General features: G+C 34.3%; 3 protein-coding genes across 3 annotated transcripts in view; 1 reads left to right on the forward strand and 2 right to left on the reverse strand.

The window, feature by feature from the left end:
* Positions 1 to 1,162: 1,162 nt before the first annotated feature.
* Positions 1,163 to 41,380, forward strand: LOC121410628 (disintegrin and metalloproteinase domain-containing protein 10-like). The gene is made up of 14 exons (XM_041602845.1): positions 1,163 to 1,304; positions 3,585 to 3,726; positions 11,712 to 11,830; positions 24,091 to 24,359; positions 24,944 to 25,231; positions 26,894 to 27,077; positions 28,873 to 29,033; positions 29,993 to 30,167; positions 31,504 to 31,642; positions 31,975 to 32,070; positions 33,658 to 33,742; positions 34,994 to 35,108; positions 36,268 to 36,527; positions 37,328 to 41,380. The coding sequence occupies exons 1-14, from the start codon at positions 1,217 to 1,219 to the stop codon at positions 37,517 to 37,519; spliced, it is 2,313 nt and encodes a 770-aa protein (XP_041458779.1). The 5' UTR covers positions 1,163 to 1,216; the 3' UTR covers positions 37,520 to 41,380.
* Positions 41,381 to 45,501: 4,121 nt separating this feature from the next.
* On the reverse strand, positions 45,502 to 59,887 carry LOC121410629 (disintegrin and metalloproteinase domain-containing protein 10-like). Its single transcript, XM_041602846.1, has 14 exons — positions 59,758 to 59,887; positions 58,584 to 58,722; positions 57,708 to 57,832; positions 57,069 to 57,319; positions 55,525 to 55,637; positions 54,792 to 54,915; positions 52,350 to 52,533; positions 51,769 to 51,923; positions 50,731 to 50,917; positions 50,078 to 50,237; positions 49,333 to 49,519; positions 48,175 to 48,268; positions 47,267 to 47,490; positions 45,502 to 46,621 (listed from the first exon to the last, which is right to left on the reverse strand). Exons 1-14 carry the CDS (start codon positions 59,837 to 59,839, stop codon positions 46,367 to 46,369), a joined length of 2,280 nt encoding a protein of 759 aa, XP_041458780.1. The 5' UTR covers positions 59,840 to 59,887; the 3' UTR covers positions 45,502 to 46,366.
* Positions 59,888 to 64,808: 4,921 nt separating this feature from the next.
* Positions 64,809 to 72,089, reverse strand: part of LOC121410630 — a 21,284-nt gene continuing 14,003 nt past the window's right edge. The window contains exons 3-6 of the mRNA XM_041602847.1: positions 68,167 to 68,443; positions 67,218 to 67,249; positions 66,609 to 66,746; positions 64,809 to 66,196 (exon numbers count right to left, since the gene is read on the reverse strand). Of these exons, the coding sequence (XP_041458781.1) occupies positions 65,571 to 66,196; positions 66,609 to 66,746; positions 67,218 to 67,249; positions 68,167 to 68,443 (1,073 nt within the window). The 3' untranslated portion in view covers positions 64,809 to 65,570. The remainder of the gene's footprint in view (positions 66,197 to 66,608; positions 66,747 to 67,217; positions 67,250 to 68,166; positions 68,444 to 72,089) is intronic.

Raw genomic sequence — 72,089 nt, forward strand, 5'->3', positions numbered from 1 at the left:
CTTGGATGTTTATAGGCCTTCTTACTCTTTGCTTCTTAATATATCATGCATGATTTCATGCATCATCTCCATTATCTCAGTCATTCAATATTATTCCTGAGTATATCTCCGTAATTTCAGTATTTCGTTATCTCAGTTATTTTAGTACTTTCAGTATCCTCACTCATCTTAGTAATTCAGTATTTTCCGTATCTCAGTAAAGTCAGGATTCTCACTCCTTCTCTAGTCCGAGTACTTCTGCCTTTTCCGTTTAGCTCTATACAACAAAATAACGAAGCAGGAAGCAAGGCATTCCGTGGTGTTTTCATAAAGCTGTTCGTAAAGTTACGCAAAACTTTACGCACGACAGGAACCTGTTCTCAGATAGGCACTAAATCGGTTACACAGGGATATCATAATACAAAGAAATGGTTACCGGTCGTGAGTAAATTCATTCGTAACTTACAAACGGGCCCAGTTCTTGTAAATTTACTGAAGAAATCATGCCCATCCTGTCGCAGCATAGCAGGTTTCAATAAAAATTGAACAGAGTTTCGTTCAGAACAGTAAGGGTCGTGAACTAAATCTTTTTAACAACAACATTGGTAATTGTCACTATTATTTATACCCGAACAGAGAAGAACAATTATTAGGCCTAAATACAGTATTACAGTATTACAAACGATTACTAAATTTTCCTATGCAACCATACATGGATTAAAAACTATTTTACGCTCTTCACGAAACGATGCTGAACATTAAATAAACCTTTCATTTTGTTAATATATATATATATATATATATTATATATTTTTGTGTATATATATATATTTAAAAGAAGGCACGTTTCTCGACTAGCTGGTATTCTGGCTGGTATATATACTCGTCACCGCAAGACAAATATGAAATTTTAAAAGTACATCTGGGAACTTCACATCTACGACTGAATTCAAATGCAAGTTGCAGTCTAAAGTGTCATATTTACAGCTATAGCCTACATACAAAATAATGTCTGAACGTGATGATCCTTTCACTTTTAATCAAACTCGAGTGAAAATTATGACTTAATATTTTGTCTCAGGCTCGCGCTCAGGCTTTCGAAATCAAATCGTCGGTCGGTGGACTGTGCAGTTTTATACCAATTTTTACTCTTACATGCTGTTACGAACCGGTACGATATCTTTGTTTGGTTATCTAGCACAATTTATCAGCGCAACGTTGAATTTCTTTCTGTGAAATGTTCTCTCAGAGTACAGGTTCTTATCATACTTACCAAATGATCCGGAAAATAATTATAATTCTTTCCCTGATAATAGGGGTATCTCGTAAGTATGATTCATTATTACACATTATATAACCATGTCTTTACACTTTAAATCATGTAAATAAAATTAAGAGACCGCGACGTGTCGTGTCGCATCGCTGGGCCTGCGCTGCCAGCTAGTGGGGACCGGACTGGGAGTGTAAGCAGGCGCAGGGCCGCTGCTCTATGACATTAACATGGTTGGAATTTTGCAGATCCTAACCTACATTTAATGTTTTTTCATCTATAGAAATAATAATCTTGAAAATATAAATACCAATCTTTCTATAATCTTCCAAAATAATCGAACGTATTTACAATACAGTACGAAATGAAAAGTGGTAGGCCTAGGCTAGGCCTATCTACTCCTCCACAACTTACCGTACTCAACATTTGTTGTTTTTTACTAACTGTAACTAGGCCTACAGGCTACATGCCACTTAAATGAATCATCTCTTGAGGGTAAAATCTTGTTCTAAAACTTCAAAATAAATTGTTTAACTCTAATATCTACAATTAAATGCATCAAAAAATGAAATACATAGTTCCAATGAAAGGAAACTGGTAATGAGAAAAGATAAGACCAAGAATAAGATTCAATGCCTGGTTCTATGATACAGTATACCTCCGCACATAATGAAAATATCTTTCTTGTAGGCAAAGAATCTGGAGATATTTGTACTCCACTTTTTAATGAAATTAAAACTTGTTCACTCTTTTTAAATGAGTAGATAATTCTCCGTAAACAACTTATTCAACCAATAGACAGGGAAAGAGTTTTTTAATTTAGCATATTCTAAATCAAATAATACATTGTAAGCTGAGATGAATTGACAGTTTTATTCAAAATATTTTATGCTAACTACTGACGATGTCTTATGACATCTTTTATCCTAATTATACCTGTATGCTTCCATTTCTCAATTATCAACAAATGTGTATTAAAAGTTCAATTAATGTTATTCCAAATGATTTCATTTTCAATGTTTTTTTAATATATACCAATATATCTTAACTTGGACCACCCTAGGGCTCATTACCATCCTGTCTGTAGGGAATCTACAGGCACATGTAGGACTATGGTCTGCCAATGCTGTACAAAGGACACAATTTAAAAAATAATTAAAATATCACTTTTGTGACCAAAAATACTAGTTAATTTCCTTACAGTTGCAATCAATTTTTCTTTTTGTAACTTGGGGGGAATTTTTGTATTCACCATAGCGCTCGAAAACTTGAATTTTGGGCATATTTTTGTGTACGCCCTCTATTGGTGGAAAGTAATATGGCGCGTATAATCTGGAGAGATTGAAGAGCGCCATCATATTCAACAACAACAATTGTAGTTTTTCAATCTCTATTTTTAATTAAGAAAAATTAATTTAAAGAATCAAATTTACTTAAGAGCCAAGTTATATGATGAATAGCTGTAATGGAACATGACAGTGTCCAAAAATAAAGCATTTGTCCCAAAGAAAAAGAGAAAGTAAGCCAAACATTGCCAATCTTATGAACAAGGTTATATCATAACCTTGTTCATAGAATGAGTGAACTTAGACCAGCTACAAAGATAATCATGGTAAAAACTAGGTGAATTTTCTTTTGCACAAAGACAATGCATATCTTTTGTTGATATATTGTATTCAAAACATAAAGGAATTTCAGCAATCTTTGATAACCAATAATTAAAAAGGAATTTCCAACTACGTTTGCTTTGCTCTAATAACTTGCTTATCCACAAAATTATTCAATTTTCGATTCCAAGTGGACCACACCAAGACCACCTTCATTTGTTTCATTTATACAATCATTTCTCTTAACCTTTTCTTTTGAAGAATTCCAAATAAAAATAAATTACCAACCTAACTTTAAAAGTCTATGGATCTAATTCATATAACTTAGACATTAGAGAAATCAAGTATCATTGAACATCCTGTGCGAGTTTCAGGTCACATGACCAAGGTCAAACATCATTGAAGGTCAATGAACTTTGGCCAAGTTGGAGGTATGTTTAATTACCATCATAACTTTAGAAAGTTTATGGATCTGCATGATCGGTGTCACCACTTCCGGTGAACTAGGACTACGTTGCGGTCGCAGACAATCAAAAGCTTACTTACATGTATATATGCCATTAATTTACATGTTTTGTTCTCATTAAAATAATTACCCGTCAAGCTTTTCAAATTGCCTCTTTGTCTTGTTGGTTTTTATTTACGTGTAATTCTCCTTTAATTGATTTTACTTACAAACACAACACTAAATATTGAATGATTTTTTTTCTTGCATGTTCTATCATCAGATTGTGAGAGACTGAATCGCTATGTTAGACATTATGAACTTCTTAGCTACAACACACAAGAGTTACATTCCAAGCATGAAAGAACCAGACGGTCAATAGATTCCTCCCAAGAATTGGAACTTGACTTTGAGGCACATGGGAGGTAAGATAAACTCCAACGTCAAGACCCGAAATCATGTTGTTAAGTGGCAACATCCTTACAAAGTTTTATCAAAGGTTGTCATGCTCATACATGTACATTTACTTACAAGTATGTGCCAGGGTTCATCTGCCCCTACCCTATGATTTTTTTTTTCCAGTGATGGAAAAAAAGAAGGAGAAAGTAGAAAAAAAGAAAGACAGCTTTACTATGTGATTAAGTCACCCTTTGGTAATCTTGTCCATTCTCTCCCACCCCCCCCCCCCCCCAGCAAGGTTTTGCAGCAGAATAATCACATTGACATTGATGGCCTAATTTTCCTTTTTTGGTTTGTAATAAAAATCCATTTGCCATATTTTGGAATCCTGCTTGAAACTTTTTGGGAGCAAAGAGTACAGAGTATTGAAGTAACTGGGCATTTTGGAGGGCCCCTGTAATCCATACTATGTACATGTACAGAAGTTAAAAATAGATTCAGATACTCGAGAATTGCATTGTTATCTTCAGTTTCCAAGTAGACCTACACAGAAGAATGGATCAGGGCTTACATGTACATGTAATGTAGGATTGCAAACAGACTCCCATGATTAAACAAATTTCAGAAATCATTGTTTCCTTTGCTTGTAAATTCAATTATTAAAATAAGATTCAGTATATTAATTAGCATAATTTCATTGCATTATTTAAGGCTTCAATAAAATCATAGTTGTTAACATAGTACCATCATGGATGTAAAACCAAATATTGTGTAATAAATGGACTGAAACTGAAAATGTAGAAAATCATTGATAGTCTGAGTGTCTGACACAAATATTAGCATTGGCATGTGCATGCATGGGTAAAACATTCTACCTGACACAATCAGAATTCCTTGCTTAATTTGCTTATTAATCATCAATCATTTTTTAAATAATGTATTTAAAATATAGGAATTATTCAGCATATCTTTATTCATTTGATTCTGTTCCAATTTCATAAATCTGATCATTACCACAAATGTGACTACACTTGTATGTTCAAAAACAAAAAATAACAAGGTTTCTCTATGATCAGAGGAACATCAACAAATCGCAAGGAATAACAAATATTTTGTAAGATTTGATTCAGTGGGTAGCTAATTATGAGTAATGAGGGAACAAGTTCCCCCAAAAAAAGAAAATAAAAGGAAGGGGAATGGTTATCAACATTAATTTGCATACTTGAAAATGCTGGAACATACCCAGTTAAAATAACGTCCACCAATACATTGTAGATGTACATGTGTCTATTTGAATAGTCAAACGATATTGTTATGCTTCATGCATTCATACATAGGCATACATGTACATACATGTATAGCACACTTGACTGAACACTCACTACAGGTTGTATTTCATTTTTATATGAATTACAGCAGTCTAAAGAAATAAAAAAAAACAAATTCAAATCATTCTACAACACTGTATGCACTAAAACTATCATTGAAAGAGAATGAAAGAAAATAAGTGAGAAAATGACTTGAGTGTAAAGTTTTGTTGATGGTAGCAGGTTTTCAATCAATCAAGCATGATTTTTATCTTGAAAAAATATTCAACTGAAGGAATGAAAATATTGATTTATTCCTACATGTAGCTAATGCTAATAATCTTTGAGCCTTTTTTATGATCAGTGGGACCTACTTTATATTGGAATTCTTTTAGAAGGGTAAAGAGGAGGAGGCTTGTTAGGCATACTTCCTGAAAAGAGTAGGAGAGTCTGCTGGTGGGAAATCTGATGTTCTGAATCCTGGCAACAAGTCTACCCTGGTTACCAGGGTAATTCAACCCACAACAAAATAGATCATAATGCATTCTACCACAAGGGAAGTGTGTTCCCCTGTACTGAATCCATATACATGTATGTAGTAATTACATATAGTTCAATGCTATTTACATACATATTTACTTGTAGGCCCTGTGTGTGCTTGGAGGCCAAATGACTGTACATGTACTTGTAGTAACCTTATGATTCATAACCTGCGTCCTGTTTTTAAGTGTGTGATGACAGTTCCAAATAGGAGTGCCATGAACGATGAAGTTTATTGATTTGAATAGTTTAAGAAAGAGAACCAATCTTGGTCTCAAGTGAGAAGTATGCTATACGTATGCTTGTGCATAATGGATAACTGGAGAAATACAAACATGCATTAATAGAGAAAGAATTAATTTTAAATTTTTATAACCAAGAAAGCTGAATTGAGGATTATAATTAAGTAAAACTATAAAAGCATGCCTGCAGTGTTCAGATTCACTGGCATGTACAGTAGGCCTACATGTAGTTTTTAGATTGTGTAAACATGATAACTATTATAAATGTACTTAATGTTTACTGAGACTCAAGATGGTCATTATAATTATATTGAAAATTGTCAATTTCTTTTCTTTTCACATTTTTATGGGGTTGAAGGATATGGAGGGAATCATGTTAAATGTTTTATGGCATAAGTACATTTACACTGATTCAGGCATCAAAGACGAATTCAGTTGAATTTGATCTTCCGCATTCAATGTACATGTAGGCATGCAATCATTGAATTGTATCTGAACGTGATAAACATTTGTAAGTTGACCTTTGAACAACTACAAGATGTAATTCCCCTCATAGTTATTCAAGAGCTTGACTTAAATATCATAGAGTTGTTACATGTAGGAAGGAAAGGAGTCTTGCTGCTGTCCTTTTACCCCATGCTCAACACCTCTGATAACAAATCATAAGTTACATGCGTGTGCTCAACTGATCTGTTGCCAGCTGGTTAGATAATGCAACGCATGAATAATAAGTTTTAAATTACCGTATCAGAACGCTGTATCTTGGCAACGCTTCGCTGTCCCTTTTGTATCAATAGTCACATGTTTTATTGTCACATGAGTAAACACAAACTTTTTGATATACTATTTCAACTGCAAAGATATTAGCAAATTACTTAATATTGAAGATTATTTGTTGACTAATTACATGAGAATTGTCAGCAACATATTGTCAGTGATTTTATGAACCAGGTTAAACCTCGGCTGGTCTCCAAAAGAAGTTTCTATGACTGGAGTTCCAACAGGCAACAAATTTGTTCAAGCAGCTGTTCATTTCTAAAGAAGCACAAAAGAAAGAACGGCAATAAGGACCTTTTGATGTCTGCCTTCGAAGCCGCTAGATTCAGTGAAGAAATCCGAAGTGAAATTTTACGAATATCCATTTGGATCAATTTCCATCTTTTATATTAATAAACAAACAAAATTTCTACCCATGACAAGACATGTATCAATGTACCAAGCACTATAACGCTGAGATATTTACCCAGATTATATCAATTTACCCTTATTAGTGGAAAAAGTAAGAATTTGACCTTTACTGAAACCAGATTTTAACACTTTTCCGATCGTTTGCGGCAAATGAAAATTTCAAATGTGGTCGATGGAATATTGCTATTCATTATTGTTTAAATGCCAGATGAGTGCCTGCACATGCCCAGTCAAGGAAATTTGAGTCATATTTCAGGACATATTGCATAGTTTATTTTCGCATGCCTCCGAATTATGTACTACACATATAACCAGACCAGATGCAGCGAAAAAGTAATTATCACAATAGCATTTTTCCCTTAATTAATGACCTATGGCTGCGGAGTCATGCAGGATCATTTGTCTACACAATTGCAAGAGATGTTGAGCAAAATGCATGCCTGACATACTTACTGCTTGCGGCTTCGAAGCTTGTTCAAAGGGATTTTGTTTGCTGTTGCTCCATCTCATTTAAACCTTGTTTCGAGATAATTGTTTTCAAAGTTTGGAGGTTTTCAAACGCTCATGATTTCATGCTTTGAAAGGAACCAGATCAATTATTTATACGGTACCAATCTACATGTAAAGGATACATTCTATACTTTTATAATATACAAAATTTTGTCTGCAAGTGGTATTTATTTTTTCAATGTTTAAAATGAAGTGCATGTTTTACCAAAAACGGGGTTTGAGCCAGCTCATAAAATAATTCTTGCCATTCTTAGAGGCACAAACTACATACATGTACGCACAGCATCTAGGTCGGGTCTTCGTATGTGCGCACCATTCTAGAGACTTTGTACACAAAGAATGGTTTGAGCCAGTTCGTAAAATCGAAGGAGGGGGTTGAGCCAGTTTGCAAAAAGTTTAAATAAGCTCTTTAATATTCTTTAAATGATATGAATTTTGATCTGAAATTTGGCAAATCAATAGAGTGAATCACAGGCTTTCAGAATATGCAAAAAATAAATTCCAAAAATTTGACAGAAAATTAGGTTTTGAGCCGGTTAACACAATCACTGACGATATTTAACCATTGAATTTTGAAAGAATCTAATTTTCCTTTGATCAACTCGAGTACAAAAATCGCGAGATACATACAGGCATATTGCTAAATTTGAGAACTTGTAAGGTGTCCTACATGTATTTCATACAAACTATTCATGAACCTTGTAATTTATATTGCGATTTAACCAATATTTCCATAAATTTGAAACTTCTGGGTTCCGAAAATCACCTCAACAGAAGAACAGTGTGCTGCATGGAGGCTCAAAGCCAAATACGTGCTTTGCATGCATTTTGATGTAAACAATAATTGGAAAGCAACACTCTCTCTCAGCCTGGAAAAAAAAATGAATTTGAAACAATCTTCCTTTAATTTTACTGTACCAGTACTGTTACCACTCTATTTACATGTATGTATTCCAATTTAATTGTTTACCAACTTTCTCCATACATGTTAATATAGGCCCCCTTTTATGCATTTGATCTTTAAATCAAAATTTTATTTATTAATGATAATTAAACACAAAAGTCAGGTACATGTAATATGCAACAACAACCTCATGTACAGTCAGTCAACAAATCTCATATAACTTTACATGCAACTGTATTTTGTATACAAATAACAGGAACTTGTATTGACTCAAAATTGAAAATAATAATTGCGTGATCTATCAATAATGAGCTTGTGAATTCTACTCCATTTTATGCCCTAAGTCCTGTATTTTGTATTTGTTCACAGACTGTAAAGGTAGGCCTGTTTTATTTGTTGGTTATGTGTGTTGCATGACTGGAACAAAAGAATGTACTGTATATAACTATGTATGTCAGTGTTTGTGAGGTTTCAGGTGTGCTTCCTCAGCCTGATTTTTCTTTCGAATCTCGCTATTCCAGCTTACCAGCTAATTGCAAAAAGGAAGCAAAGAGATGTTCACTCCAGCCCAAAATGGGATATTTTTTGTTTGTTTTAGGTTTAAAATTAATTGTATCATATATGAATTAAATGGGGGGGGGTCCACATTGTGCAATATCAAGTTATATTTAATAAAGAAAAGCAGAAAAATTACAATAAAATGTGATAAATGAAAGTTTTGGGAAAATCAGTAAATAGTGAAAGTTAATAATGATAATAATAATTAATATGCATTTATATCTATGCGCAAAAACTTTCTATATATTCTATTGTGCTGCAAGAGCCCCACAGATGCTGTACATACATGTACTATTGGAATAGGTTTTTACTTTTAATTTGAAATTATGTTATTCCTAATGTCGAGGGGAAGTTTGTTCCATTTTTGTGGGGCTGATATAAGAAATAAGTCTACAGATTATTGAAGTGAAGTTCTCTCAGACATCAGATTGATTGTAATAAAATACAAACAGAAAATGAAAGAAAAACATAAAAATCTGTGATGTCACCTATCTGCATTCTTGTTTAACAATAAATTGCATTTTTTTCAGAAAATTAAAACTGTTCTGCATGATTTTATCCATGACATATGGGGGAGCTGCTTGTGTATAATTTGCACATGATGTTACAAAATAAAATAATTGAAAAATCATCACTCTAAATATTTTGTCAAAGCATGATTATCATTCTTGCCTATTTGATGTCCGGCTGAGTATTCCCTATCATTTTGCTTTTTTATTTTAAATTTTATTTGTTTGTTATTTCATTTTATTTTATTATTATTTTATTTATTTCATTTTTTTAGGGGGGGAGGGAATTGTAGATTTATACAAGTAAATTGACAAAGTTTTCCTGAGCTTCTAGGGGTAATAAGTTGTTTTATCATAAGACCAAGGGCCTTTTCACATGTTAATCTTTAATGATGATTGCAATTTGTCTTTAGAATAATTGGACCTTTCACACAGAAAATTTGTACCGTAATTTTAGTGAAACTTAACTGAAAACTTTAACCCGGCCATTTTATATTTTGATCAAAATTAGCATACTAGTATCAAATTTTAAATTTTAGGTCAATCGGGTCGGGTTTATGAGATACGGCCTGTTGAATTTCAAGGTTTGCAGCAAAAATGGGCGTGGCTGCCTATCTTTGAACCCTCGTACCTCAAAAATCAATGGGCCAATCAAAATAAAAAATGGTAGGGTTAAACCCATTGGGTGATTTGACATGGAATGACCCACTCATGATTGTGATATTAGCGTTTGTGATTCTAGTTTGGTTTCACACGTGCTAAGAATTTGTCATTAGCCTTTAATTTTTTTCACTGGAATCATCATTCAAATTACGATTTTTCTACTGTGTGAAAGGGCAGATAGAGAAATAAGATTCTATGTGAGATTTATGAAACATGTTGAGAATGAGAGCAGCTTACAGTGGCTTCATTTAAAACCTCAATTTTATTTCCCTTGAATGATATTCACCAAACATTTACATGTATTAAACTAAGGGCAGAGTCACAATAGACTTTCCCTTTACCTATTAAGCCCAAGGTAAGTTAAATTGTCTTTTTGCAAAAGATTTAAGTTGGACTTGATATAACCCACAAAATAGATTAGACTGATAGTGTAATTAAATCGTCATCAAACTTCAATTTCAACTGCACTTATTCCTCTGAATCACACCTATTTTTTAAAGTCATGCTGATGAGAACCAACCTTACATGTACATGTATGTGATTAATAAAGAATCAATCAAAGTAAAACATAAATCTGTGCCTCAGATCTCTTCTCATGCATGCAATTATGCAGTTAGCATAATTGTTTCCTCGTGAAAGGTTCAGATTTGGTGTGAGTTGAATTCAAATATAAATTCTCACAAATCAAAAAGTGTATGCTGCATATATATATAAATTATTTAGTTTCTTTTTTCTAATTTCAAAGCCTAAAATTCAACAGTTATGTACATACAATAGATCTATCTAGAGCGTACATGTACTGTGTAAACTGTTTAAAGTGTTCTTCTAGACAATGAAGTATTTTTGTAAACAGCAATGATACTACATGTGTAATCATTTCTCCAGGTTTATTTGTAATAAGTACATACATTTACAAACCCCATAAAATGTGCACAATATATAAAAAAAAAAGACTAGAATTAGAAAGAAAATTATGTTTTTCCAAAGAATGAACTATAGTAATATGAAAGACATTTGAAACTGCAATTGTACAGACAGTTTATTTTTTTCAATTTTTTTTTCATACAGGAATTTTTTTTCCTGTATGAAAAAAAGTCTTTTTCTGCCTGGATTAAATTTTTGAGCCTGTTGCAGAAACATATGTATATATATACATTTATGCAATAAACTCATCACTCAATTTATGCATTGCATCTGAGTTGATATTTTTGCACTTACATGTAAACAAAACAAAACTTCCAGAGATTGCTTTTAAGATCACACTGACATGATGAATTTTCAGATCTAAAGGTACAAAAAAGTGAAATTTGAGCCACTTTTTCACACTTTGTAACTGTTTTTAGGACATATTTACATGTATTAAGGCATGTCATCAAGGGGGTTTTGAGGTGTATACTTTTGCACATGTTTAACACCAGTTTTACTTCTCTGAACTGCTGTGGAAGTGTTAGGTACAAATTCAACAACCCGCGAAAAACGTTGGACCCCTGCGATTCACATAAAATTATGTACGTGAAAATAACAGCTTATACAGGTCAGTACATGTATGCTTGAAACTGATAATTTTCTTTCATTTTCTTTCCTTTTTAGACCATTTCATCTGAGGTTACGACCCGGAGCACCATACATCTCCCATAATCTCATACTAGAAACAGATGATGGTGCTGCTCCATACAAACCAGATTTCCTCTATATTGGAAACTTAAAAGGTAAATTGTAACTTTTTTTTTGATTGATTGATTTGATTGGATTGATTGATTTAAAAGCAATTTTAAAGTGCTTGTGTGGTGTACATTTGATAGTCTGTATCCATGGGACTTCTGAAGCAAAAACAAAAAAGAAGAAGACCTGTCATTATTAATTCAAAGAGTATAACATATATCAAGTGTTGTATGGAGGATATGTATGTATATATGTGTCAATGAATTCTCAGACATGCGGTTATTGTTTTATTGTAAGGTGTCAATATTGCAAAGCTGTTTAATGCTTTGCAAATAATTAATTCACTTGATTTGTTGCATTTTCGAGAACATTCCCTACAGAAAAAATATGTATTTTCATATATTATCAGGAAGAAAAAAAACAGGATCAATGAAATCTTGAGCCAAAATTTTATTTCTCCCCTTTTAAGGTATTTTGGTATTTGTATTGGAAGTTTGATGATTATACATATATAGAGGGTGGTGTATCAAATTCATTGAAAATGTTTTTTTTTATACATGTACAGGCATTATGAAGACAAAAAAAAACACAACTTTGTTTGCTGTGACCCAATTGAGTATAGTAACATCTACCAACTCCTGTTTTTGTCTCACCTGCGAAGCAAAGTGAGACTATAGGCGCCGCTTTTCCGACGGCGGCGGCGACGGCGGCGTCAACATCAAATCTTAACCTGAGGTTAAGTTTTTGAAATGACGTCATAACTTAGAAAGTATATGGACCTAGTTAATAAAACTTGGCCATAAGGTTAATCAAGTATTACTGAACATCCTTTTAGAGTTTCATGTCACATGACCAAGGTCAAAGGTCATTTAGGGTCAATGAACTTAGACCATGTTGGAGGAATCAACATCGAAATCTTAACCTGAGGTTAAGTTTTTGAAATGTCATCATAACTTAGAAAATATATGGACCTAGTTCATGAAACTTAGACATAAGCTTAATCAAGTATCACTAAACATCCTGCATGAGTTTCACGTCACATGACCAAGGTCAAAGGTCATTTAGGGTCAATGAACTTTGGCCGAATTGGGGATATCTGTTGAATTCCCATTATAACTTTGAAAGTTTATGGATCTGATTCATGAAACTTGGACATAATAGTAATCATGCATCACTGAAAATTTTGTGCAAGTTTTAGGTCTCATGATTAAGGTCAAAGGTCATTTAGGGTCAATGAACTTTGGCCGAATCGGGGGTTTCTGTTGAATTACCATCATAACTTTGAAAGTTTATTGGTCTAGTTCATTAAACTTGGACATTAGAGTAATCAAGTATCACTGAACATCCTGTGCGCGTTTCAGGTCACATGACCAAGGTCAAAGGTCAATGAACTTTGGCCGAATAGGGTATATCTGTTGAATTCCCATTATAACTTTGAAAGTTTATGGATCTGATTCATGAAACTTGTACATAAGAGTAATCAAGTATCACTGAACATCCTGTTCGAGTTTCAGGTCACATTATCAAGGTCAAAGGTCATGTAAGGTCAATGAACTTTGGCCATGTTGGGTTTTTTTGTTGAATAACCATCATATCTCTGTAAGTTTATTGGTCTAGTTCATAAAAAGTGGACATAAGAGTAACCATGTATCACTGAACATCTTGTGCGAGTTAGAGTAGTGTTCAAAGTCAGTGCTGCTGCTATATTGAACCGCGTGATGCAGGTGAGACGGCCAGAGGCATTCCCCTTGTTTTTCTTTGAATTTGACCCCTTCTGAATTAATAATGAGTGAATAAATAAAAACAATTCTGAAAGAAATGAATATACGATTAGATAAAGAAAGAAAAGAAAAATTATAGAATTAAAAAAAAGTGTGTAGACTGAGCCTTGTTTTCCCAAGTTTTTCTACTTTTTTCTACAAATAAAGTGAAATGGTGCATGAGGATATTGTCTAAATGATGAGCAGAGAACTTTGTGCCTGACCAACCATCCCTTGATATCCATATGAAAATGGATCCTAGAAGCTCTTTGATATTCATGTATACATGTACACAAACAAAATTTATTAATATGTTTAAATATTCAACATATTGATGCAGGATTAAAGAAGTACTGGTAACAATCAAATCAGCAAAGCTGTTTTTCATTAATTTCCTGTAAACACAGAAAAGCATACATAGACCGATGCCAAGTTTTTCTTCTGTTAAGGCAAACAAACATTTTTTTTGTTGTGGTCTACACTTACTAAGAACTGGGAAGTGAAACAAGAAATTTGTGTTATATGCATACATATCATATTTTTACTGGTATACAGTGTACTAGACATTGAATGTTTTAAGTACTTTTTTGAGTAAACATAATCGTACTTCAGATAATTTATGTCCCTTTTTAAAGTTGATTATTTTTCTAGATTTTCCATTCAGTCTACTCTCTTTAGACTCCTAATATGTTATAATAAATATACATTTACAGTAGGCCTAGGGGGAGACTGGGGTTAGTTGGAACATGGGGTAAGTTGAGTCCCCTACAGAGCTTCATGAAGCTGAACAGCAACTGCTAATATTATGCAAGCAAATCAGAATCACTACCGGGCACATATATACCGTGTTTACACAGTGACACGGCTCGGGGGTTCGACACGCGAGCCGTGCTCAACACGGCAATTTTATGCTGTGTAAACGCGATCAGTGTGATCCGCGAGCCGTGTCGAACACGGCTTTTTTGATCCGCCAAAATCGTAGGTTTCAACCCGCGAGCCGAGTCAGACTCGGCAATTTTTTCGTGTGTAAACAGAAAGCCGTGTCGAACTCTCTTGACCAGGTCACTGCGCGCGCTTTCACTTTTGGCATTGTTGTTGTTCGCACGGACAAGATTCGATTCCGGCGGTGAATTTCCTTGTTTAATTTGCAACGTCATAATTCTTCTTCCGTTCGAGATCCGCGAGCCGTGTTGAACTCGCCTTTTTATATGTACGTATAAACGCGATCTCTGATCCCTTCTTCGCAGTGTTTAACCCGGCTCGCGGATTCAACACCCGAGCCGAGTCAATGTGTAAACATGGTAATAATTTATCCGCATTTATTGTTCAGAGTCGACCCTTTGCCTTTTTTTATGGGATACTGGTATCTTGAATCATAAAAATACTAAAGTCAGTGTGTTTGTAATTCAAGGCAGTGAATTTTTGGATATTTCTTAGATATTTCTTGAATGTGATCCATTTCACTGAAAATAATATTTACAAATTGCAATATATTGATTTTGATAAAGTGTATGTAGACTGTTTAAAACAAAATCATTATAAAAAGGCAATTAATACAGATACTGTATAGCCACAAACTCAGAATGTAGGTGTAGATCAACATGTACATGTATAGTCTGGTAACTCTCAATAAATTCTGTCCTTTCTAGGCATACTGTACTGATTCACAAGAAAAGCTGTCCTATCGTTTTAGACTTATTTCCCCTTTGAGTCACCCAGTTTCAACACGATTCTTATCTCATCCGAGAAGCAAATCAATGACATGCTTCAAACACTCACTCTGGTTTTGTCACCATTTTCCCTCCATCGTCTTGTCTGTACCTTTATATTTGAATATGTTCCAAGGGCGATTTTTGTACGGGACATTTAACAATTGTTTGTCTCTTCGCTGAATGTTTGAGCAATAAAATTTTCTTTTCTGTCAGTGATAAAGGTAGGGGGGTTGTCTTTGAAAAACCAATAACCAACAAAAATATTTGATTTAGTGAATTAAAGGTGAAAATGTTTTGTGTCGTACGGATCTCAGAAACATCACGTACAACACGGAACATTTTCACCTTTTATAATTCACCCATGGACACCATATTTTTGTTGGTTGTCATTCTTTTACATGACTACCCAGGAGTACTTTATTATTACCACAAAAGAAATTGAAGTTCCTTGTTTCTTTTTGAGAGCAGGTTGAAAAGTGTTGTGAAAATGACTGATTTTTGTCTCGCCCACCAGAGGTAAAGGCGAGACTTTGGATCCAAATGTCCGTCCATCCATCACAAACATTATGACACATAAACTCCACAACCGTAAGTCACTTTTCAACCAAACTTGGATGGTGGGTATACTTAGGGGGCCTGCATGTTATGCTGCAGTTAGAGGTCACATGTTAAGGTCAAAGGTCATTTTCAGGTCAATATTAAAATTTACATGCAAGACTCTCTTATGACACAAATTTGCGACAGTAAGTCACTTTTCAACCAAACTTGATTTTGATAAAGTACAAATAGACTGTTTGAAACAAAATCATTATAAAAAGGCAATTAATACAGATACTGTATAGCCACAAACATTTTCAGGTCAATATTAAAATTTCAGAATCGATTGAGTGCATGTTTTCCCCTCACTGGAAAAGGTATGATCACATCGCATCTCGCGATTACTACAGACGTTTGTTCTAATCTAGATGGCCCTCGCATGTGTGCCTCATGTTTTGATACATGTAAGGAATTTCATGCAGTGTTCGTTCCAGACGATTGTCTAGTGTGACAACAGAGAGACAGATCTAAACGGGGTATAAGAGAGTGAAAAGGAGATTGAAGATTATAATTCAGATTTTTATACTATAGGCCTACATGTACATGCAATGTTCCACTATAAACACTGGGTCATTGTGTTTTTTCTGTACATGTACCATAAAAACGTTAAGATGAGTATCAGTTTTCATTAAAATTCATTTATCTGGAGGTAAACAGGAACAGGATATTGCATACTTTGGTTATATCTGTGGAAACTTTAACCACAATGTATGATTTCCTTGAAAGTTTTAGAAGTAGCCTTTTTTTAATCAAATTGTCAAAATCATGCAGGAGATCTATGTAAAATGTACTGTATGATTTTGGTAGAAATATAGAACCATGCATGTGTAGAACAATATGTTGAACATGCTTAGCTTATTCTTCATTTCACTTGAACATTAACTGGGGTGATTCCATATGTGTCGTACGAGACATTTTGCCAACAATTTCTAGTCTCTTAGCTGATTGCTTGAGCAATGAAAAATTATTTTTGGTCAATAATAAAGATATAGTGGGTAATCATGTGAAAAACTGATTACCAACAAAAAATATTTGATTATGGTTGAATTAAGGGCATAAATGTTGTGGTTCATACAGGACTCAGAAATGTCCCTGATGACATGCAACATTTTCACCTCTAACTCACCCATGGACAGCTTTTTTTTGTTGGTTGTCATTTTTTCATATGTCTACCCAGTAGTACTCTACATGTAGTACCACAAAACAAATTGAAGTTCTTCGTATGTTTGGACATTAGGTTGAAAAATGTTGCGAAAATAACTGATTTTTCTGGCATGGAATCACCCACTGACAGAATGTACATGTGTGAGGAAAGAAGGGGTAATATTAAATCAATGTTGAATTAAATCAATGATCCATAGTCCATGCATAAAAAATACTAAAACTTGGAAAGTCATAGGCCCTACTATAATAAAGATGTCTATGTAATTTATGTTGCATGTACTTTTCCCTGTATTATATTTTTAAAAATACATCACTGTTTTAGTGATGTAGGCCTACATGTATGCATTTCATTAAAAAAAACCTGTATTATATTTTTAAAAATACATCACTGTTTTAGTGATGTAGGCCTACATGTATGCATTTCATTAAAAAAAAACACTTTACTTTGGCATTGAATGGAGTTGTTTGTGACAGACCTCTAAAGTTGCATTTTTTTTTAAAATGTCCACCCATGGTAAACTGATGACACTCATCGGCAGATGAAAGGATGTAGAAGTGATGCTGGGCTGTTTTCATTATGCACTGCTCTGGAGAGAAGTTCATTTCAATAATTCAATTGCCCCCAAGGAATAAAAGATGTTCTCTCGCTTTTGCGGCGGCATCCACTGCCATACAGCATCCTAGAAAATGTGCTTATTTAGTATTCATAAACCAAGAGCAGTTGAAACTACGTGTATCTTTCTCGATCTTCTTTGGATTCAGACTCAACTCTATACATCTATATCTCTGAGAAATACATTGGCATATAGTGAATATCAGGAACGGCCCATTGTATTTGCACACAAAAGAAAGCTTAAGTGGTTACTTGTCTGTCATAGGTAGCATGTGTTATAATGATGATGATGATAATGATTTATTTAACAATTTTATTGGTAGCACTGTTGTAGAGATGATTTTAAAGATTATCATAAATTTAATGATAAATCATGATTATAGTAATGACACGACTTGTAATAGGTGATAATGGCGGTTTGATACAAAAAATAATAATGAATTATTTATTTTCTTCTTAATGTTCATTGCAATGCATGCTTTCCAATATACTTAAACTTTTTCAACATTTTTGGTGTACTGTTAACTGTCATGAGTTTTTTGTGAATATGTATTATGACCTACAAACATGTACTGTGCATAGCTTAACACGCCTCATTCAATTTTAGAATATAAAATAAATTATACATGTTATACATGTACCTTTTCGTGTACATTACAGTGAGTAATGAAGTACATGCAGTCACTGAGCTTAAGCAGATAACCCAATCTGCCATCGTCCTTTATTTTATAATGTAATTTATATGATTATTGGAAGGGATTCCTTTTCATTCCATAGCATCAATTATGCTTTCTAACTTCAGGGAAATGTTGGTATTTAGGTTGTTTTCACAGTACTTACTTCCTGGGTGGAGAAAAAAGTATTTTATGACAGAATGGAGTAATGCATAAACCACAATTAGTTGTTTGTGAAATGGATATGTCTATCAACCCTTGACTATTATTATAAGATTTTCATGCAGTCTTTTCTTTTTAAAGAGAAAGGGGGGAAATCCTGAGGAAAAAGAATATGTTGTTGAAGTATTTTCATTCATGTTATTTCCCATAATTATGTAAAATCCTTGTGATCTACACATTATCAGGGGTTGAAAAAAAATCTATTAAAAAAGCAATAAAGAGGTTTTTTAATATATGATGTTATAAATTTCAAATTCAGTCCATAAATTCAATTCATTGTCCATCTGCATATAACAGATTACCACTATCAGTCAAACTTTACTCATTGACTTGCTTTGCAGGTCTATACTGAATTTTTTACTAACCTTTGACTTCATTTCAAAATTAAACCTCCCGTTTTCAAGTCAATATATACCAAATATATTTCCTCGCACTTCTAGTTAAATATTTGTTTTATGTAGTGAAATATGCTTCTTTTTCGTGACTGCTTAAAGTGATTGCTGCCCCATTTTAAGGTCTTAATATAAAACATTACCTGTCTGTGCTTATGTTCGCATTTAGTGGATTGGTGAGATACATTTGTATGTCTGCTCTTCATGAATTCCTAAAATCAGTCCTTAAAATGTCTTTTTTCTGATCTGAATATCAAAACTTTTCAGCTCGTGCTTCGCGCCCACATCATTTGGTTAGTGACATATGTATGGTCTTATTGAATTCCTACAAACAAGCTTTAGAATGCCCCTCTTCAGGTCTGAATTTCCTAAATTTTCTACTCGTGCTTCGCACTCACAATATTAGTGTGATGTGTATGATAATTATGATTACAATGACTACAAAAAGTGCTTCAGAAGAAAATCTACCAAAATCAGCAAGTGGTGTCACTCGCATTATATGACTACTATGGTGAGATATGTACACTAACACTCTTAATGAATTTCTTTAAAAAAATATTAACCTTAAAATATCCCTGTTTGGGGTCAATATATACAAAAATTTCAGCTCGCGCTTCGCCCTCGCATCATTTGGTTAAATCCTTAAAATGTCCCTCTTCAGGTCTGAATTTCCTAAATTTTCAGCTTGCGCTTTGCGCTCGCAATATTTGATTAGTGAGATGTGTATGCTAATCATGATTACAATGACTACAACTTACGGGTCTTTTATGTGTTAAGATGTAATTCTAACAAAATCAGCAAGCGCTTGACACTCGCATTAGATGACTATGGTGAGATATGTATGAATAGATTCCTAAAATATAGTCCTTAAAATGTCCCCGTTTTGGGTTCAATATATACAAAAATTTCAGTTCACGCTTCATGCTTGCATTGTTTGTTAGCGAGACATGTACGTATCATGATTACAAAAATTTGCTTATAATGTCCCTTTTAATAGGTCTTAATATCAAGAAATTCCATCTCGCGCTTTGCGCTCGCATTATTTGATCAGTGAGATACATATTCGTTTAATGGCACTGCCCTACGTACGCTCACTAAATGACTCAAAATTTTTGCTGGTGCCCCCCAATGCTGTGACCCACGGTACGCCACTGCTCCTATACATGCATTTCAACCACTTTAAGGCTTGAGCTTAGCCTAGGGTCAAACTTCAGTCTGACTTTGTTCTGACTAAATGAAGAAGCTAACTGCAAACTGAATCTCACTTCAGCAAATCAATCTACATGTAGAATGTATAGAGCAACCAATGTGTTTATGAGCTACACATGTACCTGTACAGATTAATCACTTCCAACTAGTGCTGTAGTAAAAAATTTCTCTGTCGATATATCTTATATTGATATCTATCAACAAAAGAACATAATCAATATATGCATTTTTTATGAATTGATTGAATATTAGCAATATCATAATACGTATCTGCCACTGTACCAAGAACACTTTAAAATCCGCATTCATCGAATGTAAGCAAATTCATAACATCTTTTAGCAAACATACTTGGCATTTCCTCACCTCTCACGTTATATAGCATTATTTTAGGGTTATATAAAGTTTTATCAATAATTTTTGGGCTGTTTGGACATAGTTCTGAGCAGTCAACAACTTTCGCATATCTACCATTCTTATATCATGCTGTACATCTTCCAATGTAGAGGGCAGCAACACACGGCCGTTTGCTGCCTTCTCCGTACATTAGTTGGTACAATGTTTGGATTGTCATGATTACAGCGAAGTGAGATCATGTTTTGTGGGTAGTAAGTTTTGTATTTTGTTGAGATTTTGGAGTAATTTCTGTTGCTGTTCTGTGCATTTTGAGGAAAAACATGTTTGCTGTGATTTTCCATTTGAAAAGCCACTTTCAAAAGGCCATTTCTGTGAAATCCATCCGTTTTCTGCAATTGCGGAAATGGAAATTCACTGTCATGTCCCTACGTCATAGCGGGTATTATCGACAATGAGAGAAAGGTTATCAATATTGCTATTAAAGTGGCAAAAACATATCTTCAAGACTAGCGATAAACAGGTGATCGATAACAGCACTACTTCCAGCAGCAACATTTTCGTTATTCCTAATTCATACTTTGTGTCAATCCCATCTAATCATCACACTAGATGATGTTCTGTGGTGTGACAGGACAGTTTTATGCACTGGATGGTTTTATGCACCTGTACATGGTACATGTATCATGGCTTACATGTATTTGAGTGTGTGGGAGAGAGATCCAAGCAGACATGAACTGGCCTAGTTTTCCCCCCAGTGATGAACAATCTCTCTTTAATGAATCATTCCTTCATCATTTTGTATCATGGAGTTTGTTTTGAACAGGAAAGGAAGTACTTGCAGAACAATTATTGCATTAGTCACGTTTTGAAATGCGGTTTGTATAATTTACAGTATGTACTGAAAATGCACTCAGAAGGAGAGCTGGTGTTCTACCATGACATGGCATACATGATATGTACAATATGTCATACACACTTTCCTGAGAAGTTGAGAACACTTTCACCTAAGATCATGAACTGTTGCAAAAAGGAATTGATAAAATTTATTCATGGAATTTATCAGATAACAGATAAATTATAAATGGATTGTTGCAGGTAAATAGCAAATGTATCTTTTTGTTTGTGACATTACATTTTTATACCACTGGTTAATTCTAAAGTAAAATTTGTTGAACCTTCATGAACATGTTTCACTTATTATTCTGCACAAACTTGATAAAACAGGATGGACTTCCTCTTTGAATCCAAAGAGGAATAGCTGCAGTGAGAACTGAGAAGTAATGTTAAAGATAAATACCAGTTGTGATAACAATCTCTAAATGAGTTTGAACAGAATCCAATGAAATTACATGTACAACCAAAGTGTTTGTAGAGTTATGAATTTAAAAATGTGCCAAATAGCTCTGGAAGAAATGCTTAATTGCTGAGAAATGAGCAAAATAATAATAAACATTAATTTATATAGCGCAGCTTTTATATGGATATATATTCAGCTGCGCTTGTTCAGAGTTCTTTTTACTTATGTCTACACAGCATATATTCTTAAATAAAAAGATATGTTTTTAATTTATATTTGAAAAGATCCAAGAATGGAGAGCTTCTTATATCAATTGGCAGGCTATTCCATAGTTTGAGGGCAGCAAGTGCAAATGCATGATCACCAAGTGTAACTTTTGTTTTGTGAAATGGGATCTGAATTTCTGAAACAACAATGTAATGTGGGGCTTGACCGATTAATGATTTATAATTAACAGAATTTTGAATGAAATAAGCAGGGAATTCCATTTTTCGAAGCAATACTAATGCATTGTCCCACATATAATTTTTTGTGTCAGTGATCATCAGAATTATCGATTTTGAGCTAAGATTTCATGATTTTACAAAGATAAGTTTACATTAATGTACCAGATCTAGATGTATGTTGATAAACTTTAATAAACGATAAACTTGATTTAAAAGACTGTCTCATGAAATAATAAATAAGATAAAAGACTTATTAAATTTCAACACCAAGTTTCGGTTTTCAGAAGTCAAAGTAAATGAATGAGAACTTCTAAAAATATGATTGGTCAATGTTTGATATTCAAAGAAAAAACAAACATACTTAGGGACAGTGATTTTCCGTTTCAAAAAATGGCCTTTTCCGTTTCAGAAAATCACGAATTCCGTTTCAGCACGTCAGAAAACGGAAATTCCGTTTCCCATAGACGTTGTACACACGGAAAAGTGACAATTCCGTTTACACATTGAATAGTAAAATCAAAGCGCATACACTCGCATTGGCCAAAATTTGTATCTGCTACTGTACCAACAACACAATAGAATCCGTTCTAATCGGATCTATGCTGGTGTATTTAATAATTTTTCAAACTGATTTAGCATGCATACATCCTCACCTTTCACATAATTAGCATTATTTTACGGTGAAATTAAATTTCATCGATAATTTTGGTTTTTTTTGGACATCGTTATCATCAGTCAACGACTTTCGCCAATCCGCCATCTTTGATTTTAAGTCCATGATATCGTGCTGTTACATCTTCAAACGTAGAGGGCAACAACACACGACCGTGCAGTTGAGCGATCTGAAGCGATGTGAAGCTCAAATTAACCGGCCGGCCGGGTACGATCGCGGGGTACTATCGAGTGTGCTGATGTCGAGAGCAATCACGATGTGTGAATTGTCATGATTGTAGCGAAGTGAGATCGTGTTTTCTGGGGTTTTGTGGCCATTTAATATTCTCATTTTGTTGTTATTTTGGAGTAATTTCTGTTGCTATTCTGTGTATTTTGAGGGAAAATACGTTTTCGTGATTTTCCGTTTGAAATGCCACTTTCCGTTTCAAAAGGCCTTTTCCGTGAATTCCGTCCGTTTTCCGCGATCGCGGAAAATCACTGTACCAACATACTCAATGGGACAAATGGTTATTGGGAACTGCATAATTTGCATAATTAATGAGCTGTGAGCTGATCCTGTCTTATTAATTGCAAATTAAATCATATCTTAGAGGGTCCATGTCCATAAAGCAACTAGATCAAACATACATTATACTGATTTTATGTTCATATTTTCAGATTGTCCCATACGGAAGGTGCTCTTTCAAATTATGCAATTGAGGGCATCCAGTTTTGCAAACATTTGCATAATTTACATATTGCATTACTGGAAATAGATGTAGATTCTTTAACTCTTTGACTACAATATACATGTAGTAGCTATTGTGTTTAAATGAAGTTAGGATGAATTTTTGACATCTGAGGGGACATTACCTTGGACTTGCCCTCATTTAGTGAGCATTGTACAACTGGCAATCACCCACATGGATTTAGCACATGTTAGCATTTGTAGGTGAATTATGAAACAGGGATTGTCTACTTCCAGAATGCTAAATTTAGTTTGCTAATTGAAGAGTAATTGCAAAATTCTCTACTTTGCATATTTGTACAAGGGTGTGCATGTACAGGTGGGCAATGATTAAATTCATTTATGATCATTGCCACAACTTGAAAATTTATTGAATGCAGATCCATTAGAGAGGAGGTGTAATCATTTCTGCACATCTCTTCCTTCATTCCTCATTTAGTCTGTTTGAATATTATCTCTTTCAGATAAACCAAAGAGTAAGATCCATGGAGGTATCACCAATGGGATGTTTCAGGGTGTCATTTATGATGAGGACGATGAATATCATATAGAACAAGCTAAATACCACCTTGATGAATCCAGTCTACCAGACACAGGAGCTCATTCAGTCATCTACAAATCCTCTGATGTCACCCATCCAAGCAATGGCGGGTGTGGCCTTAATGATCGAGTGTCAGAATGGATGAATAAGATCCAGAATTCAAGGGTCGATGAAAACGACAGAGAGAAAAGGGTATGATCAGGATTATAGGGCAATTCAACCAATTTATTTTTTAAGAATAAAAAAGAAAAACCGAGTGGCATATAGGTGAAAGTTTGAACAAAACAGAAAGGAAAATACCTTGAATTTTGATGCTGTGAAAGCCATGTAATTGGGATATCTTGAAAGAAAATACAAATTATGTCAACTTTTGCAGGTATTTCTTTAAGGTTGCAGATATCTGTGTGAGAAAAAAATATGAGAACTTTTGATATGAAAGCAAGAAGAGTGCATGTGCTTTGCATTGAAATGGGAAATTCTTATTGCATGCTAATAGCTATGGGAAATTCATCTCATTCATGTACATGTAGGTGTTGATACACAATAGGTATTTCAAGGACTGAATAAAATACTCATTTTTACCTTGATTGAACAGTTGAGATTATTGCTGATTATATATCAAATAAACATGACGACAGAAAAAAGACAATCTAATATTATTTTCTATGCAATGTTTATACCCCTTAGATTTAAAATTGTGTCAGAATTGTTTTATTTCAGACTTCATATGATACTTCTCTGCCTCACTTGATAAATGTTTTATTTCATATCCCCAGGATGCAAATATTGAATGGCAAAACATTGCTCATGGAGCATCAGAGAACAAGTACACTGAACCCAAACGGGTCAGACGTGCCCCATACACCTTTGAGCGTACAGCATGCAGTCTATATCTTCAGGCAGATCACACCTACACAGCACATTACTCCAATGATGTGTCGGAGGTCATTCTCAATCTCAACAACCATGTGTCGGCTGTTAATGCTATCTACATGGACACAGAATTTGCCCAACCAAATTACCAAACTATCAGAGACATCAATTTTTTCATCAAGAGGATTAGGGTATGTATACTAACATTGTAGACAAAGCACAGGTATCTGTGTCCTGCCCCAAATTTGGTCCTGTTCGATGTTTACATACTAAATTGATTAATTTGTAGTGCCTGCTTGACAGCAAGGGTAGCACGGCATCGAAATTCTCCAAATCAACAACCCTATACCAGCTCCCGGCTCAAACATCGAGTTAAACCCAAAGCTTCTAGAAATATTGACTATCTTTGTTTTATGTTTCAATTACATTGTGAAACTTGCTAACTACCATTCATACTCATTTGTCTAAATATACAGTCCGACCTCTCTTATCCGGCCTCCCCTTATCCGGATCTCTCTATTATCCGGACGCACACTTGCCAAGATTTTTTTTTTATTATTCAATCTAGTACTTGAGGAAATGAGATTTCAATCTAAACTCAATCCTATACGTAATCTCACTTTGATTACATATATTTCCCAATATAGTCAACATACAAAAAAGATATTTTCATGAAATTATCTCACTCAAATCACTAAAAGAACTTAGGCATGATTATTTCCAGTAAATCAGGGTGCAGCGCAAACATTTCGTCACGTTTCTCTTTTTGCTTCGCGGGAAAAACAACACATGTCTCGCTAGCTAACGTATGGCCTCAATACAGACAGCGCCATCTACCATGTTTGAGCCTACAGTCAGTGTAACAATGGCTGACATTGCGAAGCTGCGATACACGCCGCGATGATCTAATTGTAAAACTTGGTTTCATCGAGTCATTCTCTTCTTTCGAGGTATGCTCGATGTATACCTCAGTCATTTTAGCAGGTAAATTATCCAAGAGTTTTGGCCATCGATCAATTTCATTTCCATAAAAACACTGTCTATAATTTAAAATGATATTGCAGTGAATACTGTCTGTACGCCCACTCCAATAGTGTAGCTACCGCCGTTGGCCTGGGGAGGCAACCGGCAGCGCAGCTGCGTGTATTTGATATTGGGTCTCCCAGATCCAGATAAATCCCTTATCCGCATTGGTGCTGGTCCCAACGTGTCCGGATAAGAGAGGTCTGGCTGTATTCTAAATATTGTAACTAGGTAGTGCCATGTACTTTGCATGAATATTTTGTAAATTCATTATGTTTCAGCATTTTGCTTCTATATTCATAGTTGTTTTTTCCATCAAAGAGCTATATCAATGATAATTTCATGAAGGGACTTGCCAGACGTTTTATCCGGCAAGTCCCATATTCAGTTACCATAGCTTTTCAGACAGAAATGTTATTGAAACGCTATGCTGATCATGCTACATCTATGAGCATCCCGTTGATTGTGGATGAATTTCCACTTGTACCTTAAAATCAGATGAACTATGCTGAGAGTCAAAAGATCCTAACCTGGCTATCAAAAAATCTTATGAATTGTAATGTATCAAAGAGAATTTATGGCATATTGGAAGGAAGCTTGCATTTGAAGTCTTAAAATAATAATCACGTAAATTGTATGACTTCTGTAATAAATAGATTTTCTGCAAATCTTGATATTTCTCTTTCTGCTTTTATAAATACCATCTTGATAAAGTGCGGGACTTCCTCTTTGTTGTGACACTTGCATTTTATTGTGTCTTGTCTGTCAACTAAATGCCAAGATCCTACAGAGTTATTTATGAAATTCATTACATGTATTTCTTTGCTTAGGTGAATGGTACAGCCCAGGAGACGGATGCGTCTAACCCCTTCCGTTTCTCAAACATTGGTGTGGAGAAGTTTCTTGAGCTCAACTCATTACAGAATCACAATGACTACTGTCTAGCTTATGTATTTGCAAACAGAGACTTCAATGATGGTGTCTTAGGCTTGGCGTGGGTCGGCTCTACTGGTAGTAAGTTGGCAATCTTTTTTCTCTCTTTGAGATGCCAAACATTGACAATTTTATGTATTTGTGTATTTATTTATTTTACACTGCAGGGAAAGCCTGTTTAGATTTACTAACTACTTTCCAAAAGGGATCCTTCAGTTTAACAAACAGAAGCTTTTGACGAAAAGAGAAGGAATTATCATAATCATTTTAAAACTGATGTCTTGAGAATCAGCATTTAATTTCAGATTTCTTTGACCGTTATATATGAGAGAGCCTGCCCGCACATGTGCAGTCAATTCGGTGCACAAGTTGTTTCAGACAGGAAATCACAGAATGGTACCAGATCTCTTTAGTAGTTTATTCCATGACAAGAACTTAAGCTTCAGTGCAATCAACACAGCTCTGTAAGTGCATTATCCACCATATACATGGAATGAACATGTATGTGTAATGAGTAGCCACTTACATGAGGATAATCTATGGCCACAAATTATAATAAGTTGTTGGTCAGCGGTGGTAACACCATCTTCATTTTTAGTGTTCACATGCTGGTGTTTCCTTCCAAATGTGGCTACTGGGCTTAAAAATCCCATGTATTATGATCAAGGATATATGAAATGAAATAGTAAGATTAAACGAGAACAACCGTTTGAAGTTTGGTCTTCATTTCATGAATATTTAAGAAGTTATTACATACCCTCCTCACCCACCCTAACTCAAGTGTAAATTCTCTTCTAACGTTTGTAGCCACATCTGGAGCTTTGCACATTGACTGCGCTTGCGCGGGCGGGATCTCTCATGCAATATCCTAAGATATTCATGAAATAAAGATCAAACTTAAAATGGTAAGTTCTCGTTTAATCTTTCTATTTTGTTGATGGGTCTCTCAAATGTTCATAAATTTATTCTGTGACCTGTTGCCAAAAAAGTTAATATTATAGTAAGATGCTACTTAATGGTTATTACCATGGTAACATGCTCACCAGCGAATCAAAATGAAAGATTCCATGGAAGTTACCGTTGAATGGCAAAGTAACTATAATTTTATAAGACAAAGATTAAACAATTTATTTCTTCTTCATTGCTCAAAAATTTGGCCCCGTCATTATATATATATAGTTTATCCCTATCCATATCATATATCATTGTTTTCTATTTAGTTATAGTGTCAAGTAATACCCAAGTCCTCAAATAATATGAGATTTTGTTGAATGCTCTTTATAGATGAACGTCTAAACACATAAACTCATTTTCCAGCTTCTACAATGAATATCTAATTTTGGTGGTAGTGATAAATTTTCCAACCCAGGAAATCTCTTGTTTCGCCATTGCCTATTGGTAATTGTCATACTATTGGGAATTGTGATTACTTACATGTATGCAACATGTACCTTTTGAAATTCTGTCTATTCAAGCCAGCAAAAAATTGTGGGATGTATTCACCCTGATATATATATTTTTTGCCTTTTTCCCCCATTGAAATATGAAGGATGTTGATTTGCCAATATGATTGTATGATAAAATTAATTTTTAATTGATTTTATTTCTCAAATATTCTTTTCTTAATCTTATTTTCTGATCATTTATATACTGTCCTATTACACTTCCTATCTTTTCTTTCTCTCTCGCTGCCTGTTGCCCTTCCCATCCCTGTTCTCTTTTTCTCTCTCCATATTCCTATATTCAACCTCTCTTCCCTCCCACCTTTTTTAATCTTTCATGTCCCTAATTCATCCTCTCCCCTCTCTCTATCTCTTCCTGTCACCTATCCGTCTGTTTATCTGTATTGCCCTATCTTTCTCTCTTTCTTATCAAGGTACATCTGGTGGTATATGTGAGAAGTATGCTAGTTTTCATTCAGTATCCCAGAGTCTGAATACCGGTGTTGTCACCATCCAGAACTATGGCTCTACTGTTGCAAGCAAAGTTTCACATATCACATTTGCTCATGAACTTGGTCACAACTTTGGATCACCGGTAAGAGACGTTATGTTGTAATGAAAATAAAAGGATGTGCTTGTGAGAATTCAGGCTGTAACCATGCACATTGAATTACTTGGAAACCTTCAAGATCCAAATAAGGGAACATTTCACAGGGCTATTTGTCAGTGATTTTCTTTGGCAACTCGTTACTAGAATTTTTACATCTGATAGGCTGATAGCTAATTTTTCACTTCATGAATGTTCTTCAAGTCCATCCAGTTCACTTGAATTATCTTGATACGTGGAATGGATACCTTTTGGTATTATGTGTCATACATTTTTAAATGAAGAATAAATTGATTGCAAATTACATGTATTCGGATGATCATTCATCAACAGCATTAGCTATATATTCAGTATGTAATGTATCTTCTGTAAACCTCCATATCTCTAAGCTTATTTTCTTTCATAATATATCGCAAGAAATACATGATAAGAAGAACACCCTTGAGTATGCCTTAGCATTGCTTTGAAAGGTTGAATTGAGATTCTGTTATCACAGAAATAGTTTATGTTACACAATGTGTAAAGCCCAAGAAGGACTGAGATGAAAGTGGATATAGATAGAACTGAAATGGAAAGGCGAGAAAATGGAGGTTGGTAAGAGTTTTCTTTTGCGGAATGATTGTAGTCCGTAAAGGCTGAGAAGTAGGCAGGGTGAGAGGCTTGAGGAGAAGGCTTTGATAAGAGGCTGGTTGGGTTTAAGAGGCTGGAGTAGAAGAGAAAAAGCTGGCTTGAGTTGGTGAATGGAGCTGTGGAGCAGGAGTACAAGACTCAACGTTTCAGGCAGGTTGACCGTCCGTCTTCAGGACTTTACACATGATGTATCATGTACTGTAAACCACTTTCGCGATTGTTCATACCATCCATGTAAACCTTCAAACATCATCAAATTCTGTTATGTTGGAAAGTGATTGGCTACAGTCAAGTATTGAATGTTATTGTACCAACAGCATGACTACCCTGACAGATGCCGACCTGGTGATAATCCTAGTACACGAGGAAGTGGTAACTACATCATGTATGCCAGTGCTACATCAGGTGACAAGCCATTCAATGATGAGTTTTCAGAATGCAGTATTGGCAACATGAGCATTGTCATAAGGGCCAATGGAGGATGTTTTGAAGGTATGTTGGTCTCGATGACCTTCCTAGAGGCATGTTATTATATTGAGTGGTGATGTTTATGAAAGTTGATTTAAATAATTTATTGAGAGCTGTGGCTTCATTTTGATGTAAATTGTGGTCCCAAACCAGAGAAACAAGTATGAATTTTCACAATGTGGCAAGAAAGGCTTTCATTTATTTTGGACCTTCTTCAATACACTAAACTATCAAGGTTAATTTATACTAGAAATCTTTGTAAACTGAATTTAAATATTTTTTTAAAAACCTCTCTTTGTGAGTTCTTGACTTTTGTTAGTCTTTTGTCAAGGCCTTGTGATTGAATTATGATATGTTCCATATTACTGAGTAACTGAGACAAGATAGTCATGGAGAGTTGAAGATCAGTGCACTCATCACAAGGTGTTGTGGCTTCTGAAAGGGATATAAAGTATACATCATAAATGAGAGTGCTGATAGCCAGCTTTGAGCAATCCATATCATTGATATTGTACAATGCCTACTTAGCTTGTTGTACGCAAGCAAATGGGAGGCTGATTGTCACACATTTGTACCATTGCACACAAGACGTACCATCCAAAATGTACCTTGCACGGATATTTCATTGAATAAGGTGGCAATGCGCTTAAAGCCATCAGGCTAAATGCGCAACGCTGTCCAAGATCATGTGCGCTTGTGGGATTTTGCTTTTCGCTTTTGATATTTTTGCTCCCCTTAATAGATTACTGCAGGGAAAAACTCTTGTTTTTTTCATATTTTCGCTAGATTCCGAGGCGTTGTACAACACAAATAGCGAATATTCTTATTTTTGCAATGGTGCGAGATTTCGCATTTGGTGAAAGAAACACTCTATTCAACTCGGCTAACCCGTCGTTTAATAGAGCATCTTTCTTTCACCTCATGCGAAATCTCGCGCCATCGCACTCATGCCTATTCACTATTTGTATACTATACATTGTGTGAGAAAATATGAGTGCATTTATGTGTGTATGTGATGCACACGAATGTACACACATTTGCTCGCACTATGGTTACATATATCATATGTAATGTGGTTCTATCTGATTGTATGCTGTTGCTCTGCTTTCACAATTAATCTTTATTCAGTCCACACATGACACACATACTTGTAGTGTGTGTAAGGTTCATTGATGCAAACAAATGGTATTGAATGATTGCTATCCGTACAAGCCAGATTACAAGATATCCTAAGACTGACTTGTTTTCACCCAATTTTAGTGATTAGTCTTTGTTAAGTCAGTTTATGTCTAATGGATCACACATTGTGCCTTGTGTCTGAATGCAGTAGTAATATTTTTTTTTGTATCATTCATTGTAGAAAGCGACCAACCGATCTGTGGTAATCTTGTCATAGATGAAGGGGAAACATGTGATTGCGGTTATGAAGATCAGTGTACAGACCAATGCTGTAATTCACAAACATGCACTCTAACACAACCAAATTTTATGCAGTGCAGGTAAATCTTTCTCTCCCCTTCACACTCTACTTATTATTTTATGATTCTTATTTGTATTCATTCTCCCATATCCCCTTTTCCCTCTTTGTCTTCCATTATCTGTCTCTACAATATTTTTTATTCTCACACCCTTTTCTTATCTGACTCTTCAGCGTAATCATCATTTAGTAGTTTCCGTTTAATCCTTTATTGATAAACAATTTTGATTGTAGATAGCCCGTAGAGACCATCATTTTATTTGGACTTTGGAATCGCATATACTGTAGGTCAAATGTAACTACTCCACTTTTAATCTTGTTTGATGCTTATTGTTATCTTACCCCTTCTTACAGTCCTTCACAAGGGCCTTGCTGTACATCAGAATGTCAGTTTACAGGAATGATTCCATGTAGGCCTGAGTCAGACTGCAGATTTGAATCATATTGCAAATATCCTTTACAGACATTTTTTCAACAATTTATTTTTCAAAATCAGTTTTGTTGGTTATAGTGAATTACCAAATTTTTGCCTAGCCCCATTTTCACAAGTTTTATGTATTCCCCATATTTAAGTGGTTTCTCCATGTGCAGCAATGACAATAATCAGAAGTGGAAATTTTGGCTGTGTTAGATGTGGGAAATTATTGAAACATCACTGAGATAAATGTAGGTTTTTTTTACCCTAAATGTAAGCATGTGTGAACCTCGGACTATTACAGGTACATGTACAAGGGTCAAGTCTTACTACAGCTCTGTTATTGCTTCCACATTTCGTTGTTCCCCAAATATGATACGAGTCCCATTGCATAAAAGTTATTACAATATAAAATCCACGATTGAATGGTAATTACCAAGGAAACAACTGCCAATCAAAATTAAGGATTTCAAATTAGTTACCATTGGATAACAAATCTCTCTTCTTTAACAAGTCCCTGTTACAGAAGTGGAAATTCTGTAACAGTTTGTATTGTTTGCAAGTCAAAAGAAAAGCAAAGTCAAATACAAAATCAAATGCTATGATTTGTTTTTTCATGTTCAAAGTATAACAATCAAGAATTGTAGTAGAGTAGTACTAATCCTTGTCAGCCAAAGGATTTCACTCCTTTTTTTTGTATTTTGTGCTCGTACTCTTTCAAAACACTTGAGAGTTCCCTTTGCATTTACCGAACACTGTGGGATCACATGTGGAGAAACATCAGGGCCGATTTGCCCTAGTGGTCACTCATGTACATGTAGGTCAAGAGTGATGCTAATTTTAGATATAAATTCTCCTGAATATATGAATGGGAAACCAGATGATTTTGTGCTGGTATATGTATATATATATATATATATGCTCTGAACTTTGAAGGTGGACAATATGAATCTGGAGACAAGCTTTTAAAAAACTGGCTGGGATACGATTGAGGTTGTACTGGTATAATTTTGATTAATTTTTTGACACGCCCAAAATCATTCAGAGGGAATCAAATCTATCATGTAGCATATATTTATTATTGTGGGGGAAATTATAATTGTTTTCTTGTATAATATTAGGACCAAGAAATCTCATTGTGCCTCAGCTTGCTCAGCTAACCCATGTCAATACAGGTGGAAATTGTGTCAATATGAATACAGCAAGGTATTTTATTTGAGAATCCTTCAAGTACCCTTTGGCTATTAAGCCAAGAATATTGATTTGTCCTCCTTGAACTGCAACATAATGCCCTTGTATTTTGAGCTAATTCTGCTGCAAATAATGTTGGTTTTGCTTGAAACAGCTGCTGTTGCTGCATTTATCTGAACAGCAAAGAAAAGACAGGCTGGGTAGCAAAGCTTTCCTCCATCGAATTATGATTTTTAGATCCTTTTGCTGCAATACAGAGAAAACTAATGAGGCAACATGCGATAAGTCAGAGCTTTGTTATTCAAACTTAGACCACAAGGTATAAGGAACAAATCATGTAGGACTTAAAAGACAATAATGTTCATTTGTCTCTTGCAAGTACCTTAAATTTTGAAGTAAAATATATGTATATCCTTGACTCACTTCATCACTGGATCTATGGCACAGTGTCCAGTTTCTTATGCAAAACCTGACTTTACGGAATGTAATGACCATACACAAGTCTGTGAAGCTGGGGTAAGTTTCTCCTTTACAATATTTCTTTTCATTTTGACCATCTTCCAGTGAGAAAATCATACCTAGATCAGAGATGTTATTTTGAAAATATGAAGCAAGCTCTTCCATGAAAGAATTCTTATTGATATTCTGTATGTTTTTAGTAGAGTAATAATCTTGGGATGTGGAACAATTATTTAGATAAATAATATTTTACTTAAATGCACTTTTAATAATATATATTTTTATTCACATGGAAAATGGAGGAAGAGGGCACAAAGAATATACTACACAACTTTTTATTGTACAGTGCGTCCCAGAAAGCACGTAACCGAGATTTAGCGATGATTTATCATAACTTAATCACAAATACAATAGATAAATGGCCTACCAATGTAAAGCTTAGAATCTACTCTTTCATATGATATTACTTAGATTATTCCTCATTCATGCATGAGTGAGCAAAAGAAAATTGAAGAAAGGATACCAAAAACTCATTTGGCAGGGGGTATCTGAATTACAAAAAGAAAATCATATGCCTAAAAAGTTCAATATCTGCTCTTTAATTTGATAGCTTAATCACAAAAAAATGGTCAAGAAGTAAAAAAGTTATGTTTCCTCTAAACAATGCTTGTATTTCCATAATTTCATTAAATAAATGTGTTTTCACCTGGTTCCCACAGAAGCTATCACATGGTTAACAAAAGACTTCATGCATGGCTGATTGTCAACAACACGGAGTTCGAGTGGTTTTGAATGCTAGCCTGTAAAACCTCTTCATTTTATGAAATTATTGTAATTCAAGCCTTATTTCACATAACCAGAACTTTGTTATTTCTTGACCATTTACTGTAATTGAGGTATCAAATTAAAGAGCAGATATTGAACTTTTTAAAAATGTGGTTTCCGTTTTGAAACCCAGATACAGCCTGCCAAATTACTTTTGGGTATCTCCTCTTCAAATTGTTTTTGCTCACTTATGCGTGAATGAGAAATAATCTAAGTAATTTTATATGAAAGAGGAGATTCTAAGAATAACAATGAAAGGTAATTTGTCTATTGTATTTGTGATTAATTTATGATAAATCTCGGTTTCGTTTTTTGTGGGACAGACTGTATAACCACTAACACCAGGTAACAAATTTTAAGATTATTAAGTTTTAGAACATAATGTACTTTATGTAATAAATCCAATTAATGATAATTCATTCTTATGTGTGGATAATGCATTTATTCCATCAAAAGTATTTTTGCATGTTTTGATCATACCAGGAATGTGCAAGATCCATCTGTGCTAAATTTGGTCTAGAAGAATGTTTGTGTTTGGATACAGCTACCACATCATTGGATGAGGCATGCCATATTTGCTGCCAAGCACGAAATGCAAGTAAGTGGACTAGAAGAAGATTTACCCATTCTTGAGCTCATTTAGTTTAAAGAAATTGTTTTTATTAGTAAAAAAAAAGTTTTATAAGTTTTTATAAGTTAACACTTAACCCGTACTTACCTTGGGGCCTTTTAAGCCCCCACATTTTTTGCCATATGTCCGCCTTGCGATATTTTTACTTCACCACTTTCTGACTTTTTACCTTCACGTCTTGGGCACCTTTTGAGACCAAATTTATAATGCCCTGGCACGCGGTTATGAAATTACGCAACATTGCATGTCAGACCAAAATTGCTCCAAAACATATATATTGTGTACAAAATCAATACAAAATCTGTTTCATCTAAACTTTGTAATTGAGTGATTATTCTCACTTTTACTGACAGCATTCATTTGATTTCATGCTATTTATGACTGAAATGTTGTCGCCAATGAATTTTGTCCAAAAAAAAATGAAAAGATGAAAAAACAAAAAATACATAAATTCTATAAACCAATAAAATACATAAAAAATTGATTTTGGTAGTTGAATTTTTTTTCATTTGTAGCTGTTAGAAGTGCCACAGAATATTTTTGCTAAAAATTCAGCTTTCTAGGAGCTTTATTTAGTGAATTGGAGCAAAAAGTATTTTTTCATTAATAAATTTATTCATATGAAAAAAATGAATTTTGTGCAATTTACCTATGCAATGGTATAGATTATGTCATTCTTTACCTTCTACGGCCAAGATGTAAAGGGGGAGCTTAAAAGCCCCCCCCTCAGGAATTTAAGCTCACAAAATAGTCCAGGTAAATTAGTATAAATCATTTGCCAATGTGATGATGATGATGACGACGACGATTATGGCAGTGGTAACAGTGATGGTGATGATTTAATTTAAATATAATAATACAGTACATATTATACGAGACATAACTTGACCTTATTATCTTGGGACCTTTTCTGATATATTCGCAACAGCGTTACAATTTATAAATGAATTTGATTACAAATTATTCTTACTGGAAAAATGATATCACAGTTGTATTCCTGCTGAAAGTTGTGGCTTGTTGCAAACAACAGTGGTACATATTTTGGTAAAGTCCCTATAGAATAATGTTGTTTTCAGTATCTTCAATTTCTGATTCAAACTGATCCCTCCTTCCTTTATCCATACAGGCAACACTTGCATGCCTTTTCATGCGTTTGGTGATAGTGCTATGATGAATCATGTTGCTATGTATGGCAAGGATGCACAAGAAGGTGATGCGACTGTCAAGGTCCTCTATCAGATGCCAGGTTCTCCATGCAACGAGTACAAGGGCTACTGTGATATCTTCTTGAAGTGTCGTAATGTGGACTCAAATGGCCCACTCTCCAGACTCACCAATGCCATCTTAAATCCTGAACTCTACTCCAATATCGCTGCTTGGATACAGGTAATGATCCTCTATCAAATTTTGTACAAGGACTCTTCATTTCAACTTTCAAGTAGGCAATGAATTAAATTTACAGTCTTCCTCTTCAGCACTTATCATTTACTGAAGAAGTATGAGTCTTCTAAGATGAAGCATTATCTGGCTTTGAAAGAACAGGAATATATTACAATTTCAATTGCTTAAAAACACTCAGAAGTTTGTGTTGCATAAGGGGAATAATCTTTGAACCAAATAACCATAAGCTCACATTGTCCACCTCAGATGACAAATGAAACAACCCAAATCTTTAATTCCTGCAGTTCCAAAATTTGCAAGTTCAAGTTTACAAATAAAAGTATTTCCCAGTTTTCAGATATTTTAATTACCGTAATGACCATAAATTGTAACTTATATATAGAAGAATAAATTCAAACTGCTCTATGAACTTTCCATACAGCTATCCAAGATTACTTCACTGTAATAGATATGTTTGTAGGTTTCTCTAAAAAAAACTGATAAATTGAATATACAAAAAAAAAACAAATGCTGGCAAAGTATTCCACAATTCAAGACCATTCCATCATGATCGTAACTTGCTTTCCCAGTTAAAAAAAATAGGAATGTCTAAAAATCATGATTAAGCCGAAAGATAAGATCATGATCATCGCCTATATTGCAGAAAAAAATATTCTTCAAAATATTCATGTACATTGGGGTTTTTACCAAATCATGGCCAACATAATTCTTTTATAAATCGTTTCATCTGTGCATAGGTTGTCCTGGCTAATCCATTTTTCTTTTTCATTTCAATTATCCTGCAGGCTAACTGGTGGGCTGCTGTATTGATTGTACTTGGTGTAATTATCTTCATGGGTCTCTTTATTAAATGCTGTAGTGTGCATACACCAAGCAGTAACCCCAACCTGCCCAAGGCTCGTAAGGTATCTGTCCCTGGAACCCTGAGACGACGTCAACATGGCGCCCGAGGAGGTCAGGCCATGGAAATGGCATAACACATTAGCAATACAGAGCGTTAATAGTCCAGAATTTTACATGCAACGGGTGATTTTAAGTTCAGGGTGGCACTTTTGTTGGTGTTGGTATGAATTTGGCTTTTGATTCTTGTGCCAAAACCGAAAATGGGTTGTAATAATACCAAGTGCATGAAAATCTCAGCATGTGCTTCATTTGAGCTTTATTTGAGGTTTTGGCTAGTGGTATTTTTCGCAAACTCAATGCAAATGTTGAATCAGCAGTTTAAATGCTGAATTGATATATTACTATTAAAAGTAACAGAGGACTCAATAATTCCCTTGTTAAATCAGTAACATGCTTTGGCCAGATCTACCACTGAATTTCTAGGATGTACACCTTTTCCTTCGAAGCATCAACCACTCGGCCTGTTTCAGTCTTGTATGATGTCACATGTGTGGCCACGTTAAAGTTGGGAAAAACAATGTGTAACAAGAGTTCAAGCATAGTGGAGTTGGTTCTAGATCTCATCCACATCACTGAATACTTCGTACGTTACTGAGCTATACCTAATAGTAAAGTCCCAACACCTACATGTACTTTCTATACCGAACTTGAAATCACCGAGTATATATAAATATATATATATATATATTTGCTTTGTCATTTAACTTTTAGTAGGTTGATATCAAAGACAAGCTTTTTTCTGGACTCAGGAAAGAATGTTTTCTACTCTCCTTCAAAATCAGAGTCAAGTCAGTAATTGAACCACTGGGGTGTGCATTATCTTTGTCCTGTGTGCTTTCATTGTAAAACACACTGTCTTTTCTTCTGATTTTTTTTCAGGGGAATATTGGTGAATAATTTATTCTTTCTGATAAATTACAAGTTATAATGTGTTGTCAATGAAATCTCAGCATTGCAGCCTGTTCATGCTGAATTTGGTTTGGGTTACATTTTTCAACGCTTGTTCTAATTCTTCACAGAGCAATTGCATTTCTTGCAGTAAAAATAGTTCTGGAAGTATTTCTGTATAAAGAGTGTCTGGAATCAGGCATTAAGTACCAACACATGATATTTGATACATAATATTGTTTTAATATGGGGTATATTGCATCTGGCTTATGCAGTGATAGATGAAACCACACCCAACTGGGAATACAAGTATGAATTTAACTCAGACTTTAATCTTTCTTTCCACTGTTTTATGCACCATTGTGGTCCTGGACTATGTTTGATGTTCATGGGCCGTAAATAACATTGTGGTTCCAGCCCATTAGCATGAATTCACATTGGTAGCTTACACCTTGATAAGTAAATTACAATAACACCATAAACAGATGCATGTTTCCTATGTGGACAGTTCGGAACAGATGTACACACGTGCTCAAATATTCTGAAGGGGGTTAAGTTCACCTTGTGGTTTCAACTCCTTGTCTTATTTCAGGCCATGTTTGAGCCGAGATACCACACATTTTTTTTACAGTATTACAAAAGAAATAAGCCTGGGGTGGTATTCTGAGATCAATCTTATCTCAGATAAAATAAAATGATTTATCTCTGTAAAAATCAGTGAGATAAAATACTTTTAAAATCTCTCTGAATTGGTATTCTGAGAACAATTTTATCTTCATATCTCTGTTAGACACACCTATTTCTTAATCAATATCCAATTAGAAATGTGCTTTTATAGCTCTCTCATATCACTCAACCAATGGAAATCCATTCCGCTAGGAGGTGTGGCAAAGGAGTGAGATTGCGTCAATTTATTGACTTCAAATACGCCTGCACTATACGCTTGCGCGTCTTTACAGAGATTTCTTGTTAACAAAAATGGCAATACTCTTTAAAAAAAATCGAAGTCTATATCGCATCTTTTCAAGCATCATTTCAAAGACAATATTAGTCAAGAAAAGTCTTATGAAATATTTCCTGATTGTACAGGAATAACTTTAAGGTGTTGTTCTCAATGAATATATAATTTTTCTTAATTTTCATGCCCATTACCCACGTTGCAATGGCTAGATACGCGATGTCTATGCTGCCACTGCTCTGTTGCATATCATAGATATGCAAAATAAAATTATACGCAAGATAAAATTATAAATTTCATCTAAGAGATAAAATGTCATCTCAGAATACCAATTTCATTTTAAGAGATAAAATAAAATATTTTAAAGATAAAATGACCTCAGAATACCGCCCCTGAGCATAAAATACTGGAGTTTAAATGAAAGTGATTGCATTTTGTTTTTTCTTCTTTCTGACTTGTACTTATAACAATATATATATATTGCGTCCCACAAAAAATGAAACCGAGATTTATCGATAATTTATCATAACTAAATCACAAATACAATAGATAAATGACCTACCATTGTAAAGCTTATAATCTCCTCTTTCATCTGAAATTACATAGATTATTTCTCATTCATGCATGAGTAAGCAAAAACACTTTGAAGAAAGGATACCAAAAAATCATGTGGTGGGCTATTTCTGGTTCTCAAAAAGTATTGATACCTCAATTGCAGAAAAATTGTAAAAAAAAGTAACAAAGTTCTGGTTATTTGAAATAAGGCTTGAATTTCAATAATTTCATAAAAAGGAGAGGTTTTACAGGCTAGCATTCAGACTTACTCAACACACACCGTTATGTTGATGATCAGCCATGCTTTAACTATTTGTTAACCGTGCAATAGCTTATGTGGGAAACTGGTGAAAACATGTTTGTTTGCATGCATGTGATTTTCTTTTTGAAATTCAGATACCCCCTGCCAAATGAAGTTTTGGTACCCTTTCTTCAAATTGTTTTTGCTCACTCATGCCTGAATTAGGAATAATCTAAGTAATTTCACATGAATGAAGAGATTCTAAGCATTACAATGGTAGTTCATTTGTCTATTGTATTAAGTTATGATAGATTATCCATAAATCTCGGTTTTGTTTTTGGTGGGACGCACTGTATATATTGTTGGGAGGGTTGCACATTTACTCTAAAATACAACTCTATCTCCTGTTTTTATTCCATTTAATTTTGCAACATCCTGCCGAGTATATTCAAAAATTTGATTTTGAAATATTTCATCTACATTTCTATCATAGCAATATTGAGTATAACTACCAACTTAGCAATAGGTATGGTAGTCTATATTCTGGTAGTCCCAATTCCTTCTAACTTATAGGCCTACAATGTAGTACAATATTATTTTTTCAAATGTTTTTTTATTTGTATACACTATTTTTCTTTCATGTTGGATTCGTATACAGTGATGTGTGTGTGTGAGAGAGTGAGTGTGACAGAACAGCTCAAAATCCACAAAAATTCATCCAAAATAAATCCAGTTTAAAGCAGTTCCTTCATTTAAATTTATAAGCTACATCCAAATATAAGTACTTGATTCAATGAAGCTAAACAAGATGTCCAGAAGAGATTTACTCTGGGAATCAAAGTTTGTAGTTTGTTGTTCTCTTGAGCATAAGGCATGCTTACTGTGAAAGAAAATGGAAAACAAGCCATTCAATGAAATAGTTAACAAAAAATGCTTGCTTCTTGGCTTAACTTAAACTTATGAATTTATATTTGAAGGAAGATCAGACTAGAAGATTTGTTAATTCTGACCTTTTTTTTATTCCAATGTATATTTTGGCTGTGAACAGATAATGTGATGTTAGCTCTGTAACTGAGTGTTTTAAGCCTTGATTGTATAGCTGGTTTTAACTATTGATTACATTTATCACTATGTTCAATTGCACACAAGATGTCAACTGTATGATCAATCGCGAAGCTTTGTGTTACAACCCCCTGGTGACATATATATTGGGTTTTGAGCTGGTTGCCCACATTTTTTCATTAATAAGTAAATCCAGGATTGTAGCATCTTGTATCTTCTTTAATACTGTATTCCATTTTTTAAAAAAGGGCTCTTCGAAAGATATTGTTAATCTAGTTGATATTAATATAAAATCATGTTGTTAGAATGTAGAGATTAAATGCCATGCATGTTTATAAAGTTGGAGAATGATTTAAACCTCGGGAGATATGAATTGGACGGAAAAGAAACATAGGAGTATTTGTGAGCATGAACATGGAAAAGGTGCATATGCTCAGAAATTAGAGCTAGAAATAATGATATTGAAATAATTGTCGAGAGAAAAGTGTAAAGTTTATATGAAATGTGTGTTTTAATTGTGTTAGAGGTATATCATGTATTAAAATTGGTTAGACATAGAGATAAGTGTATTTTGTATTTCATATGTGTATATATGTATTTTATCATTTTATTCATATTTGATTAAGACTCCATTCATTTGATATTTTAATTCAAGAATTTGGCTAAACCTTTCCTTTTCTTGACCATTTCCTTTGTTTTTCCCAATTCTTTTTTACCGTATATCTCTTTTCCAACAGGTACAATCATTTTTTAACTAAGATTTAATACTTCTTTCTTTTTTCAACAATTGTACAATGTATGATATTTATGTTCAGATACTGTCATAACTTCCATTTTTATCATGTTTAAATTGAGGCTGGCACTTGCATGTTTAGATGGATGTCAATAGGAAAGATATATAGTTTGATTATTATAATTGTCAAACTTTATTAATATTTTGTGAATTAGTAGCCTGTAAGCTTGTTTTAGGCTAGCTTGTTAAAGCACCAATTAATTTCTGGAAAGTAGAGCCCAATCAGAGACTTGTTTACAAAGCAGCACCTTTTATGGTGCTCAGATATGATGTTATGGAAATATATGTGTAATTGTGAAAACGCACTTTCAAAAGTAGCTACAACTTTACACTTTCTCATACAAACAAGATATCATTTTATAGCATGTGATTACCCGAGGTGATGGGACAAGTCCGAGAGAATCACCGGTAGTCATTTTTACTTGGTATATTTATGTGAAGTACGCACTGTTCCTGGAATTATTTCCTGTGTTTCAAACTTTCAATTAAGTTGTATCTTTGATTTTTTTTTGCTGATTATTACTTTATATCAGTGTACGAGTGTGTTCATTTGTCTATCAGCCATATGAACTGAATCAAACAATGTGCCTTTTTGATGACATTATTTGTAAATTTATGTCTTATTCATTCATCTACTTCATACTATCAACACTCGGACTGCATGATGAAATAATATTGTAGTTCCCAAAGGTGGAATATAATTATATGGTTACCAGTAATTTTAGTACACATGTTACTTTATTACAAATAAGTTTGTAGATTTTTAGAACAATTGTATAAATTAATGTATTTGATACTTGTGTATGTCTTTTCTTCAATTAAATACACAAATTCATTCATGTCATGAAATTTACTCTCATTAAATGGTTCTTTTTATTCCTGAAGCCTTTTATTTGTTACCTCGTGAAGTATTGATAAATTCAGTTTACTCTTCTTGCTTGTTTTTGTCCAGAACTAGGCATGGAAAACTTGCTTTGAAAACTATATTTTTTATTTTTTCATTATGCATATGAGAATCTTATCTGAATTCCTATCTTACTAATCAAATTTATCCAACACATTGAAAATGCAAAATCAATAACATAATAATAAGTTCAAGCATTTATTATTTAAGCATATTTTCTCATCAAAGCAAATTAGTTAACTTCAGTACAAGATTGTGATCTTTTTGAAAACAACCATAACCTGAAAGACTTGGATTTCATATTCATATAAATATGTATATATTGTAGAAAATTTTAGACTATTTGAAATATGATAACACTACATAGAAATCACATATCTGAAATAATTCTTTATACATATAGTTGTAGTTTATACCAAATTACAATAATCTAATATTGTTTTAAAGACACAAAAGTTCATATTTCAAAGCTATCTCAATCGTTTTTGCTGTAGTATCAAAGACTAGACAAAGTATAAATGCATGATCAATGATTTTTCAAAATGTTTCTTTTTAACTTTCTATACTTGTGGTTCTGGCTATTGTCTGCATTACAAAAATCCATTTGTAAAACACGACTATTTGACACACAATATTACCAGTAATCAATTATATTTTATCAATTCATTAAAATTGAAATATTAAAGGCACACAAAAGTCCAAAATCACATGAACTTCTGTATAAAAATGTGTGAAAAGGCACCACAAAATCTGTAAGGAGTGATTTTCAGTTTTTAGGTCATATGGTTTTGATCAGAATGGTCAAATTTCAGTCTTAAGTATCTCATGAAAAAAAGTATAATTTTTCCAATATTGTAAAAAATATATGAAGCGATCAAACCCAGGGTGATATTTTTGACAGTTTTAATTAGACCCAATTTTGTCTCTTAGATTGCATTGCATTGCAATTGTTTTTCTTGAAATCCAAAATATTATCCCCCCCCCACTTTGAGCTTCCCTAACTCAAGAACTGTGTATGCAATTGTGTTGGTTCTTGTTTGTAACAATGTGCCAACTTAGGTGGAAATTTGAAGACTCCTGTGAAAACATTGAATTTCTAATCCTCTCTCTGTCCCCTTCTCACAATAGGGTGGGGTGGGGGGGGGTAAGAGTGTTTCAATAAACCAACGATAATCCCTTATTCATCAATATTCTATGGCAGTGAACATTCTTTTTAAAGTTGGACAAGATCATCCAATGGTAGCAAGTTATACAACATTCTAAAACTAAGGATCACTCTCAGATGGGTTTCATGGTGCCTAGTCACATACCCTGTACACCCTTCATTTTCTTCAAATGCAAATGCCAAAATTAAACAACTGGGCTTATAAGCTAAGTCCACAAGGCAAATTTATGTTGCGCTGCATAAGAATACATGAAATAACCACAAGAAAAATATATCCATTCATACTATTAATGTCATTTTGGGGTCATATTCATCTACCATCTGCTTGAAAGATACATATGATTATTTAAATTGAGATCTTCAGTATAATAATATGCAGAAAGATATTTGCAAAGGCACTACGTTATTTCATCAGCTGTCAATGTTAGCTGTACATTGTAGGGGTCATTTTGTACACAACCTGATATTTACATTATGTTCGTCACCCAAAAAATAATATTGATTTCATTTTTGTTCTTCTTGTGTCAAGTTTTACATTTACCGTTACTAGCCATATTCCTTGTTTTATTTTACTGGCAGTACACGAGTTTGAACCAATAAATATTAGAAAAAGTATATATACATTTCAGTTTTAAAAAAAAGTATAACAAAACCATGTGTCCCAGAATGGAAGTAGCATAGCAATTAAGTACTTTATATAAAAAAGAGCCCATATAAATTCAGCTCTTAAAATACTAACATCTTATCACAATGCCGGTGTACTCTATAATAATCGTTAATAGCACTGTGTTGATAACATATTTGGAAAGCCCTTCTAAACTAATACTGACCATACAGTTTTCATATATCTGATGAAAAAAGAATGATATTCCACATTAATATCATCTTTGGCTGTTGCAAAATTGAATCAATAAATAAATCAAAATGTCCACATTTAGCCTTGAATACTGCATCTGTATTCTCGAGTGAAATATCTCAAATTCTTCCACATTAAACGTAAATGCTAGTTTTGGTAACGACATCTAAATGAGTTCGCAAGAATCCAATGAAATGACCACCAAAGTGTCTGTTTGTATAAATAAAATGCATGTGCCAAAGGATTCTGGAAGAAATTGTGTAATTGCTGAGAAATCAGCAAATAAGCACAGGATTCGGGTAGGGCGTCGGGCCCAACGCTCTAAGCAATAATTATACATTGTCCCACATGCGCATATCTGTGTTGGGGATCTTCGGTGTGAACATTTTTCAGCATAGATTTCAAGATTTCACAAAGTTCAGTTAATGTCACTGTACCAGATCTAGATCCTCGATGATATACTGACAATTAAGCCTTGTTTACAGACTCTCATGAAATCAGTGTTTACTGCAACTACTGGAATTTCTCTTTAAATGAAGGAGGTGAAATATTTCTTTACTTCATTTTTTAAATAGTGATATATGACCAAAATATAATTCTAAGGACAATTATGTTGACAGTTTTCACAAAGAAGCCGAAACCTAATAAAAAAAATCAAGAAACCATTTGACTATATTTGTACTAGATTGTCAAATCTCACAAATTTCATACTTAAACCATCCCACCCAATTCCTTATATATCATCTAAAAATCTGTTACTTTCCACTGAAATTCTATTGGGACTATTCTTAAAAACAGTCACTATATAACAGTTAATTAAAGGTCAAGTCCACCCCAGAAAAATGTTGATATTAATCATCTAACAAGCATAATGCTGAAAATTTCATCAAAATCGGATGTACATTTTACAACCGATTTTGATGAAATTTTCAGTGTTATACTTGTTGGAATTTTCTCTTTTTATTGAAATCAACTTTTTGTTAGGGTGGACTTGTCCTTCAACTTTGGCATACATTTGTCCCTGGTAATGGTATAACTAATAATTTGTGCAAGATGTACATCACAAATAGTACCGATATGTGATGATGCTTGCATGCTATACACCACAAATGGAATACCTCTTGCACTTTTTTGCTGAAATTGCACAAGGTTACCATAATGACACCATATGGTTACTTGCAGTTGAAACTGGGACTAAAGAGAAGCTTTGTATTTAATGATACCTTTAATACCATATTTTAATAATTTCTTGGTAACATGATAACAAAACTTTTTAAATGTTTTTTAATATTAATAAATATGCATTTTTGAATGAAGATCATTGGTTAAACTTAGGGTATCCCCTTTTTAACTATTTTTAACAGGACACTTCTCATGTTAGCAAGCAAAATACCAAGCCCTAAAAACTCTTATATCTGATTTAAACTCCTATCCAGCATGTGTTCACACACATCAATACTATAAAGCACATATACTACTATAAAGCACAAACCAAGGAACTAGAATGGCGTAGCTCTATCCTCTACTAGGTGATCAGGATGCGATTCAATAGGGGGCGGATGCATACCGGGAGCCATGCTGCCACGGTAACGCTTACGTTGCAGCTTGACGTAGACACTGGAACGTTTCTTAAATCGTTCTACCTCTTGATCCCATGGATTATCAGTGGGGATGACCCGGTTACACAGCACCACGATGAGTATCATCAGGATTATGATGGCAATACCAATGATTAAGACAACATACCAGTAGGTCTGGAGAGAATAATGTTGGGAAAGATTATAGGTTATCACTCAGCAATACCATTATTGCATTGAACATCCATTATTCTTAGCATTGGTATGATTACATGTACTTTGTTCATTGCCTAAGTAATATATCATTATGAAAGACAAAATTTCTCATGAATAAAATTATTGTTGTTGATGTTCATTTTTAACTTTATTCTCATTTAGAAAATAATATAGGCACCATTCAAGCTAAGTGCTTCACTTGTTTTATTATTTCATCAGTAGGTATATACCTTATGTAATTAAGAATTAGATTGTCATAAAAAAAATAGATGAAAGAAAATTGGCTAGCATAGGTCAGATTTTTTTTTCATTTAGAAATCTGAAATATAAAGTTCACAAAATACATCAGATTCAAGATCGCATCTTTCACATATTTCTTGATTTTTTTATATTATGTTTCATTCTATCTTACAATGAGTTCAAACCCAATACAAATAATCTCTCGATTTACTTCAACTTAACGCAGGCTATCAAACTGAAACGACTGTAATGACAAGCCACAGAAATATCCAGGACTGAAAATGAAAACATATTCTTTGAATTTGTATGTCCATTTGACAAGATTAAATCTGCTATTAAACTTGAGAGAAAGATAAACGAGCTTACCGTCAGCCACTCCCTAATCGCATCTGTCAGTTGTGGTTCATCACTGTAGAAGATCTTTCTGATGATACTAGCTAGAGGACCATCTTCATCAACCTCTCTACAGTTATGAAAACCATCACAATATCCCATGTAATCACCGCATGGTGAACCAGCATCGGTCTTCAATGGTTCAGCCTGGCCTGGAGGTAGACCTAGTCTATATGAACTTAGACATAGATTCGTTCCTGATAAAGATTAGAACAGATAAAAGACACGGTTGGAATCTGAATTGAATGATGAAAATTATTAAATAAAATTTGAATAGCGCAGATATAATATCAATATAGGCATAATTAAGAGCTGTGATGTTACAAACTTTCCAACAATCAAACCCTACTGCATAGAAAGACTAGTAGTCATAAGTTAATGAAAAAAAAAACTGACAATAAACATAAAGGATTTCCATTTTTTACAGTGGAAGTTAATTCTTGAAACAAAAATGGCAGAGACACAATCCACTATATTATTCTATCTTGCCTTTTGAGTGAGGATGGTTTAAAAACATTTTGACCTGTAATCTGTGTACATGAGTTTCATTTGTTGATTTACTCTTCTCTGTGAACTTACCAGTATACACATTGTAAACTCATGCTCCGTAAAACAGATCTTATTTTAAAACAATCATATCAAATGATATTTTTATTACCATGAAATAATACCTGCATGATATAATAAAAAAAAAATAATAGTAACAAATTTGTAATTCATTCCTATCCTTTTTTTTATCAAACTGGGTATGCTTTCTACCAATATTTTTCACTTTTTTATATTTCATTTCCACCTATTTATGTTCCTGATTCCATTATAAGTTTAATATTACAATGAAAGTATGAATATGTGCGCAAAATGACACTGACAAAGAGCCTTACTATCATCTAAGCAGCATAAGTCACATAGCTCAGCCTCATCTGTACACTGGCATTCTCTACGATTCTGAAGAAAACATATAGACCTCGTACATTCCTGTTATAGAAAGCAAGTGTCAGAAATAAAAAGAAAGAGAGAAACATGGTACATTTGACTATTCATGAGATACTGAAACAATTTCTGTTTTGGAATATGTATGAAAACTGTAACTGATCTTAATGAAAACCATATTCCTATTCTTCATTCACACAAATTGTTTTTTAAGTATGCATGTAGATATTTGTCACGAGAAATGCATCTCCTTTTGCAACAATACTCCTTTTTCATGGGGGGGGGGAGAGCAGTAAAAAGGAACATTTTCTATATTATGTTTTATGTTACTTGGAACAATAGTGAAAGCACATTTATGAATTGTTTCAAAACTTACCAACACTTTATCCATAAACTTTCTCTGAGATTTTTTCCCCATCTTAACTATTTAGAATAATGGTTTTAATCACATGAAAATGGGGACATGCTGCTTATACAGTGGTGCTCAGAAGTTAGTGAACCCAACCAGAAAATGAACATATCTAAATCATTCATGTTCTGTCATGTTTCAGATATTTAATTGTGAAGTCAGGTGATGAAAAAATGCCTTGAATAAAGTTTGTGTATCTGGGCTCGCCTAACATTGTGGTGTCCTTGTCTACATTCAACACTCAGCATGAATGAGTGCAATTTTTTGGTGGGGTTCACTCAGTTTCGAGCACAACTGTAAGTAAGACTCTGCATTAGGGACTCTGGCCCAACCCATGAAATCTCATATCACAACCTATCCCCATATGCATTATACACAGTGCCTGGTGATCTCGTGCCGAGTCATAGATACCTGCCAAAAATCTCAGCCATAAATCTCAGGTATCACTGTTTTTTTTTACCTTGGCATGTCTGGACAGAGAATGAATCACTGGTATAAGTGTACCCTACCAACTCCCACTCTAGAGCTCCACCTCCTTCCTCCATCCCTCTCTCCCTCCCTCAGAGATTGGTGCTCACATTGGTGATGCACGTATGGTTCACACAAACCATCAATCTGATTTGACAATTTATGATTTTCCCCCTTGTTCCTGACCTACGTGTACACCATGCAGCTTTGAGCACCAAACTGAATTACTTACCCCATTATGACAGAGTTTTCTTCCATTATCACACTGAGTTAGATCAGCCTCAGGGGTTGGTACAGGGCATATCGAGGAGTCCCCTGGACAGAAAGCTGGTCCATGACATTCATCACTCTGTTCACATTGTTCACTACTTGCCTTGTAAGTACAGGTACTTGAATCACAGCACACTCCCTCAGTCGGGCTATTTCAAAGAAAAAATCAAAACTCATCAGTCAGTCAGTCAATTGTTTCCATCTTACTTACATGGAATGGCTAGGTAGAAGTTAATGTCTTTCATTTAATAATTGATTCGTAGCACAAATAATAATCACTGTTGAAGCAATTTCAAGCAGTAATGACTTACATGTAGCTCATTTTCTCGTAACTTTAAACCCAAATTAAGTTCCTAGTTAAAAAAGTAATCTAACACAGAACGACAAAAATCACCCATCTTATAGATGGTAAAAAAATGTGTTAATTCTTGATGATTCATAATGGCCTAATCTTCCACAGGAGTGTGATTGATCCAATCAATCAAAAATATGAAAAACCAGCAGCCCCATAATTGTTTGTCTTTACCTACATGTACTTATCCCTTTTCAATCATACCAAAAATCTAAAAATAATAAGGCATGCACAAGCTTTTGTCATATTTCTAAGACCTGCTTTGAAAGGAGGGGCATATGATATTCTACTTGATGGTTTCACCGGCTTTCCATTCTAAAGGTTGTACAACTTTGTAATGCTTCACATTACCAACCTGCATTGTGCTTGGTTTGCTAGTCTGCAAGCATTGGGTTGTGTATGATCTGCATTCTGTGGCACACAGCAGCTATGAGTACACTCCTCTTCATACCCACAGTCACACTCTTCTCCTTCCTCAGTGATTCCATTCCCACAGAAAGTGATGTCTGATTGAGCTGTCAAAGGTCAATATGATGATTATGATAAATCTTGAATATTTGAATCCCCTATAGGTCGACTCTAGTGGATGAGGTTTCAATCGGACATACTCCCTTGGGCATGATACATTTACTGTAGGGTCAGTCTTCCAATTGAAAAACAATTCTCCAGGGGACACCTTTTCCCAAAATGGAAACTTCCTCAGTTCCTGAAGGAACTGTCTTAGCTTAGCATATTATCATAATGATATGTGCGCTTCATACAACTTTAACGAAGGACTGTACACTTGTCTAAGAATCTCTGACGAGTTCACAAAAGTTCAGAGAATACATATCTACTTGATCAAATACAATGTGAGACCATTTCAAACTTCAAATCGGATAAAAGTTAACTTACATTTTAACTCAGACAAAGTAGATCGAGTCTTTAACTCAGACATAATTAGAATGGGAAGAGATTAACTTATTCCAGGTTTACTATACTTTCTGAAAAGTTCAAACTGAAACTCACATTTGAAGCAGTTTGTTTTACTGTATCCAAGGAAGACAGTAGATAGAATGTTTGAGATGGTAGTTATACTGCAGGGTGAAAACCTCTGATTGTTGACAAGGTTACCGGCCGATGAGTGTGAGAACATGATGTAGTTACCAAGAGCTCCACCAGGCACACAGGCATCACCAGGGACACCAGGGTCATGCTAAGAAAAAAACAAGAGGAAACACAGTGAATGCACCCAACCATTGGCTCACCTCTTTAATATGAAGTATGAATACCAACAAATATACAAACTTAAAATTTTGCATAAGAACCACCTTCTGGACTACAAAGGATAATCACATTTGCTTCTATTTATCTACCATTTATATAAAACTCAGGTTGCAAACATGTTAGGACGAGGTACCTACATAACATTTACAATTTTCATTCCATAAGGGGTATACTTATGATATGATGTATTTTACATTACTTTTTAATATTCACCTTTTTTTGCATTAATCATAATGTAATGTACATTTTTCATGAATGGCATTGTTGACACCTTAGATCAGTCTCAGACTCTTTATAACTTGATTGTAATGATATCTTTTTTAAATTCTTTACATTAACAAATTCTGAATATACAATCCATGCAAGTTCACATTAGATTAAAATCTTGCATTACTACATCACTTGAAACAATAACAGGTGGGTTATGGATGTATGGTAAGGGTTGTGGTGAGGATCAGAAAAAGGGTAAGGTAATTATACAGGCTGGACTATCATGCAGATTTTCCACTTAAGCAGAATCACCAAAATAAGAGCTGTGATGGATACATACACAGTCAGTGGCGGACCGTGACCCAGAGGAGACAATGGAGGGGCACTGCATTGTTTGTGAACGATGCTGTACCCCTCCAATGCTTTGTCTCCTCCGGGTCACAGTCCACCACTGTACACAGTACGTATGTAGATGTCACAATCAAATGATTTCACTGCTGCCATCACCAAAAAAAAAAAAAATCAGCTTTTCACTGTTGACCCTTCCAATATTTACCAAATTATTCTTACCTGAGAGCCGAAGCTATGTCCGATCTCGTGAGCAAAGGTCAAATGTGAGACAAGAGGAGGGACATTAGACTCATAATTGTTTGTTGTTACTATTCCTGTATTTAGTGTTTGGCCATTAGATGCTTGCTTGTCACAGATACCTCCATTACTCAATCCTGAATGAAAAAGAGTAAAACATATTTAAAGTTTTTGAATGAAGATTATTAGATATTGCTTATCACAGATTTCACTACTGCTTTATCCTGAATGAAGAAATGAAAACATACAAAAGTATTTATTATGTGTAACAAAACAGCAATTTAAAATGCAAGAATTTGTAAACAAATACATTCCATAAATAATCATATTAGAATAGATTATTAAGAATTATGAATGTGAATATGAAAAAAATCAATTGTGTTACCTTTTGTACACCTTTTTAAACAAAAGATAGTAAACATCTCTTTTTCATTTAAACATGTATCATAAGGTGGCTGATATAAAAGGTTATATTAGCTTCAATAACGAGTTCAACATAATAAAAGAAGACATTCTCCAGCTTTGACATCCTTGCTTTTATCCCAATACACCACTAAACTTACTTGAAGATGATGCGATCCAAGCCAAACCAAGCACGCCATTAGCAAAGTCACGATTTGCAAATGTATAGGCAAGGCAGTAGGCATTGAAGTTTCCTGTTGAAGCTAAATCCAGAAATTTTTCAACACCAATGTAGTTGTTGCCAAATAGGTAAGAAGTTCTACCAATATCTTCAGGGGTCCATACCTGAAATAAGATGACAAGTATAGGTAAGACAGATCAATTTATTGTTCATTACATGTATATATCAATTCAAGCACAAATCAAGCATAAAATAAAACACTCCATGCAAAATAATCAAATAGAGTATATGATTTAAATTCTTGAAAAAAAGAATATATGATTTCATAGATCTGGGTCCCATTTCATATTTGAGACTTGTCACATGCACAATCCTCATAACGGCTTTTCTACTAGCCAATCAAACTGAATGGTTTCAGTAGCTTGTTATCAAAACAAGTTTTGTGAAACAGGCCCAAAAAGGTTGAGTCACATGATAGGTATCCCAATCAAACAGAATGGAACCCAAGCTTTCAGACAACTACTCCTCAATTATACTGCAAAGGATAAAAATAATTGATATTGATAATACAATTATATAATATTGACTGGCCTTGCGGGGAACATCAAATATTGCCAGCAAAAGAATCATATTGGCTCGAGTCTTTAGACGAGGGCAATATGGGTCATTTAAGGGCAATATATTTGATGTTCCCCGAAAGAAGAGCTAGTCAATATTTTTATTATCATCCAAATCAGATATCTAGAGCAAAAATCATGATAATGGGGATATTTCTTTTAAAAATAGAGTTCTAGTGTGTCATGTTAATATCGGTCTAGGCTCTGCACTTTACCATTATGACGTACTTGCAAGCGCTCGGATCCAGCGTTGTCTTTATTATGACGTATATTGTTGGTGCGCGGATCTTTATGAAGCGTATCTCTTTATACGCATCCTCAAATGCCCGGATGTGAGACCAGGGAAAATACAAAGGTATATTTTGCGTCGTCTCTGCATGCAAAGTAAATAGGCGCATTGAGACCGAGGAAAATACAAACAATATACATGTACCTACCCTTCCCGATATTCAGTAAATGTAGGGCAATACGGTTTTGTAAATGACCAGCTCAGATGTCTGATATGGGTAATAATTGATAATAATTGATGTAAATGTACAATATTTGTAGGGGCAGTGCCAATAGAGTATTTTGATAGCCAGGAGCAAGACACCCTTAAGATTACATATATGTCATTTTTTCAATTTATTGAATATTAGGAGTAAAAGAGTTATTTGAACAAGATCTCTCTGTTTGTAAGCTTTCTTTCTTTCCTTTTCTTCATCTTCTTGCCTTTTCTCCTTTTAATTCCCATTACTTAAAAAATGAAAGGGGTGATCAACCACCCCCACACACTATAATAGCGCTGCCCCTGCACATACAGTATGTAGGTACAGAAGGTAATTACTTCTTGATATTTCTTGAGATGATTCAAGATATTCAATTCAAAAATTATTTCCAAAGTGAAATCATTAATACATTTCTAAAAGTTACAATATACAATGTAGGTAACAACTCAATAAGCACAGCTTGTGACAAGTTCACCGTGACATATAGACAATAAAGACATAATACATGTACATGATCTGACCAAAGACAAGATTTCAGAAGAAAAAAACATTGACTCATTTCCTCCAGTAGACATTGTTATATCAAAAACCTTTGACTCTCAAAACAACCACACCTGACTTGAAAAAAGTATTACATCCTGATTACTACACTGAAAAGCATGATATTTATGATAAGACATTTAACATTATTTTATGGATCCTGTACACCACATACAATAGGCCTACCATCATTACTATAGCTTACTTTCAAAGGTATTGGAATGACAACTCTTAACAAAGGGAAATTGGGGGCATTACCAGTATTGAGAACTAGCTGCCAGAAACATATGTAGCACGATTATAGATTACCGGTATGACCATCAACAACCAATACACAATGAGCATTGAGGATTTAGGAGTTCTTAAAAAATACCAAACAAATAATTCTTACAAGGGTTGTCATTAAAAGGGACCAGGACAGCTACTGGTCCTTGATTGGCACCAAGACTGACACTGCACTCAGGATTCATGTGAGGCACCCTTCATGGACATGCCTTGAGGACAGATACTGGACCCACAAGAGAAATCTCACAAAGAGTTATGATAGATCAAATTTTATCTGAACCTACATCAAAATTAATCTCAACTGATATATCTTAAGTGTACTAATAAAATCAATCTCAATTTAAATTTTATCTGAAACAATCACAACTCAGAGCAGAGACCCAAGGAGATGCAAGATATATGTTTGCAGTCTTGGAGGATTACAAATGGATCTTATCGAATTGACTGCTACTTGATTGATTAAAAGTAGTTTTTAAAAGTAGTCTTGCTTACCCTTAATCTTTCCACACTGAATGAGATGTTTCGGTAGTCACCAAAGTCTGTGTTACCATAGATAGCATTGGCTGCTTGAACATGCTGACCTATCTGAGTGACAACTGCACTAACAGATCCATGCCTGTGAAAGAAAGACATTAGGGCATAAATAATAAATACACTAAAAGCAGTTTAACCTCTACTTGATAAGTTCAAGGAAAACAAAAACTATGATGCATATTAAATCTGTTTATATTTCCTGTGGCCTCATTTGAATTCACTGTGTACTTGAACTAACAATCAAAACAATAATTAACTGGCATTAGTGGCAGAAATAATGTTCTCAGATGAAACAAAAGGGGTACATTTAATCACAGGTGAAGAAAATAAAAAACCATTATAAATTTCGCATCGCACATAAATCTGAAAGTGATTTTTGGTATAGAATATTACCACATTTCATTGTTTAATTTGCACTTTTATGTGGAGAGGAAGACTGTTTGTGTTGAATTCAAAGAAAGCATACGTAATCTGTTAAAAACAAACAACCAAGTCACTGACTGTTTAGAGTCTCTCTGGTGAATTGGTACATGTAGAAATGATCTAGGACTACAGCCTTTCCTGAAAAGTGTGATTACATTGAAAAGAACTTGAACCGAGAACATTCTAGATATTATAGACCAATGCTAAAACCTTTGTTTGGTGGCAATAATTCTCATTCACCAAATAAAGCATCCTGAATAGCCCTCACCTTTCATAAAATGTATGATCAGCTTGAATGAAGAGAGAACATGTTTGTTCATCTTCATTAATCGTCTGTCTTTTCTTGCGATATGGAACATCATGAACATCAGCTTCAGAGTGCTAAATAAGAAAATTGTATAAAACAGAGTTAATAATAAATTCATGACATGACATATCAATTTGTTGTGTACAAAAAACGCTCCTCTTATAAGGCATAGAAATGGGACGTTTGACGCACAGTCACTAATACGCGCCGCTGTCTTCGCATCGTGCAGGCAGTCTACGTGTATAGTGGCGGGCTGCTACATTGCGGTGCAGGGGTGTTCAACTTACATATCGCGAGCGCACTCAGCTGCGTGTTTTCACTTCTTCTCCTTTCTCTCCTTTTCTTGTCATTTTTCCTCGCATTACTTGTTTTCATAAATTTCCCTGTCACTTTCCTTGTTTTCTCACTCCCTTCAGTTTTGTAACTCTTCTTGATCACTTGCATTCATTGGCACACCCCCCGGTCAAAAATGGTACGGTCCTATCCAACATACACTCAAGTCGTCGCTGTACGAATACACGCGCTGCGTTGCCTAGCTATGCGTGTGTACTGTGTACTATACTGTGTACACACAATGCCATCGGCTGAACCCGCCAAACTATAGTGAACAATTATTGCAAAAGCTTTTGCAAATGTGAAAAGTGACAGAGGTTTTTTTTATCCAATCAAAATCATTCTTAGGTATTCGCAATCTACAGCATTTTCTGCAAAATGTTTTTTTTTTATAGGGTCTATTGTGACGTATATATTTTTTTTACAACAATGTGAAGTCGCACCAAACGTTTCGTTTCTCGCACTTGCCCATTGGCTCATGTACAAATGGATTTCCAAAATCATCAAGAAAGGTTCCAAAAACCTCAAAAGTGACAGAACTTAATTTGACTAAAATTAAATGAAAATCATATCATGTTAAAGGTGAGAATCTGCTCTATTCTATTCTGTTTTGATAGATCACCTTGTTGACGCGTTTGGGAGATATCTTAGCAAATCCCTCAAAAACGGCGTATTTTCTATTATTCTCCATAGGGAAATAATTTAACACGCTACGCACTGCAAAAAAGGAGCGCAAACAAATTGATATGAATACCAAATCCATAGCATATTGATTTGACACAGTGGAATGGTAAGAAAATATGGGCCAGGGAGAGTAGATCTGCATAATATTTGAAAGAAATAATATTATATATTGAAAAAATACTATGTTCACTACTGTATTATAAATCATTAATTCATTGATAGAAACAGATTCCTTAAGTACAGTCTCTTCATGTTTCTATACATAAAGAAAATGAATCCAAATGTCAAATTGAATTACTATTAAGAGGAAGGGAGATTCAAATCATTACAAGATTTATTTTAACATCAAGTGGATAAAGAAAATAATACACCCATGCAATTGACAATGAATCCTAACGAAATATGGTTATAATGGAACCAATACCTCAAACATCATAACAAAATAACAGAATTATCATATTTAACAAGAACAAGAATATAACACTCACTCTCAAGTTCTTGAGTTTTTCATCCATTCTTTTCTTTATTTCTCCTTTTACTCCACAACTGCCCAGACCATCATCTTTTGTCTCTGCTTGGACAACATCTTCATCTTTATATATGACGGAATGAAAGTCAGCACCTTCCAAGTACCGACTTGATGGCTCCACCGAATAATACTCTTGGGATTGAGGAATTTGGATACGCCCTTCAAATTTCCCTTCTCTGACAGTCCCATGACAATACGTATCAATTTCATCTATAAAAAAAATACACATAAATTACATATACAGAATAAGTGATCAATACCATGAAAATATTTGTCTTAATAGACGTAGATCTCTATTCTCATGCCGAACAAAACAAACTTATTGTCAGAACTTTTTCCTTAAATCAGACTATTGCAATCAATTTTTTATAGTAAATGTATGAATGTTTAGAAACCTTTACTCAGTGCCAACAAATATACAGTGTTTTCAATAATCATTTTATTCATTCTTAAGAAATTATCTTGGAAGTATACTCCCAACCATAAACATAATGACAACAGATAAACAATTAATTTGGGGGGAAATACAACTTTGAGGTAATCAATTTTTTTAAATAATGCATTAAAAAAATGTTTGAGATTGAACATGATCACCTACCGACTAATTCACCAATGTACATAGGGGCATCTTGAAATGGCATGGGAATCTCCCCTTGTGATGTCACAACTCTGAACTCCTTTGAAAAAGTGCTGACATCCCTCTTCAACCTTAAATGAAAATCTCTGTAATGAACAAAACAAAACATAAGAAACAAAAAGAGTAATTAAATAAAAAACATAGACCTATAATAGCAATACACTTAACTGGCCTCCTGTATTGTTCCATGCAGGTATATACAAGTCTATTTTCATAATATCTTCAATATTTGATATGTAGAAAGAATAAATCGTCTGTATTGGAAAATGTTTGGAAAAATTTTGTGGCCTCAAAGCGGACTTTGGCCTCAAATGCTTTTTTTTAGGGGGGTTGCTGTTTCTTAATTACTCATGGATTATCTCACAGTATATTTGCGTTGAATACAAAGGTTAATATGAAAGTGTTATATGTCCATTGGACAACTAAAGGCAGAAGTACATTCTGGCACTAAATAAAATGGTAAAACATCTAATAAAATGGGGTGCAAAATACTAGAATATGACAACATGAATGTGTAAATAAACAATTATGGTGATCGCCCAAGTGTTCACATTATGCAAAGCATGCATAGTCAACTTTTACATCACATAGCTTGCCTGGAGTCAATTTTATTCAGTATACCACTACCCACATAAGTCTTCTTAAAAATACAAGAAATAATTTACAAATCTCATACATTTATACATATTCAATAATTTTCCCAAACTCAATCTCAAAATTCATCAAATAACATTATGGAAGTTCTAATAACCTTTTCCATCATCTGGTTTCAACTAAGAAAATATACAAAGTGATCCTTACCAGACACATTATAAAACACAAACTTGAATGAATTACCTTCCATGTGCGTTGAATTTAATTTCCACTCTTTGCTGAATGTCTGTTGATCTAGCCACTCTCCTATGTTGTATATTGACATGTGCAGTATCATAATTCAAGCCCTCATAATGAAGGATGTGCTCATTCAACTTGACAGCTATAAATAATAAACACAAAATTTATTATGCGCCATCTATCTAGTAAACTATTGAGCAATTTTAAACCAATAATTGCAATTTTATTAAAGATCTCATTAAAAATTATCATTCACAGGCCATTAAAGGACAATTTCACCCCAAAAAAGTTATTTGAATAAAACAAGAAAAATCCAACAAGCATTTACACTGAAAAATTCATCAAAATTGGATGTAAAATAAGAAAGTTATGACATTTGTAGATTTCACAAAATAGTTATATGCACATCCTGATCGGTAAGCAAAATAATGAGGAGACTGATGAAGTCCCTCACTCACTTTTTTTGTAGTAAATATGAAATATTAATTATTCTTATTTTCCCCTCTTTGTCCAGTGAAACAAAGTTTAATTCCTCACTGATGTTGTGTAATTACATTTTATGGTTCAGTCAAGTTCAAAAATTGAAATATTTTATAATTCACACAATGAAAAACAAAAGAAATACATCTGGTGAGGGACATCATTCATTCTCTTATTTGCATGTGACTAAATTGTGCATATAACTACTTTGTGAAAAAATAAGTGTAACTGAATTTCTTACTAAATTTCTTATTCTCATCCAATTTTGAGGAAACATTAGATGCTTGTCTGATTTTTCTTTATGGATTTAAATCAACATTTTTCTGAGGTGGACTTGATAGTTTATGCAAATTGGTCATGGTTTAATCCACCTCAAACACAGTTCAACATTTGAGTTGCATTATTGAAACAGTGAAGATCATTAAATTCACAAAAATATAGATCTATTGAAATTATGAAAATGAATTAAAACAGCACATTTATACAGGTTGATGTAGGCTTTTTTTTCTTATTGCCATAGGCTAGATGATATTTAAACCATTTATACTTTATTCCTAGAGACTTCTTATGACAATTTGTGAAAACTAACAACCACCACTTACGCTATAAATGGGAAGTATCAAGTTAGTATTCAAAAACTCTGTTTTATAATCAGCTAGCAATATACAAACATGTACATTATAATTTATATACATACCTTCTGCTACCGAAATCATGATGAATAGCATCCATGTTGTTGATTGGAAGAGTCTCCGTCTCAGCATGATCTTAGCATCCATATTGGTAATTACAAACAATTGAACATCTAAAAATATGGTATTATGATTTTGCAGGACAAAACAGTTTACTAGCTACACCGAAGCCATCATGGTAAATTACATTCGAAGGGATATACATGTACTGTCCAACGGAACAAGCAAGCAGTGCGTGAAAGTGTATACGCCCTGGTAGTACAATGGTATAGTGGTTTGTTCATTTCATTATGCATACAATATGCATTGGAGCTCGGTGAACTACGGAACCGGTGATGCATGAAATCCTTTTGTTATGATCGAATTGTGTTCTGTTCTTCTCGCGATATATGCCCAACCCTTTCAGACTTTAACCAAACAATCATTTTCACGGAAGGGGGCGTCTTTATATACAATTCACAAGATGTGGGCAATGGAGGGTTTGTTCAGTTTTTCTTGCCTTGTTCTTTTTCTCAAGCAGGCCGTAGCAAGGGGGGGGGGGGGGGCTTCGATCAGCACCCACTTTTTTCAAAAAAAATGTACAAAAACGTAGAAATGACCATATGATTGTAATTTTTTTTGTTTGCAGCCCCCCCCCCCACTTTGAAAACCGTTCCGCGGTCCCTGTATTTTATATAAGATTTTTTTTTCATTTATGCCAATTTTGCTTAAGGTTTATGTGTTCATCACTCCTTGTGCTCGCATATTGTATTTAATGAGATAGATAATTTTGTTCAGAGGAATTAAATGACACTATATAGCCTCTCTCTTCGAGCTTTTGTTATTTTATCATGTATATATATATACTTAGAGTGATAGCCCCCTTTTAAGGTCTGAATATAAAACATTTCTAGTCCGTGCTTACGTTGAAATACATACGGTCTTCATGAATTCCTACAAAACAATTAAGCCTTAATGAAAGCCCCCTCTTCAGGTCTTAATACAAGATTTTGTAAGCACGCGCTTCGCGCTTGCAATATTTGATTAGAGCGATACGTACAATGTCTATGACTACAATGACTTCACATTTTAAGGTGTAATTCTAAAAAGAAATAAGCTCGCTCTCGATGCTTGCATTAGATGACTATGGTAAGTTATGCATGCTCTTCATGAAAATCATGTCCCTGTCTGTGGTCAACATAGGCAGGCTGATCAGAGACCTAATTACAAATATGAAACGAAATCATGATTGTAGATTAAGAGTAAAAGCAAAAACGATGAAATAAAAACTCCGCGCGGGTAGTGCAAGTAAATACAATTTCGAATTTTCCATTTCAGGAAGAAAAAAAACTCTCTGTATAGCGCATTGTTTTAAGCCAGTCACTCTAACAATAAAGTGTTTTAAGTTTTAAACAACTTGTTTGAACGAAGCTGTTAAAACATTTTTTTCAATTTCAAAAAAGTTAATCAATAATTGTTCAAAAGTTAAAACCTGTTTTTTTTTACTGCGAAACAATTAAAAGTAGGTGCATTTTAATGCTCTTGTCCAGAGTTACTGTAGCCAATAGCCCGTACATATAGTTCTTGCATAGACATGATAGAGATACAATACAAGAGTTCGTGTCTGCATGGCAATGGCGTTTGTGATATATACTCTTGTGTATATTAACATGCAGTTGGTGTCGATTCGGGGGGATATGTTCCCCATGTTTTAGGTTAGCCTGCGTCATATACATTTACAGTTGAACATCATAATTATTTATGACGGATCATAATGACAAGAGTATGATCATGATGATACGGGAGGAAATACGAGCTGACCATGATCATAACATTTTCATATATTTATGTTTATTGCATGACATTATCTTTTTAATACCCCTCCCGCAAACAAAAACATCGGGTGTGTCGACTGTGTCCCGTTATTTTCCACCCTTTTGAATGTCACTTTATTTTTGTTAGTATAGTCTATATCATGCAGGTTTAGGATGTAAAACAAATTAATGGAGAACATTCAAAACAAATAATAATTGAAATTCAATGTGGTGTATGGAAGGTAAATAGCAATAAAAACAGTGAAGAGACCTCAAAATTGCTCATTATTTTTATGGTCAAGTTTTACAATTTAAGCTCGTGCTTCGCACTCACATCTATCATTGATCGAGTCTTTTTACCACCTGCACCTCCTGTTATAGAAATAAATCTAAATTTACTCAAAACTTCAGTCTTAAAGACTGACCCCCCCCCCCACCACCTTCGCTGGTGTACAGATGTGAGGCTTTGGGGACTTGCATTGGAACCATTTTTCACGAACAAGAAATGGACAAAATTGAATTATGTGAATATATATTTTAAATATGTCAAAACTTGTCATGGGGTATTCTGTATTAGAAATTTTGGCATTAATTACTCACTCATTCGCAGCTTGTTTTATTGAAAACTTTTTCCCTTTACACTATTTTTTGATCATGCGACCTAAGACTTGTCAGTGATACTTGATTACCCCTCTATCCACAATCTACATGTATAAATTTTGAAAGTTATGATGGTGGTTCAACAAATACCCCCAACTTGGCCAAAGTTCATTGACCTTAAATGACCTTTCACCTTGATCATGTTACCTGAAATTCGCACAGGATGTTCAGTGATACTAGATTACTCTTATGTCTAAGTTTCATTAATAAGATCCATAAACTTTCAAAGTTATTATGGTAATTCAACAGATACTCCCAACATGGCCAAAGTTCATTGACCTTTGACCTTGATCATGTGACCTGAAACTCACACAGGATGTTCAGTGATACTAGATTACTCTTATGTCCAAGTTACATGAAAAAGATCCATAAATATTCAAAGTCATGATGGTAATTCAACAGATACCCCAACTTGGCCAAAGTTCATTGGCCCTAAATGACCCTTGACCTTGGTCATGTGACTTGAAACTCAGGCAGGAATTTAGTAATACTTGTTCAACCTTATGCCCAAGTTTCATGAACGAGGTCCATGTATTATTTTTTAAGTTATGAAGACATTTCAAAAACTTAACCTAAGGTTAAGATTTTGATGTTGATTCCCCCAACATGGTCTAAGTTCATTGATCCTAAATGACCTTTGACCTTGGTCATGTGACATGAAACTCAGACAGGATGTTCAGTAATACTTGATTAACTTTATGGCTAAGTTTCATGAACTATATGCTGTCATTTCAAAAACTTAATTTCGGTTAAGATTTTGCGTTGACGCCGCCGCCGTCAGAAAAGCGGCGCCTGTAGTTTCAGTCTCACTCTGGATATTTCGTCCGCGAAAAAAAAGTAAGCAACAACAAAAAACTTCAACCCCAAATCAAAGATATCTGACCAGAATTTAAATTGACAAAAGAGGGGGTACATGTCTGTTTTCGTTGCATTTTTACATTACAAATTATTAATTTGGCTTCTCAAAAGGGGAGGGAGAAGCACGTCCCCTGGATCAGTCGTGACTCATCAGGGGGGGGGGCAGGGATACGTCCCCTGCACGAGTTGTGACTCATCAGGCTCGACATTAACAAAAAATACCCCTTAATGTTTTTTTTATTTTCAAGCGTAAAAAGAATGTTGCAATTTATTCAAAATCTATGCCATTTTCATGAAAATTGGAAAGTTGTACATAGGGAGGGTACCTTTATGAACCGGGGATGCGTGTAATTCTAATCTACTATCAGCACTTCATTCGATAAAAAACATACACCATAATGAACCAAAATGTTTCTAAAGGCTTTGGCATTTTTATGAATGAATGAAATTATACAAAATAACTCTCCCCGGCCCTGTATTCAATGACAGAGAGAAAATCTGAGGATGGTTTGGCAAGATATTTTCCCAAGGAGCGAAGCAACGAGGAAAAAACAAACACTGTTGGACCATAATGCATCGATCAGTCTTTCATCGTTTATTACAGTCTTATTTCATGGACCTTTACAATTTTACAAGCTTGGTTTTATCGTAGGTCCAATTTCTCTTACTCAAATAATTTTATTACTAACTCTTGACTGCTTGTATTTTCATTATAGTTTGTAACTTCATATTATACGTAAACTTGTCAAACGGGAAATGCAAATATGAATACCAATTGTTGACAATCACACTTTATATACTAGCTACATTACTATTATTATCATTATCATTATTATTATTAATTATTGTTGTTGTTATTATTACTATTATTATCGTTATTAAAGTGTAATTCTTTTAACTCAGTTGTAATCATGAGGGACATAATGAAAGAAAAAGAAAAAAACAACTAGCGATAGAACGTCAGGCTTAAAAACCTAAACCCTCTCCCAACAAAGAAAAATGATTACCGGTATAATCTCAAGGAACTATTTCTCAGGTTTTAGACTTTATTCAAGCAAAAGTTATTTACAATAAAACATTTATTTACAGTTTGTCATGCATGCAGGTTAATAATCATTGTTGACTAACACCATGACCATAATTTACGTTTCAACAATATGTCCGTTATACTCGCCATCACGAAAGTTGAAGACTAAAAATCCTTTATGTAACAAAATATCAAAATTTATTTTGATAACAGGCAGCATAAATGATTAATTCAGACTAGACTCACTTTCACATTGGTAAGAGGAGAGATGACATTTAAAGAGTGTCTTTGTTTAAAATGAGGATGATTATCGCTAAGAATAAGGGTGCCTATTATGGCTACAGTCTATGGCCCTGTCAGAAAGATCGTGTCATTTTGTATGCCATGAGAAAGGGCAATTGATTACATGTACTTTGATGCAAATTAGAAATAAATATTTCAGAAAGAAAGATTTTGGATGATCTATGAATAAAGCCAAATCTGATTCTTTTAACCACTGTCATTCGCAGTTTTAAATACACGGGCAATTCCATAAAATAATCAACGTTTTTGTACGTCCGACCCCCATTTTTCTAAAGTATTACTTCACTTCATAAACTGACCAAGTCATGGTCATTTGAGAGCATTACAAACTTTCAAAAGAACCAGAAACCAGGGACAGAAAATTTCATTCATGTCCCACATATATAGGGGTTCAGATCTAGACGTACATATGGTATTGCCCACATATTAGATTACCGACCTTTTTTACTTGAACGATCATCAATTTACTTGCGTCAGGGCCTATACATCAAACTATCTCGATAATGATTATCACATCAACTATTGTTTATAATTATCATTGACTATATTATTTTCTAAAAAGTGAAAGTGTGAAATGCGTGTTTGAAATTATGTACAAACTGGAAAAATGTTCATGTAGGGCTATACGCCGATGGACCAACATTGCTGAAGGAATATTTTTGCATCTACTTCGCAGAAGCTTTCTGCAACGTTCAGATTATAAATGAAAATACCCTTCAAAATAATCACAATGGACAGTTTGAGGTCAATGTTGAAGGTTGGTGGACTGGGGAGAGCACATCGTCTTAAGATTCGGACCAGACCAAAAAAAAAGCAAATATGTCGTTTGTCCAGAGTCCAGTGCCGGCTGCAGAGAAACATTGTTAGCCGAACAGAGCATCAACAGTTAGCCCAGTCACATCTTTCCCATGAAGTCAAAACACATTATATTTCAATGTGTAAGTATAATGCATTGTTGTAACATTAGGCATCATAAGTTACCGGTTGTAACATAGGGCCTCTGTTAGCGCAATGTTAGCGTTAACAACGTTTCTGTGTGGTCAGTATTGGACGACGCTGCTGTCTTGATTCACCGATTTTCGACAAATGCTGCTAGGGGTATATGAAGGGCTTTGGACAATAGATTCTCTACGTTCCAGAAATCGTCTGCAGAGTGATTGCTAAAACCCTAAGCAATCTAAAACGCTAACGTGTTGTATCCTTTAGCCTCAAAAACACCAGATAGGCCTACTCTCTTTTTACTTGATGCATCAACTATCGGAGAGGCTGATTTTATCACGCTCGCTGTGTTCTGATCAAGTTTCAGGTGATTGTAAGACCCAGCGTCGTCAAAAAACAGACCATTTGAATTTTCCATTCCCTTGTCGCCGTTACATGACGTCATATTGATACCGCGGCCAAGCTTATCGTACTTTTCGAGTGTTACGTCACACTGTCTTGTGAGCTTTCGACGAGGAAGGGTTGTTCCGGTGGTCGTTTCGGAGCCTATCTCATGATCTTGAAAAGGACATGAAGGATCGATGATGAAGTATGCTGGAGCACTGCAGGGGGTAGAATATCGAATATTTTCTTGGATCTTGTCTCCGTCTTCCTTTGCTTTGTTAAAATGAATAGGCTCACTGTAAAGACGATGAAGACCCGTTTTCTCAATTTCTGTTAGTGCGGAAAATTCATCTGTTTGTTTCAAAATGGGTGTAGAATAAACTGGTGAGATTGGCTGACCATCAGATTCATTTAATTTGAAGTAAAATGGTCCTTTTCCAATCTGATCGACATCTGGTCTTCTAAGGTCACTTATCTCTTCTGCAATAGAAAATGGTTTATGTAAAGGTTAATCAATCGAGGTTTTGGAATAATTTTTATTTTCATAATATTTTGTGAACACACGACATTCGTTATTCGTGTGTTTTCTGTCACATGAAAATGTTGAATCAACATAAAAATGTAGCAAGGACAGCTGTACTTCCATCATTAGCATGACTCGAAACAGAACAGGCATAACACTTCTTAGAACAAGGGGGGCAGACAGCATTGTCAACTGCAATAATGCTTAATTCTCGCAATTTATTATTTTTTGGGGGGTATATTGGTGACGTTTTCAGGAACAAAATCATTTCCATTATCAAACACTTATTTTCTGATTGGCTCATTATTGATTATAATTATCATCGTTCAACTTTCAGTCTCTCAGTGGAGCACATGTTGAATTACAAACCTTGATTGATGTTGATGATGGTGGGTGTTAACCTGGTGTCCAAGCTACTCTTGATGATATCATCTTTCTTGTGAATCTCTACCTCCTCATAGGTATGCTCCTGGCTCTCCATCTTCACAAGACGACGGACTCCTTTGCCTGTTATGTAAAGATTCAATTTATTTCAATTTTATTCATCAAGATGATAAAATAACAACTCCGAATTAATTGTTCATTTAAAATAAAATGAACAAGTAAGATGGGTAATAGATTAATCTAAAGACTGATAATTAACTCTTATGGTAATACCAACTTGCCCTATAGCATGCTATATCGTTTTCTGTCAAATGTTTATTTAATTCTTCCTTTAGTTTTTAGTCGCTGATTTCTATTTAGAATATGATTTATTGCAATCTGACAAAATAAAATATGCATCAAAAGTATAAGTGAACACCTATGCAACTGTTTTGTTGTTTCACTGAAATTATAATTATGAATAAGGCCTGCTATACGAACATGAAGAGGAGACACTTTCATAATATTCTTTTGGTTGCCAAAGGACCCAAACACCCTCAAAACAGTAATGACACAAAAAAAAATTAATAAGCACTATGAAAAAATGTAACTTACTTTTTGGTGCTTCTGAGGACTTCACTCGTTTTCTGTGGGAGATAAAGGGAATACAGTCATGCACCTACTTCATGTCTATAACAGACTGGGACTATAGAAAGGAGCACTGGCACTGACTCCCCCCCCCCAAAAAAAATAAATAAATAAATAAAAATAAATAAATAAATAAAATAAAGATAAAAAAATAATAATAATAATAATAAATAAGCAACAACAATAATAATAACAATAAAAATATATAAATATTAACAAAATAAAGATAAAAACAAAAATTCACGACCAATAAAACCCCCCGAAACAATGAGAAAAAAGAAAGGAAGGGAAGAGGGGTATGTTATGGGTTATTATATTATGTCAAACCTTATCACAAAATTACATTTTATCTAAAAAGTTCAACATTTTTACTCGCTCGCTATAGAACTTAACAAATATTTGTCACACATGCCATGACGTGCCCCATCATTTTTATTTTTTTTGTTTACTTTTTTTGCTCATTTCGCAACTGCTAACACTATCAGATGAGTTTTCGACAGCTGAACTATCAATTTTACCTCAGTATAATTATATTCATCTTTGTTACACTGATTGTCTATTAATGCAGGATAGACCTACATTGCAATACAACATGAAGAAAAGCATACCGGATTGGCGTATAATGGAGGGGTATTAGCATACAGCGAATAAATCCATAATAGGGATGGTAAAGACACTGCATTGACCTTGGAGATGAACAGAATACAGTTAATTCTCGCTATACAGAAGTGAACCAGATCGGATCTGCCAATTTAAATTTGATACAATAATAATTGAAAGTGCACTTGTCAGCAGCTCACTCGCTTTGCTCACTTGCTTGTATTTTGTCTCGCCATTCTAACCCTTTTCTATATAGGCTACATCTCATAATTATGCATTAATCCACATGTTTTATGTAAAAAAAAAAAAAACTTACAGTTTCTTCTTCTGTGATCGACATAGGATGACTACAAGAAATGCGACGACTATAAGGATGACAGCGGACGTAGCGAAGGCAGAAAATATTAAGACACGATGTTGTTGGAAAAAGCCACCAGGAGGAGGTGCTTGAGCTGCACCCACATTGGATATTATATGTGGTTCAGTGGTCGAATATACACCAGTAGTCCTTGTCACCTCGGTAACTAAATTGGTAGTATTTGCCAAAGGAGTGGAGGAAGTTTTTTCCCTATGAATTCGCGGTGTTGTTCTCTCTGGAAAAAATTGAACCGGGAAAACATTCATCAGTTAATAGGGTAACCAAAATAATGAAAATGCATTTTTATACTATTAATTTTTTAAGAGGCAATAAAAATGATGGATTATAAGGAATAACTAACCGTATATAGCGACGACTGCATGGACGTGAATAAGTTTAAAAGCCCAGCAATCGCATTGCATTGATACCTTATATAAGCCTATGTAGACCATGGCATGCCATTTGGCAAGTCATTCGTCAACCTAAATTTGCTTGTTTTTAATCATTTTATTCCCCAATATAATTATGAGCCCCTCAAAAAAGAAATCTGACTTTGATCGATAATCCCTTCTCGGTTTTAGTATACATATTAATAAGTGATTAATAACAATAAACAGAACATTTAATTTTCTTTAAAATGATTCCATACTTGATATGGTTTACATGGAGGTACAGTGCCTTGAAATGTGGGGCAAGGTCAAAATTCAAAAGTTGCAAGTGACACATTATTGGAAGAAACTGTTCTTTTTTCCGTGGTGATGAGCGTGTTTCTCAGCGGTTTCTTTTGATTTCATGCACCTTAACATCAACATTAACATGGAGATCTGTGAGATATCATGGTTTGAGTCGTGGTTTGAAATATCCATGCATGTTTTTTTGTTTGTCTGTTATATGTTTGCTTGCGCAGAAGTGTGTTGATTTCATGCTAATGTTGATGTTAAGGTGCATGAAAACAAAAAGAAACCCCTGAGGAACTCACTCATCACCACGGAACAAAAAAGAACAGTGACTTTCAATATTGCGTAATTTTTCAACTTTTGAATTTTAACCTTGCCCAACATTTCAAGGCACAGCACCTCCATGTGAACCAAAGTGATATCATGTAGGGTACCATTTTAAAGAAAATTAAATGATCTTTTGAGTGATATAAAAATGCATTCTGTAAAATTGGGAGTTGGGAGAAATTAATGGTCAAACTCGGATTTCCAAACTTTTTGTATATAATATTATACAGCTGATGCCAGATGCTTACATACACCCCTGGAATTCAGTGAAATTTATTCACTTGCCCAACATTTTAAGATTAACTTTATCTTCAGAAATAAACTACCATGACGAATTTGGTATCAAAATAAAAATGAAAGAATGAAAGAGCGTATTAAGCTCTTTCACAAGTCATGATTGGGATGCCGTTGGAATTAAAGTATATTTCAGGTGGATTTTTTTTTAAAGAAAAAAAAGTAATATTCGTGCCAAATGTATTCTATTGTATTCTCAAACATAGTTTCATAGAAATAAATGTCAAATCTTTGGTTTACATTACATTTTTTTAACAAAAAAGTGTAATCTGAAATATTTGTGTTGAGAAGTAACTAGCACAATAAAATGTTTTTGTCAAGTATTTATATCAAATTTGTCTAAAATATGAAAATATTTTGGGGAAAAATGACACCTAAAATATTCTTCAGCTCTTGATGACAAAGCAATGTGATGAAGGTGCATGACATACTCATTAATGTTTGATATCAAATTCGTCGTAATAGCAGAAATATTTTATAAGACAGTTAATTTTATGATGTTTGGCAAGTGTCAACTTTCTTTGAATTTCCTGGTTGTATCATTAATGTAAACTTCAATGAACTCTTCCTTTCTTTAAACTTATTGGTCGAATTCAATCGAGGAGACACCACTGAAGTGGAGATTCATATTTCTAGTTCATTGGGCACACCGTCAGTGGCGTATAGTGGGTGATAGGGGCACGTGCCCTGGGTGCAACTTTCATTGGGTGCAAAAAAAAAGGTAAAACAAAAATGAGGAGAATAGGCAAAGGAAAAAAGCGCAGAAAAGGAAAGGGACAGGTAAGAAACAAGTAAAATAAATATTAATCTGCCTAAATGTCCGGTAAACTGAGATTTGATTTGCACTATTCAATTCAGTTCTGAAAAATATGCTCTTCAGCATACTTGCACAATTATTTTTTAATGTTGGAAGCAGTTGGAAGAAATTACTTGATGCTGCAAACTTTCCTGCTTGCGTTAAAAAGTATTCGTTCTCAAGAGGGCGCTCGCAACTTTGTTGCGTAATTTTATTGCATAAAAAGTCAACGACTATTATCTCTGCCATGCAGACTTGAGAATTTCACATCTAATGAAGATAGACAATTCATGTTTGTGTGACGCATACAATGACCCGTATACAGTAGTAAATCTGAATTCTCTACGAATAATCCATTAGCGCGATTATACGACTACATTATATATGGCATCATAAAGATAAAGAGGTACGGTCAAGAGGTTAAAAACGGCGTGAAAAACTTGCAGAAGTCAGTACTTTATGATTTTTATACTAGAACACCTGCATGGATTTAGGGCCTTTTGCATATCTCCATTATGATCACAAATATCACGATGGCAGATTAGCGTTCACAGTGTGATATAGTATGAAATGCATTTATAGCCAATAACTACTGAAAAATAGTATTTTCGGTCTCCCCGACCTTCACTGCTTATTTTGGTAGGAAATGATGGGTACTGAAGACTGAATTATATTCATATAAGTTGAAATACGTCACTGGGCACACTCCGTTACGGGCAAGTTATCCGAAAAGTGTCGATAGGTATAACCCGGATTTAGTTTAGTTATAGTTTAGTTTACTCCAACGATGTTGTATAGGACTATAATCCTGTTCATCGATCAAAGTATAGAGTGTCTATTGCTGATGCTCTCCTTCAGACAAAATTAGATGCGCTACTGATGTTGGCAGGGAGGGGTGGCAGGCCGTAGACAGCAAAACATTCCAAAAAAAAAACACACGAGAATAAAAAATCACTCAAAATCATAGACAATCTTCTCCCAATGCTTATCCAGTCTATTCTTAAATGCAATCACCTGAACAAGCAGTATAACTACATCTTCTGGGAGACTGTTCCACACAATAACACTCGGTTAACAAAGAAAAACTTTTCTTAAAGAGTTGGTCAGATGAGCTGGTTTTCATTATGGACAGGGGTAGATAAAATATAATTTCCTTCAACTCACACTCTCACTTTCATTTACAATGATTTAGATTATTATAGAAGCAATCAGGTTCCGAAAACGAATCAAGACAGTAACCAATAGCTCATGCAGGCCCGCAGTGTATATGGATAACAAAATCACATACCACGGATATTTCACAACAAAATTGCTTGTTTTTCTTTGCGTTTATTGCTCGTATGACTGTATACCCTATAAATTCAATGAGACAAGAAAAGTAAATAATTCATCGGCGCTCCCAAAGGAATCGATCCGGGAAGGGGGCTGGGGAGACGACGCAACGGCCCAAAATGAAAACATTATGGGGGGACATATCGATTTGCCCCCCTATTATTTTGACAACTTGAAAAATAGACATTGACACAATATTTGCATGTACGTAGTAATACCTCATTTAATGCAATGCAGGTTACATTTCTGAGTATCTTTTTATTCCATATAAAAAACTCAATGCATGTTAATAAATGAATATAAAGATATAATGCATAAAATATGATTATGTGCAAGGGGTATGATATAAACTTTCACATACCGTATATAGAATAGTCTTGACCCCATTATCTTGTTTAAAACTTGTATACGATTTGTATTTCATTGAAGAATGTTATCTTTTATTATTGCAAGGA

The sequence above is a fragment of the Lytechinus variegatus genome, chromosome 3, assembly GCF_018143015.1.
Source record: "Lytechinus variegatus isolate NC3 chromosome 3, Lvar_3.0, whole genome shotgun sequence".
In the NCBI taxonomy this organism is placed as follows: Eukaryota; Metazoa; Echinodermata; class Echinoidea; order Temnopleuroida; family Toxopneustidae; genus Lytechinus; species Lytechinus variegatus.

Coding starts and splice junctions, on each gene's coding strand:
- LOC121410628 (XM_041602845.1), top strand. CDS start 1,217: ATGTTCTCTCAGAGTACAGGTTCTTATCATACTTACCAAATGATCCGG. Junction 24,360..24,943: donor AAAACGACAGAGAGAAAAGG/GTATGATCAGGA, acceptor TCATATCCCCAG/GATGCAAATATTGAATGGCA. Junction 25,232..26,893: donor TTTTCATCAAGAGGATTAGG/GTATGTATACTA, acceptor TTCTTTGCTTAG/GTGAATGGTACAGCCCAGGA.
- LOC121410629 (XM_041602846.1), bottom strand. CDS start 59,839: ATGGATGCTAAGATCATGCTGAGACGGAGACTCTTCCAATCAACAACA. Junction 51,924..52,349: donor TTGGATCGCATCATCTTCAA/GTAAGTTTAGTG, acceptor TTTTTCATTCAG/GATTGAGTAATGGAGGTATC. Junction 46,622..47,266: donor CGATTAGGGAGTGGCTGACG/GTAAGCTCGTTT, acceptor TATTCTCTCCAG/ACCTACTGGTATGTTGTCTT.